Genomic DNA, 68,745 nt, shown 5'->3' with positions numbered 1-68,745 from the left:
CCACTGCGCCACGTCGCCAATGTCAAGCTGGACCAGAGGCTACTGCAGCTGAAGGCGGCAGTGTGGAAAGTTGGGAAAAGTGCTCCAAGTCCCATTGCTGAATGAATGGCCTACCAGCACACCGCGCTGCCTGCAGATGCCATGCCATACTGGCTGAGAGGCAGGGATGAGCTGGATCGCGCATTGGCTCGGAGGTTTACCCACACGTCGCAAGCTCTGGGGTACCTTCCAAGCTGTCCAGAGGCCTCAAAGCAACTGAAACCCACTGGAAGTGATGTGGTTGGCCCCAGTCATTTTGGCCGGTTTGGGAGCAGCAATAAGTCTGTTTTGGAAAGAAAAAATACAGGAGTTGTAGCAGCCAAAGATTATTTTGAAGCAATAAAAACAACCCACAGTAACATTATATATACAGTCCAACCCACTTATAACATCATTGGACATAACAATGAAGTCAAGGCACCATCAACTTCGCTATATGTTGTATGGTAAAATACACCGCTTATAATTACGCTTATTCTTATTATTGTTTATAACAAGTGAGCGTGACTTTGGAGATATGTGAAACATCATGAGTGCAGTGTGTGTGTGACCAGGCTGTCATCCATTTTGCCCAGCATTTCGATGTTGCGATGCCGGATTTTAGCCTGCCGAGTCGAGCAGTGCTTTCACATTTATAGGGCACAGCAATGGAACACCAGAGATCAGGGCCTGAATTCTCAAAAATTATGGCTGTAGTTTTTAAGTAATGGGGCATTAATGTGCACGTCTTCCTTGGTAGGGAATTCTGTGGAGGAGCAGGAGAATGAGGGTGCATTGTTCTGCCCGTCGTTTTAAGGTCGAGTAGACGTGCACAGTACCAAGACGTACCATACGATTTGTACAATCTTCCACTCCTCCGCGGGACTACCAACCAAGGCACACATGCGTTTGTGCACCAATACCGCATCACTTCAAAATGACGACCATTATTTTAGAGAATCTGCTCAGTTGAGCCACAGTCAGAGGCAGATAGCTGCTTAACATAAATGCACCAATTGAAAAAATCTCTCTTATTACCCTCTCAAAGACCAGGGGGCACTGAACTCGGGCAACTGCAGCGTACAGACAATCGAACTAAGATGGTCACTCGTTGCCCATAGCTTCTTCTCCCGCACCACATTCCTCTATTCCTTCAATAAAAGTATTCAACACCCTGTCTGTATGTCTAATCTTTGCCCCTAGAAATATATAGCTGCCCTTTATTTCTAACGTCCCAGCTAAAGTGATGGTCACCATGATTCAATGAGGAACTGAAGCCTGTTTTGAGCAGCTGTGCGGTCCCTCCAGTTGTTTATAACGCACACCACACTTTTTCAGCATGCAAGGTTGAGATAAATGGATGCCCCAAAGACGAAATTTCACCTCTGCTGAAAAATCTCACCTCAAAGATATTTTTTAAAACACTCAGTAGCTTCTTCTGAAATAATTAATTCAGAGCGCCGAATTTGGTGTTTTTCATAAAACCAGCCACAACGATGGCCCTCGTGCCTTCGCTGAAGCAAACGTCGACAGGGACAGCCTGCATATGGAGAAAATTAAACCATGGCGAAGAGGAGCAGCCTAATGATTTTATATATAGCCTTTAACAGGAAATGAAAATCTGTAAAGGGAAAAAAATATGAGGGCCCATACGCAAAATGTTGAGCTAAACCACTTAAGCTGTCCAAACAACAGGGTCACAAACACCGATCTTTCACCTAAAATGTTCATGCATGCAGGGCAACAATAAGAGTATTTAATGGAAGAGAATGAGCAGATCAACAAGTGGAAAAGCTCTGGCAAGTTGATCTTTGTGTCGGTAGGTGGGAGGGGCAAAAAAGTAAACTTTCTAAAGGTACAGCAGACATGCCCGCAAAATTTCTTAAGGATATGTCAGACATACCCAGCTTTCTCGCTTCAAATTCCGACCTCTCAGGAATCTAGCAAAACCACTCCAAGAAAGTTATATTTGGCATAAAGCAAGAAGTCAACGTGAAGATGAAAACAGTAAAGTAATTTTCCAGGATTCTGAATATTTTTTGCGTAATTCGCTGTCAAATCTTACTCCCCATGCATTTCTGTGGGATAGTTTCCATCGTTCAGGAACCTAGTCGCGCAACTTGCAAGACTTGAAAGTGTGCACAAAGCAAGTCCCCCCCCACCTCCCCAATATAAGCTGCGCAAAAATTTAACATTTCGCTAAATAACTACAGAGTAATCACTGTTGAAAGGATTGCCATGACCGGGAAAGCTGCACGGAAAATTTTTAAAGGTAGTTTAGAGCACTAGGTTGAACTCGGGTGGATTCAAATTTTCACAAGTTTTTTTTAGTGTGTGCATGCATGCCCATGGATAGCGTTTTGTAAGAGGTATACTTAATGCCCGCTTTACAATTCACGTAGTGAGAGCAGTCGGTCTTGATATTTACACAACTAGCCAAACCACTATTGCTCACTGAAGCTAAGGCTGACGCAGCCATCGCAAGAGTTACGTCCAACCATCTGTTTTTATTATTAACAGGGGCTCAGGCTAGTCAGTGAATGGAAGCGGTTTGGCCAGTTGGGTAAAATCATGGCAGACAGCTCTTGCTTTGTATTGTGAAATGGGCTTAGGGTAGCAGCTTGGAGTTCCACCCGGATTAAGCCAGAGTTAGTCCAATCATCAGTAATAACAATGATTAATAATTAATAGGAACTCTGGCTAGTCAGTGAGGAGACGCATTTTGGCAGTTTGAGTGGATATCAAGAAAAACTGTTGCGGCAGTTAGTTTGGAGTTCTGTTTGGACTGGGCTAGAGTCAGTCCAATCATTTTTGCAGTTGAACCTCATTATAATGAACACTGATATAGCAAATTATCAGCTATAACGAACTAAATTCAAACTTTGGTTGGTCACGCATCATTTTCGTGCCAGAAAGTGGAACTGCAAGAAGTGACAACTGGGCTAGTTGGTAGTGCATATGGGACATCTTGAAGGTAGCGCACTTAAACATGGACACTAGGGAAAGGATTGACAAACCACAGCGCTGTGGTTTGTCAATTCTTTCCCTAGTGTCCGTGTTTAAGTGCGCTACCTTCAAGATGAACTGCAAGAGCTGCACGCGATATCGGCTGTAATGAAGAAAAAACTCCCGACGCTCAAAACTGTAGAAGTAGAAAAGGCCCTTTTGTGCGTGGTGACTGCGGAAACCTTTATCCTGTTCGGTGCTATGAAAAGATCACGCCCTTCTTCAAATAAATAATAATGCAGGCCTGTTCTGTCAAATGATCTTTGCCCTGTTGTAATTTTCTGTTCTCATGTTTGGGTCGATTTAGTTTGAAATGCCACAAGAAGACAGCTAAGGATTAACTCGTTTACAGTAAGTTCAAAGCCTAGAATAATACGTTTTTGTGGGTAGGATTTTTCCACTAGTCCGATTACCGATTCGATAGAGCCACGTTTTACCTCTACCATTACAACGCCAATCGGGTACAATAATCTAATTTACTGCCACGAAACTACTTTGTTTTAATGAGGTTAGACTGTAATTATTAGTATTGAATAGTGATTAGTAGTGATTGTGCCTTGTCAGTGCGCCGAAAGAGCTTGGCCGCTGGAGTAAAAGCAAGAAAGACTGCTCCCACCATAAGTTGCATTTCCCCTAGACATAACTTTACTGGCAGCTGGCGTTCTGTCTGGACAGAACTGTATGGAAAGCATCGAACTGTACAAGATGATCACGTGGTATTAGAACAATTATGATAAGGCCGGTGTCTCAAATGGCTTAAAGCTCCTGGATCAGCTCGCTAAGGTGGCAAAAAATTAGTGGTTGATAATCGAAGAGGTCCAGAGAAGTCCAGTGCGCAAACACAGATTTAAAAAAAAATTGCTGATACATACGCCGTATCGGTAAGAAATTGTACGGGTACGTCCGAGTACCTTTAGATACACAAAAAAGGAGTGATATTAGAGGACGGTAATCAGTACAAACGGCATTCAGTGCTGTGCTCAGCCCACAGGTACAGTTTTGAGAGGAGAGGGGAAGGGCACTTGTCTAGGGTCCCATTCTGCAGAGCTATCAAAAAGTCTGTTTCTACGCAATGATCTCCAGTTATAGACCTTATGCAAAAATTGGCGCCCTCTTGCGAGTACTGCGTGCGCTTCCGCCTTGTTGGGGGATTCCCGGGTCTCCGGATACCACTGTGTACATGACAGCCCGGGGTTACCGACGCGCACGTCGGCATTTATCGTTATCCAAGATGCCAAGATACTGCCGTGTAACTTTCTGTGCACAAAGATGATACGAGGATGACCACGGAAATAGCATACACATTTTTTTTATTTCTCAACGGAAGCATGACTCGAGCACTGCGTGAAGTCGCTTGCGGGTGTCGACCTCCCTTCGCGCAGTAACATTATAGCTAGATCGCATGCATAGTCACTAAACGATTAATATGTGCAGGACTAAAAAGGTCCCAAAGTGAGCTGTTTTCCAGCCCTGTATTTGCCGCCGAGCACTCCTGCCTGCTGGTAGTTAAGGCGCACTGCATTGGTCAGCTCGTACTTTATCGTGTGAAATGAGTTTTGAGTCTGCCGTTCGTGCTTTGCGCTCCAGCGTTTTCTTTTTATTCTGCACGTTCAGTAGGCTTTTATGGAAGTACGATGCATTATTTGGTTTGCCAAACGTTATAGGAAATAAGGAATCTGCGAGAGTTGCAATCTTCACGTAGCGCCATGAGTAGTGCAAGTAACGTAGGTAGTAATCAGGCGCGTTGCCAGGATTTTTTTCGTGGGGGGGGGGCTACGGTTGAACCACCCGCTCGGGAGTTTATAAAGCGCGTTTCAGGTCTCTTATGCTAGTGACGTTGATTATTGTGGTTTTATTTTGCCGTGCGCAGTGTTAAGCTCAAATTTTAAGTTCAAATCTCGCGCAGGCGATACTGGACGCAATGCACGCACGGGCACTGTTGTGACGATTCAGTCTGAGAACGCGAAGACAGAAACCCCGCAGAAGCGGGGAATGAACGAAGCAAAGCGCGCGCCGCCGCCGCCGGGGGCTGTCAACTGGGACCACCGGCGGGGTCCGCGCGCGCGCCACATATGGTTCTTGTTTCACCGGGGAACGTGGCCCTCTCTCCCTCGAAAGAAGGGACCGCGGCGGCGGGGAGCGGGGGGCCAGTTGGTTCGTTGAAAGCATGTAAGACAGAACGCTGTAACTTTCTGTACTTCTGTATAAAAAAATCCTGTTGTTTTCCTTTGCACTCGAACGAGTAGTGGTGTTTATTGAACGACGACAGCGACCGAAAGGATCTGCACATATTCGCTACTACAAAATTTTGGTGCCGAAACCCGGGATCGTGAAAGATGACCGAACTGTGAGTGCATCGGCGAGCAACAGGGATCGACTGCTCCGTTGAACGTGAACGACCATCGGCATGGGGCTACAAAAGAAGAAGCGAAAGACTCTGCGGGCTCAAGTAAGTCGACTCGATGGCGAGGCAGAAAAGCTGCTACCACTGCCTGCGCCCAGTGTCGAAGAACTTGAAGTGCTGATAGAACGTCTTCTGCTTGTGGAGGCTCAACTGAAAAAGTTAACGCGGCAATTGAGCCTTTACTGACCGATGAAGACGCAGAAGACGAGTTCACTCATGCCATCGAGTACAGTGACAAGATCGTAACCTGCCTGGCGAGACTGAAAGGCAGGGTCAAACGAAGCTGCAACAATAACTCAGGTGGTGGCAACTCCGAACAAGACAGCAACGCAATAAGAGCAAGGACACCAACGGCGGCAAAAGTCAAACTCCCAAAATTGGAGCTTCTAAAATTCAACGGAAACCGAAGGAATTGGCAGCCGTTTTGGGAGCAGTTTGAAACCGCCATTCATAAAAATTCGGACTTGGCGCCATCAGAAAAGTTCAATTACCTGAGGGCTGCACTGATCGGAGACGGAGCAGCGGCAATTGCGGGTCTGCACCCAACATAGGAGTGCTACGATGACGCCCTCGACATCCTGCAGCAGAGGTTTGGAAACAAGGCGGCGCTCATCCAAGACCACATTGACAGCCTGATGAACCTAACACCGGTCTCGTCACCACGGAACGTCCCAGCACTGCGCCGTATGTACGACAACGTCCAAGCCCACCTCCGAGGCCTGAAGGCGTTGGGTGTGGGAGAGGAGTCGTACTGCGCCATGCTGTATCTCGGCCTACTTCGCGCACTTCCATCCGACCTGAGCCTGGATTACAACAGAAAGGTGACATCGAGGAATGTGGAAGAGGCCAGCTCTGCGGGAACATCGAGCAGCGATACCAGCTCCGAAACTTCAAAAAAGCCGGTGCACCTTGGCATGCTGAGCGACCTTTTGAACTTTCTCCGCATCGAGGTAGAGACCCTGGAAAAGTCCATCATCGAGCGACCTGACGGAACTGGTAAGCCTCCATCTCGCTTCCCTACGCATGAACGTGACAAGAAGTCACAGCAGTTTGTGAAGTCACGACAACCATCAGCTGCCGCGCTTCACGGCACAGTTAAAGGGATGGAATGCTTTCTGTGCAACTCAAAAAGGCATGCCACAAAAGACTGCACCGAAGAAATCCCTCTGACAGAGAAGAAACGCATGTTGCAGCAAGGCAGGAGGTGTTTTAGGTGCACAATGCCGCATCATACAGCGAGAATGTGCACGTGCGTACTGAGTTGCGGCAAGTGTCACGGCCGGCACGCTACCAGCATGTGTGACCCGCATTACACTCCGCCTAAACGGATCTCTGACCGATCGGACGACGCTGAAAAAGAGAAGAATCCGCACGAGCCCGTCAGTCTCCAGACTACAGAAAAGGGCAGCGTGAGACCAGCCGTTCTATTGCAAACCGTAACAGCATGGGTTGAGAGTGGCAGGCAGATGAAGTTGGCCAGGCTAATGTTTGACAGCGGCAGCCAACGCACCTTCATAACGGAAAAGCTGTCACGGGAACTAAACTGCAAACTCCTCGGAACGTTAGATTCTGGCGGTTGGCGTGTTCGGAGGTGAAAGCAAAGAACGCAACTTTCGGAGGGTTCTGGTAACCTTGAGAAGCCGACTGAATGACAAAAAAATTGAGATCGACGCGCTAGAAACGCCCAAGATCTGTGAGCACGACCTTCCCAGCCCTGATGAAAGCATTCTGATAAAGTTAGATGAAATTGGCCTCTCAGTTGGGGACGATTTGAGTGGACAGAGCGATCGAGACGTTGACTTGCTGCTGGGATCCGACCACTACTGGACTGCGATGACCGGACGGATCCACCGACTGACGGAAAGTTTGACTGCGGTGGAATCCGTATTCGGATGGGCAGTCCAGGGACGAACGGGGTCACGCACAAGCAGAATGAATTGTTCCCAAGCGATCGTGCTGAAGGCAACGGCGCCAGATCTCGAGTCTTCCTCGCTTCTAAGGAGCTTTTGGGAACTCGAAAGTGTGGGAGTCACTGACGCCTTGGATGACTACCCTCCGGGGGAACATGTTAGGCGAAACTTTGAAGCCAGCATCACTCAGTCGAATGGCAGATACGAAGTTGCCCTCCCTTGGAAGGCTGACGTGAGGCTCGCCGACAACAAGCAGGTGGCGTTAAACAGAATGGAGAACGTGAGGAAGAAACTGTCAAAAAACAAAGGTCTCCTCGAAGAGTACGATCAGGCAATTCGGTTCTATAAGAACAGTGGAATAGCAGAAAGGGTTGATGACGAAGGTAGCGATGAAGGAGCAGCGAAGGTGCTGTATTACATGCCCCACCAGGCTGTAGTACGAGAAAACAGCAGCAGCACAAAGCTCAGGATTGTATTTGACGCTTCATCCCACTGTGCAAACTCAAAATCTCTGAACGACAGCTTGGAAAGTGGCCCGAACCTTAATCCGGATCTGGTCGCCTTGCTCCTGAACTTCCGGACACATCCCATAGCTTTGGTCGCGGATGTGGAAAAGGCCTTCTTGCAAATCGGAGTGAAGGAAGAGGATCGTGACGCGCTCCGATTCCTCTGGTACAAAGACCCTCCGCGACCAAATGAACCAATTCCGGAAATCGAGACTTGGCGAATGACCAGGGTGACTTTTGGAACGACTGCAAGTCCGTTCTTGCTGGCCGCTACCCTTCAGCACCATTTCCAAGCTATGGAGAGCGCCTACCCAGGGACTGCACGGACGCTAAGGAAATCGGTGTACGTTGACGATTTGTTGAGTGGGGGGGCCAGCGAGGCAGAGGCGAAGCGACTGTATGCCTAAGCGAACGAAATATTCATGCTGGCAGGCATGAGACTCCACAAGTGGGGCTCAAACAGTACAGCTCTAACAGGAATGTTTGAAGAGAACGGTGGCGTTGAAAGAAACTTGGGCCAAGTAGCGAACGTGCTGAAAGTGCTGGGAATGACTTGGAAACCCAAGCAGGACTGCCTGACCTTTTCTCCGGACCAAGTGGTCGAGTTCGCACAGCGCGGAGGAGACACAAAAAGTTTCGTTCTCCAGACGACAGCGAGATTATACGACCCTCTCGGACTCCTGTCACAATTTGTCGTGAGGGCCAAAATCCTCTTTCAGGAGATATGGAAAGGCAACCTTCGATGGGATGACGGGCTGCCAGAGCAGCTACTGAAGGAATGGATCGCTTGGTGCGATGAGCTTGCGAACCTGAAGGAACTCAGCGTGCCGAGGTATTACGCCACGGAGCTTTTGGGAAACGTGACCCATCGAGGCCTAGGGAGCTGTAGTCTACCTCTTAACTATCGACGACACTGGAGCCACAACGACGACACTGCTTCTGGCAAAAGGCCGAGTGGCGCCACTGAAAGAGGTCACCTTGCCCAGGCTTGAGCTGATGGCCGGCTTGATAGGCGCGAGGCTGTATAAGTACGTCAAAACGTGCCTCGAGATCGAAGTGAACGAGGTTCACTTTTGGACCCCTTCCTCGATTACCTTGCATTGGATAACGGGAGACCCGAGCAGATGGAAATTGTTCGTCCGAAACCGCGTGCAAGAAATTCAAAGCCATTCTCTGGACGCGACATGGCATCACTGCCCTGGGAAGGACAATCCTGCCGACCTGATGACACGAGGTTTGAGGGCATCGAAACTGGTGTCATCGGATCTTTGGTGGAGAGGGCCGAAATGGTTGTCATTGCCGGCGACGGATTGGCCGAAAGAAAAACGCACTGAGCTCCATGCTGAGCTCCCACAAGACCACCTTGAGGAGCGGCAACAACGGGCTGATGTGTTAGAGATTGCCACGGAGCCATCTGCGGAACTGCTCGACATTTCCAGATTCAGCTCGGCGTCCAAGGTCAACCTAACGACCGCTTGGATTTTCCGCTTCCTCTACAACCTGAAGTCCACGGAAAAAAGATCGGGACCCTTGACCGCGACGGAGATCCAAGCAGCGCGAACACACTGGCTGAGAAAGGCGCAGCAGTCGGCGTTCTCGGCTGACCTCAAATGTGTGACCGAAGGAACCAAGTCTCCACGTGATTCTCCCCTCCGAGACTTCATCACCTTCATCGACGACGAAGGAGTGCTTCGAGTCAAGAGCCGCTTTCACTCGGCAAACATGACTTACGACGAGCGAAGCCCCGTCGTCTTGCCCAAACAGCACAGATATTCAACGCTGCTGGCGATCGACGCCCACCGACAGGTTCTGCACGCAGTAGTGAGAGACACCGTCGTCCAGCTTCGTGAGAAATACTGGATTCTGCGAGGCAGAGAACTCGTGAAGAAGGTGGTGCGTGCGTGTGTGACGTGTCAGCGTTTCAGTGCTACACCGGGGTGCGCGCCAACGGGACCTCTGCCGAATGATCGGACAACCAGAGCAGATCCGTTCGAAGTGATCGGCACTGACTTTGCGGGCCCACTTTATGTTAGAGACAATAGTGTCACGCGTAAGGCCTATATAGTGCTATTCACCTGTGCGGTTACGCGAGCTGTGCATTTAGAACTGGTACATGACATGACAACTGCTAGTTTTTTGTTAGCTTTCCGCAGATTTGTGTCCCGGAGAGGGCTGTGTCGCGTCGTGTACTCTGACAATGCTTTGACATTCAAGCGCGCCACCAAAGAACTGCTCGAACTGTGGAACGTGTTGCGACATCCAGACGTGATAGACCACTTTTCTAGCGCAGGGACAGAGTGGAAATTCATTGTCGAGCGGGCACCATGGTGGGGAGGCTTTTACGAAAGGCTGGTGCGTTCCGTGAAAGGGGCACTGAAGAAAGTGATCGGGAGGAAAGTTTTGGGCTGGCATGAAGTGGCCACCATTTTGACAGAAGTGGAGACGGTGATAAATTCCCGTGCCCTCACGTATGTATACAGTGACGTGGGAGAGGGCACCCCCCTCACACCGGCCAGCTTTCTCACTGGGAGGCGGCTAACTACACTGCCGACGGAAGTCGTGCAGCAGCCTGCTTCGACGCCCGAGGCACTCCGCGTGCTCTGGGGGCGCCGAAAACGCCTGTTGAACCAATTCTGGGTGCCATGGGGAGCCGAGAACATGCGAGAGCTAAAATCCGCCTATGCTACCGACAGGAAGGAGTCGCCACCTCCCAGAGTGGGCCAGATGGTGCTCATTAAGGAACCGGCACCGCGCTTGCTATGGAAGCTTGGAAGGATCGAAAAGGTTTTTGAGGGACGGGATGGTAAAGTGCGCTCGTGCACAGTAAGAGTGCCACGCGGCGTAATGTTAACGCGCCCAATACAGCTCGTTTACCCGCTAGAGATGGAATGTGCTTGAGCCCATTCGGTGGGAAGTGTGTTGTGACGATTCAGTCTGAGAACGCGAAGAAGACAGAAACCCCGCAGAAGCGGGGAATGGACGAAGCGAAGTGCGCGCCGCCGCCGCCGGGGGCTGTCAACTGGGACCACCGGCGGGGTCCGCGCGCGCGCCACATATGGTTCTTGTTTCAGCGGGGAACGTGGCCCTCTCTCCCTCGAAAGAAGGGACCGCGGCGGCGGGGAGCCAGTTGGTTCGTTGAAAGCATGTAAGACAGAACGCTGTAACTTTCTGTACTTCTGTATAAAAAAATCCTGTTGTTTTCCTTTGCACTCGAACGAGTAGTGGTGTTTATTGAACGACGACAGCGACCGAAAGGATCTACACATATTCGCTACTACAGGCACCTCGTACGTGTGTACTTGGGGTGTACTGTGTGTACTGAGGAAAGAATGCCATCCACAATGAATCTCCGTAAGCTTTAAACATACATCTTATTTCGTTGTTTATGTGGAAACGAGCGAAGCAAAATAGCAAATATTTTGTGCGTACACGCCTTTTAGGTCCGTACATCAGCATCCACTGCAACGCTAATACAGCATATTCTGCATTGATATCGAACGCAGGTGCCTCCTTACATAAGGGAGCTAAGAATAATATGCACAAGAAGGTTTGTCGTACCGACAATAATTTCACGCAAATTTCATCCCGAAACACGACCAAATAGCAGCCCTAAGCCAGCACAACACCACTACCAGCACCAGGTTGCAAGACAGCTCGAAGATTTTGTAAAAGATTTAGGCACAGCTGTCCCGGCATTTTTCAAACATTCATGGCACCGCTTATGTGGAAAAGCCACTAGGGGAAGGTGGCGGGGCAACGGCAAAAATAATGCAGTTTTTAAAACATAAATAAAAGAATAAATACAATGCTATAAGATGTGTACCGAAACGATACGACATTCAAATTAAAAATTGAGGGCGAGACATGTTCAACAACACAAACAAGTGTGAGAAAAATCTATTAAATCGTAAAACAATTGGTGAAAGAATGGATATAGGGCGCTGTGTCACGAAAAAATACAAAATGCATGTACGAAAAAGAAAGCGCAAACAAAGTCATTGAAATAGTTTTTTAGGAAAGTCGATGTCTCTCCGTAGAGAAAATGACAACATTTATACAAAAGAATGTGGAAGTGGTGGAGTAGAAACAAGTAAAACAAGCAAATATTGAAAACACGCAATCCAAAATAAAAAAAGATCACAAGGCCTAAGGGATTTTCTGCTTCGGGGAAAAGGAAGAACTCCGATATACAGGTCCCTTGTGCTATTTAACGTATATACAAAGCCATCGTGGCACAAACAGAGCGGGAAACTAGAGGAAAAAGCCTAACCGGCGGGGAACCCTCGCGAAGCGATCGATGACATCGGAATGGCTGATGTTTACATCCCTGTGAGAGTAGAGAAGAGCCAGGCCAACGAGACTGTCCTCGGACATTGTCGAGCGCAGGTATAGGTTTTCAGCCTCCTCAAACTGGACAAGGACATTTCTGCTGTGGCAGTTGTTAGCGGTAGCGTTACCAATATTTGCAGCAACTTATGGATGTTCGGGTAAAAAGTGCTGTTTTTGAGGCGGACATCAAGCGCTGAAGGAACTGCTGCGGGGATCAGCACACTGAAGCTCTCTATTAACTGCCTGTGCGTCTCAAATCGCTGGTTTAGTATGAAATCAATGAAGGGTAGGTAGAGAGACTTGCGGAAGTAGTCGTCTGCGCTTTCCGCGGGAGCATTTCCACGATGTCGTTGGTGGCTGCTAAGCCTTGGCTTTACTATATCCACATTGTGTTGTTCGCCACATTCTCCAGCCCTGGCGAATACCTCCCCAAAGCAAGCCTATGCATTTACTCGATAACCCTCAATAGTGCGTTGCACGACATCTATCTGTCCAATCGCCATGCACATGTCCGCGTGTTTGGCTTCGAGCTTCCTTGATAATGGCAGAGTCACTGCAAACACTTGCTCTGGGACATGGAGGCTCACAATGAATGACGGCGAAAGCAAATTTTGCGACTCTTCATGTACTGATAGTAACGCTGTCCTGGTAAATTCCTAAAAATCATCTCAGACTTTGTAACTACAAACCATTTAGGCATTTACATAATCGGTATTAATGGTTTCTTCCCGGAAGTTACCTATTCACGAGATGACGGGCGTTTATTTCAATATTTGTGCAGCAGGAAAAGCGCAGTATTCAGTAATCGTGGTAGTCACGGCGACTACATATCTATTTCATCTCTTTTGGTTATCAAGCGCAGTTAGGGTTACGAAACATATTTCCCTAGTCCTATAGTTTTTGAAGTACAGAAACCTACTTGAATATTGGTGATCTGCAGCAAACACTCACATCTCGATATAAAGAATCCCGTTGGGCCGCCAAAAATTGTTGTTTCGAAATATTACTGCAATGAAACACTGGCGATTATAAGCCAGTGCTTAATGGGCCGCGGGTTCGATTACCGGCCGCGGAATCCGCTTTTCAGATGCAGGCCAAAAGCAAAAACGCCCGTGTGTACGAGGTTTCCGCGCATGTTAAAGATATTCAGGTGGCCAAAATTAATCCGGAGCCCTCCACTGCGGTGCGCCTCATCGCCTGCTTGCGTCGGTGCGTTAAATCCTACCATCAATAGATCAATCAAAGAAACCTAGGAATGAAAATTACATAAGTTAGCACTAGACGCGTGTGCAGACAGCAAACTCAAATTAAAATGTGGTGGTCACTTCAAAGCTGCTTCGTTTGAAGACATCAGTTATTTTCTCGCGCGTGCAGCACGCGCGACCCATTAGAATTGCCTCTACATATTCCACCTTGAGCAATACCTCATCGGGTACGTCATTACACCGAGCAATGAAAGGGCGGAATTTCCTCATGTGCACTAAGACATCAATGTTTGACCCGATGTTATTTTCTGTGTTGGGTGAACCACTGTCGTCTGCCTTCGCGTTGTCATCGTTGCTAATTGCAGTAATCTGTAGATCACACACTAACTTCACAGAAAAAACAGGTACTACAAATAAATACCTGCCCGCACACGAGATCAGCGTCAAGAAAGACCTACCGGCGACCGTCACCCAACACAAGATAGAAAAGAAGCAAACACGGCTAGGCCTGCTAGGCTACTGCACATTAAACCACAGTTATGTCGCGGCGCTAGCTGGTGGCACTGGACATGGTGGTGATAGCTACCGCACTCAGGGAATGCACGGAGAAACGGCGGATTCTCTTTCACGCGGTAATGGCGACGCTGTTACTTTTAGCCGAATTCGTAATACTGATGTTTATCGATAATATTGGGGTAAAAAAATTACGTGCATTTTTCTGAAATATAGGCTATATAAAATTCATAGTTTTGAGACAATTTTACATTGAAAATATAGGCAATCTGGCGGGGATTCTTAAAATATTCAAAAAATTGAGAAGTTCGTTAATGTGGGGTTCGTAGTAACGAGATTTGACTGTGGTTAGCTGATACAGCGGAGCCCTTGCCGGCACACTTTGCAAGAATAAATCCTCCCGTTAACTAGATAACAACAACCACACTTCAAAATTACTATGAACTCGCGTAAACATCATGAAGTCAACATGCATATATTTCAGAATATTTGTGCACATTGCCAGCCGCCGCAAGACATCAATTACAATGTAAAGTTAGATCAGTTGAAAAAATTGATTTACAGGTCGAGGCCTCGCTTGTACGTAGACGCTTTGACGATGAGCTCTCCCTAAACTCGGAGTGGCGTTTCTGGTTTTTAGACATATTGCTGTTGTTGCGTCTGGCGAGCCTCGGCACTGCCTTTTTATAGCACCGTTCCCTGGACTCTAAAGCGCTTCTAAAGCGACGCGACGAGCGACGCGACTAGGATCCGCAGTCGCTGATCCGAAGTCGCTCGCCGAGGCAACCACATGACAGCGACGGGTCGAGCGACTGAGGACGGCATTTTCAATGTTGCCGCGCTGCGGATAGTAACGCGCTTGGTACGCTGGTTGTTTACAAACATTTTTTTGTTCATTTGTCATAAAAAGCATGACTAAAAAGTATTACGCCCTTCTACCTTGCTTTTTTGCGCTTCATTGCATCTCTAAAACTGGTTCGGGTTAGCGATAGCGCGCGCTTTTCCTTCTGCGCCTCGTCTCTCGGCTCCAACATGAACGTCGTGAAGAATTCGCTTTCTTGACGTCGTGTTTGCCACATGGGTCTCACCCAGTGTGTGCGGGAGTCTTCTTGCTTCGGCTTCAGCATGTGCACAAGCTTTGCCATGCAAAGCTTTCTTTGGCGCTCCATCGCAAACGCCGTCTGCGTGGATTTTGCCCGCGCACTAAATCTGCCACCCGTTCTCTTCCAAAACCGGAGGTTGCGTGCTTAGGTAGGGGCTCTCCTATTGGCCAGTCGCTGAGGCCACTTCCGGAAGGCGAGCGACTGTTTCTGGCGACCCAGAACCGAGCGATTCGATGAGCGACTTGGTCCGTGGCGAAAAGTAGTTCGTCGCTAGTCGCATCGCTGCCCAAGTCGCTTGCAAAATCGCTCCATGTGGTTAGCGCTTAAGAAACGAGAGAGAGAGGGGTGACACACACAAGGAACATGGGCATCTTTTATTACGTGCTTAATCCGCAAAACCTCCGTGAATTTTACCCGCGCTCGACTCACTTCCAGCTAAAGCCCCCCTTTGCTGCATACATTGACCCATCGCTGTTCTGTCGCCTGGGAGAGCTAATCAGCCACTCATTGCAGCAATCTGGCGGTAACTGTGCTGTACTGTGACTGTGCTGCAAGCAGGGCTGCATAGACAGCGGAAGATTACCCTCACCCTTTGGAGAATTGGTCACAGCTCTCTTTAGCAATCAATGACAGGCGTCCCTCTCTTCCCCGACTCCAGTCCCCAGACAACTCCCTGCTTCCCCCTCAAAAGCGTGACGCGTCAACCTTCTTCGCTGAGATGAAGCTTCACGCTTCCCTTCACGGCATGTCCGGTGGCACGTAGCGTCGCCGAGGTGTGGTATTGAGTACGGGCACAACATATTACAAGAAGTGGGGAAAAAGCAAAATCACGCCCAGACAAGCCCATCTCCCTACGACCTCCCCGCGTCTACCTCACGTGTACGCTGAAGCAGCAAGCAAGACGATATCCCGAATTCCCAGAAAAAAAGGCCTTCTTGTAGCCCACAAAACCGTGTCAACACTGCGATAGCCCGCCAAAAGAAAAAGCGCGAGGTGCTATTTACGAAATTCCTTTGGACGGTGCCATGCCATTTACAGCGGTGAAACGCAAAACTTTCCGGAATGACTCCGCCGGCACCAAAATGACGTCCTGATGTCAAACAGCGCAGCCCATTAGCTTAACACTGCGAAACATACGACCACCGCATATACTTCGGAAGGGCGCAGGTGATTGACACCGAGAGAAATTATTTCGAGGCATTCTCCTCGAGCCATGGCACGTATACAAGCGAGTCGCGGAGAGTTGAATAGTAGTTCTCTTGGTGCTGCCCCCTCCAAGTCCACGCCCGACCTTCTGTGTGCCATGGGGAGCAAAAATCAAAAGAAACATTTTCTGTATAACTGCCGTTCATGGCCAAATTTAGTCAGTTCTAATAAAGGGAGCCTATGAAGCTTCGAAAAGGTATTTGGTTGGATTATATTTATTTGTTTTCATTTATATTGTGACACGACCACATAGTATTCTGTACAAGACATTCACCTTACAAAAGAAAACGCGTGGCTTTGGCGTCCCTTGCGCTGAGCGTTGGCAGGTCTGAGCGGACCCTAGAGGACCGTCGCCTGTGGCTGCACTTCTCCGCAATTATTTTGATTGCTGTGCTTCATTATTTGTAAGCCCATGCGTCTGATATGCGTTTAGACGCGAATTCCCCTAATGTTCGCACGTTAGAAGGATATGCGCCTTTGTTCACAGGTGACCTGCCGGGCATAGCACCCAGCAGATCACCTGCCGGAAAACTTTCGGTGGGGGGCTGAAGCTCGGTCAGCCCCCCCCCCCCCCCCCTGGCTACGCCACTGGTAGTAATTCCGTGTATCGGTCCTTTACCGCTCGTCGCCTCCTGTTGGATCCTAGCCTATTTTCCTAAGATCAAATTTTTCGAGCGGAATTTTCGAAGCGGTAGTGCGCGCCCTGTTTTGTTGCCCACGGCGCGAGTAAAGGACGCTCAGCGGTCGCCGCGAAGGCACGCGCTTACGAGCGCTCGACATTTTCTCGCTCTTTAAGGGTTTCGCAGTTTTTTTTGCGAAAGCCTTTGCGTGTGCTGGGGTCGCTCGGCGGTCGCCGCGAGGCACGCGTTTACCGGTGCTCGGCAATTTATTGGTCATTTAATTATTCATTGGCAATTTATTGGTAATTTAATTATTCTTTGAAAATTTAGTGGTAATTTATTGAAAATGTTGCAGGTTTCCTTGCGTCCCAGAGGATCCTTAGCGTATCCCCCATTCAACCTCAGGACAGCCCGCAAGTTTCGAATCGTTTCAGGAACGACCTCCTGAGAAACCCGCAGGATGCGAACCAACACGGAGGTACTTTCAATGTTTACGTTCTCAAAGCCAAAAGAAAAAAGGAGAAGAAATGCTACAGCGTCCAACAGCTTCCTCGCCGGCGCCTCCCTGACTGCTTTTTTGATGCATAATGCGTATTTACGAAGTCGTCCGCAAATGTGGGCAACAGAGAAAGGTCCAGAGATCACTGGTCGCTCATTTCGCTGCGCTTAAATCTTAATATAAAAGGATCGCCAAGCCCAGAAATAAATCCCCTCACACGCTCCGTGCCAAGCAATCCCGACACCGCCATCCCCCAACATGGCGTCGCGTGCTCGTTTCGTTTTTCTTCCGGTAGATGGCGGAACTTTTGCATAAGGTCTGTAATACTGCCCTCTAATGAGAAATATACAGGGTGTTGCAGTATACAGTTTATATGTTGCAACACCCTGCAACATACATGAAAGGGTTGCACCACACATGAAAAAAAAGTTTTACGCAAAACCACTCCCATTATCTTACAAATTTTGCACTAATGTCACATTTCAGTAATGTATGCTGTTGGGCTAGTTGGTGCATATCGCCTGTTAAAAACACGACACAAAAACAACATTTCAGATCACAACAACCACAAAGCGATCACATTTCAGATTAGTTAAAGGTGTTGTGCCACCAAATTTGTTGGTTGTGCATTCTTTGTTGGATACGTTTTATATTTCTTTAAAAAGCATGATACAGGCTCTCACATGCACATATTCTGAGTAAAAAATTTATTATCGCACGATTCATGTGAACAGGATTCGGTTTCGGTTTCTGGGCCCCGATTCAAGCAGTGACGTCACAGTGTTGCGAGTGCACTCGGCCACGTGTGTCTACCATGCGGCGCTGCGGTACGCTGCGACTTTACTGTAGCGTCTGCTCCCGCACACACGTGCTTCACCACGGAGGTAAACACGCCGACTCGTTATGTCAAGCCGCGACAGCTCCGACACGAACTGTTTGTCTGCATCCTCGGATGCGGACAAATGAAAACCATGGATCAGCAAACCATGCCCCTTACCCCCCCCCCCCAAAAAAAAAGATAAAAATAGTCACCGCCGCGAATCGAACCCGCAACGTTGATGCAGTGGGCGCGACGCGCGAGACTACTGCGCCATCGAACAAATGGCCACATCTCTTTTTTTTTTCTTTACTGCATGGAAAACTACCCTTAATACAGCCTACAAAAGTTATGAGTCATCCAAGAAGATGCATATCACAGCAGCTAAAATTAGCCGTTCGTTAAAACTCTGGTAGGCAGACGCACGCGTCCAACAGATGCAGCCATTCTGGTGGGTCACTTTGCGCCGCATAAATGCTCCGCACCAACGCAGTTTGCTCCCGAAAAATGGACTTCGTTGGGCGAGGGGGTTCCGCGTGCCTGTCCGTCATGCGGCACTTCCACAAGCTATACAATCCGATCACAACAAATATATCATAGGGTACTCCAGTAACATCTCTAAAAGGCAAGAACCGAATTGTATAAGGGGTAATGTCTATGTCCTTTTTAAGAGTTCGTTGCAACACATCCCAGAAAAACACCGCATCCCGGCACAAAACAAAACAATGATCAATGTTTTCAGGTTGATTGCATAAACGGCAATTGTCAGACCAAGGAATAGACATTCCTTTCTCGCGCAACCATGTTTTCACTGGTAGTGTTGATGTATGCAGCTTAAAGAAAAACGTTTTTGCATTTGGAGGAAGACACATACGTGTGACCCGCTTCAAAACACTGTCCTTATGGTGGCCAATGTAAGGCTGGCGATAAACCGGCACTGAGAACAGACTCTCTAATAAATTGTTCGTCAAAGCCTTCCTGGAAAGGGTAAACAGATATTGCAGGGAAAACCTCGCAGTAAGGAAATTGAAGGTGTCGACCACCTCCTTTAAAAACCCCCATGGCGGCTTCGTACTGACTTCACCAGTGGAGACAAGCAAAAACGGTAAATGAAAACTTATGCGCTGTTGAATAACGTTGAGCAGAAGTGGATGATGCGTGACCTTATAGAAGAAAAACCTAGATACAAGCTGGTGTACAAACAAATGTATCAGCCCAGCACCCCCAGACACTAATGGAAGAAACAAATTGTCCCTACGCATAGGTTCCCATTGGGACCCCCACACAAATGTCGCAAAAACTCTATGTAGAGCTTGTACTTTAGAACGCGCACAGTGGAGTACTTGCAGCACATAAACATCTCGCGAAATAGCCGGTGTTCTAGATGGAGGTCCATCCTTCGGGTCGTACGCTGGTGTCTACTAGCTAGTTTACAGAATTCTTGGCTGGTAAACTGAAATTTCTTAAATAGCGCTTGCGCAGGAAGGTTCCGCGAAGCCCCCGCAATAGCTTACCTCCATCAACTCTGTTCCTTCGCGAAAGCGCTCGCAAAAATAAGTGTGCCCGACTGCGCCTGCGATTTTGCACTGTAGAGATAGTGCTTGCCGTACTTTGGTTTTACGTTTTACGTTAAAAACCTTGGCCGATATTGATCTCTAATTATTACCCAAATTACCCTACGTAACTCTTCTTTTGCACGAAACTGACCTTATATTTTCTACAAGCGAGCCGATCGCACACGCATATGCAGCTCCGGGGTAGCGGCGTCACCGAAGAGCACGGCCGGTGCGCCGAACGCCAAAATGCGGATCGCATTAGCGCTAGTGTTGAGTTGTATGCGCTTCATGGACCTTACTGAGTTTATTACACTCCAAAAACTAAGAAAATAGAGCTGCATTCATTGCGGCACGAGTGTTGTCGGGGCGCAGTTTTAGCTTCTCGGCCGATTCCCGACGACGCGTCTGGCGGCAGGTTTTGCTGGCGTCTTCGGTGGGCGAGTCAGTCACACTACGGCGACTTTCCATCGGCCGACGTGTTTGTGTTGCCGTTGGCGTAGTGTGACAACGCGGTCTGGCAATTCGGCAGTTGGCCGATGGTTTGGCGACTCGTCGGCGTCGCCGTCGTGTCGGCCTAATGTTTGATACGACCAAGCGACCAAACAAACTGTGGTAACTGGAGTTCACGTTGACGTCGCTCGAGTAGCTAACATGGTATGACGTCACAAATTTTGTGATGCTGGCAATTCACTCACGTTATGGTTAGTGGCACTGGCGATGGGTCCCGATCTCCAGAAGAGCTTTTAGGTACTTTTTAGAAGCGAATTAAAATATATATTAAGCGCTTGCTGTACCCAGCACTTCGGGTTGAGGGTCCTTGCATACAGAGAAAGCCTACAGCAGGCTTCTTACAGACTTAAAATTTGGTGGCACAACACTTTTACAGGTGTTGTGCCACCAAAGTAGATGGCGGTAATTGATTCTTGATAAAAATGATGTATTGTAAGTTAACAACAAAATATTCCGAGGAAGCAAGTGCTCGTTTCGGTACACAAAGCCGACTACCTGAGAGACCTTCGCAGCTAAAAAGTGTATGGGGTGATCCCATGATAATGTTTCTTTAAATATTATTCCTAATATTTTAAGAGGAGGGACTATCTCGACATGGATGGAATTTGAAATATTTGCTTGATTTACAATTTCCGTTTTAATTTTAGCATAAAATACCATAGCCTTGGTCCTCGCAACATTTCTTTTTAGACAGTTTTCTATTGCCCATTTTTCTAATCTAACCAGCAGTAGATTTGCATGTGTTATTATTTCATTCACTGATTTTCCTGTTAAAATATATTTGTCTCATCTGCTAGTATTATAAATCTGAGGCCGGAAGAAATGTTGACGATATCATTAATGTAAATATTAAAGAGGAAAGGTCCCAAAATGCTTCCCTGTGGAACTCCTGCAACGATTAACAAAGAATCTGAATGGTGGATACCCAGGCTAACAATCTCATTACGGTGTTGCAGATAAGACTGTAATAATGATCCCGCCATTCCACAAATACCGTACCGTACCAGTTTTTGTATAAGTAATTTGTGGTTAGTGTGGTCAAAAGCTTTTGTAAAATCTACGAACAAGCCTAACACAACGTTTCCCTGTACGAATTGCTGATAAAGCAGTCTTTCTGTGCCATGAGAACATATTGTCTCCCAAGTCCTTTGCAAAACTATACTGCGAATTCTGAAGCAACTGAAACTTCTTTTCAAAATTATTCAACTGTTTCAAGATTAGCGTTTCTAATGTCTTCGATAAGACTGGCAGAATGGACACTGGTCGCTAATTTAACTTGTTATTCCTATCGCCTTTCTTGAAGAAGAAGGTAACGAGTGCAACTAGCATTTTAGATGAAAAAACAGCCTGGCCAAGGCACAAATAAAATATATGTGTTGTAAATGGAAGAAGGAACATAATAACATGTTTTATAGCTTGAACTTGTATCCCGTCAATACCAGGTGCGGCACTATTTTTCAAATTCAACACTAATTCTTTCTTTCACTTCATTCTCACTTCTCGGATCTATAAAAATGGTACTGTCGATAAATGGGAAATTTCCAAGGTTATTACTCACATCCCATGTTTCTGCGACGTTTGCAAAGAATTTACTAAAAGTGCCGGCCAAGGGCTTTCCTGATATAACTCGACGTTAAGATTTATGCTATGTACTGAACCCGTGGACACATTGCTATTTAAGAGAGAATTTAGCCTTTTCCACATTATATCTGAACACGCAGAAACTCAGCTAAACATATTGTTATAATATTCTTGCTTTGCCTTTTTCAGGTCTTTATTTAGACGATTTATTTTAACCATGAATACTTGAAACAGTTTATTATCTCTTGTTTTAAGATAGCGGCTAAATCAGATATTTTTTTGTATTATTTTCCAAAGTTCAGCGTTAATCGAGATTTTACGAACTTCCCTATTCTGGTTTCCTTTAACCAAAGTAAACGAACCAGCATAAATTGGCTTTAGAATGCTCAGAAATTCTTCGTACGCCTTGTTTGGCTCCTATTTTGAGTGCATTCCTCCAAGGAGCCCTAAAATATTCTGCAGAAATGTTTTCAGAGTTTGTTCGTTTATACGCTGGGTGAAAAACGTGTTCGGTTTGTTTTTTTCACATAAATGCTTCCTACAACAAATTTATATGGGTAAATGATCACTCTAATGACACACTAATGATCACTAAATGATCACTCTAATGACCACACTAATGACAACAGCCTTGAGGTTTCCCGTCGGTATATTTGTTAAGAACAAATCAATCAAGGACGAAGACATTTGTGTGATTCTCGTAGGAAATGTGATCACATTCCAAAAGCAATGAGACTTCAACAAAATATCAAGTTTTTATACTACAGCTTGCTGTTTTAGTATATTTATTTCATGTTACCGCCACACACAACGTCAAAGTGACTTGTACTAGCGAACGCAAAAAACGTGTCCAGGTAATCCAAGAAAGAAGCCGTTTCGTCGTTTGGTGGTCTATAACAAACGGCAAGAACCACATTTTGTAGTTTAACTGATAGAAACTTCAAGTCATTGCAAGACGTGGTGAAATTTTGAATTAGGTCACAGTCAAAGATCTTTTTCAGTAGAATACATACACCACCGCCACGACCAGAATTTCGATTATTGTAGAATGTATTGTGCGAAGGCAGGTGAAACACGCTGACTTCATCCGTCGACCATGTTTCAGTTAACATTATGACGTTGAATGCGTGATTTACATGTTGAAAAAAATACACTAAGATCGGCCTGTTTATTATTTACCGATTGCATGTTCAAGTGAAAATATTTAAACGAGTTTGAATACAACTTTCCTAAACTTTGTGAAAACGCTTGCGGAAGCACGTAAGAATCATTTTCTACGCTAGCCATGTTGAGCCAATCATTTCTTCTTTCTTTAACTTAGTTTGTTCAGATTAGCAGCATTGGCGATGCGTATGGCTTTTCCCTATCAGCTTTACGCACTAGAACTTTCACTTTTGAGTGTCATGCAAGCTTGAAATTCGCTTCTTTAGCCCAGTTCCTTGCCTCAAACAACAGCGCACGCATTCTTTTCGTCACGTTTTCTGTCAAGAAGAAGTCCTTATCTAGGCTGATCAGTTTCTTTCTGTTTTCCACAGAAAGTCTGGCTCCGCTTGCTTCGCAAAGCGACAGATAACGACCGGCGTCTTACCTTTTTTCGGCGCAAGCCGATGAATGCGACCACATCACTCTCCGCGAGTAGTGGAAAATGGTGTTTAGCTGCCATTGCACTGAACCGTTCTAGCAAGTTTTCGTCTTCAGTTTCCTATATTCCATGAAATTCTAGGTTGAGTATGTGGCTCCCCCACTCAAAATTATCTTCTTCTGCCTGCAGTTCGGCTACTTCTCGGTCCCGCATCTCTACCTTTTCCAGTCTACGCTTAAGGTCTGTGACGTCAGGATCATTCTGTTACGTTTTTATAAGTTTTCGTCGTATTGCTCACTCAAGTATTGTACCGCGTCGTCAGTTCTCTCAACCGTTTCAATGAGCGGTACGAGTTTGTCCAGCTTGTCGTTGATAGATTGAACCCAAATTAGGACATCTTACGTGTCTGCCTCACTCCTCAGTTTTTTTTTATTCAGCTGGTGCTGCTCGCAACCTCGACCGTCTACAGGTAGGGCAACGCCATGCATAGCAGTATGCCTGCCCTTGGGACTTGATGGTTGCTTCAGAAATTCCAGCACATCTGCCAGCGTGAAACACCTGACAGCAGTCACTACATTCAATTCATACGATGTCCAGAGTGAACGACTTATCGCACAAACGACATTTTCCATCCCGGGGCATAGTTGCACAGAGGCAAATGAGAACAGTAGTGTACACAGCAGCACCAGCAGCAGCAGCAGAAGTTGCGGCACAAAGAAATTTACAACGTGTAAATTTACAATTTACAACTACGATGAGAAGTTCGAGGACGAAACCTTAGATTTTGTCGAAGGTACTTGTGTGTTATGATATTTAATGAATGGTACTTGCAATGATTTCGCCTATGTTTGAATGAATAAAGTAAGTAGTCAATCGGCATGGCACCATAAACGACGGATGAAAAGCACGACAACTGGCTTGCTGGGTCTAGCAACCGCTGCAGGAGCTGGAACTTTGTGGCTGTAAGGGCTCCTAACTTCTGGCTATATTCGTCGAACAACTTGGGGCATGCTAATTTAAAAGTACAGTCGGGGACTTAATTTTGCAGACCACGCGAGCGCGTGGAAAAAGCCACCGACGCGCACTCTGGATGCGTGGTGCCTGTTGTCGAGACCGGCGCGGCGCGCATGCGCGTCCTTTTTTACTCGCAGACACGCTGATTTCCTCGCATCCTGCAGCGGTGCGGCGATGGTAACTGAAGCACCGCAGAGTGACGCCTTTGTAGCATTCCGTTCATCCCAAAGGAACATTTGCAGCGTAATATGACGATTGCGCCGGATTTGGCGCAAGTGTTCCTCGCGTCCTGATAAGTAGTTACGCGGGATGCTTTTCTTTTTTGTGCTTTATCGTTTCTACACGCTGAAACCAGCGGCTTGCGAACGGCGTTGCCGATCGAAGCGTGCACGAACAACAACCACACAGTACCGCGCTATCGACAACGAAATGCCAGCAAGAGGTTTCTTCAGGTTTATACATACAACAAACTGGTGAAATGCTTTCATTTCGTCGGGAGCGACAAACATCTTCGACAGCAGCTGAGCTCTACGCTTTGAAAAAGGCAATCATTTACATCCTGCGCCATGAGCCGCACCAATAGAGTATTTTCACGGACTCCAAGGCAGCTCTGCAAATTCTGCGTAGGAGAAGTAGATTTTCGCCCCACCAAATCGCAGCCTGTGATATATCATACCGTCACCATCTTGCCTGGTCGGCTGGACACAACATTAAAATGCAGTGGATACCTGGACACAGCGGCATCAAAGGTTACCAAAAAGCCTACGAAGCGGCCCGAAAGGGTCTTCTTTACCGAAAATACCGCAAGGTGTATTTCACGAAAACAGAAGCTTCTGCCATGGCTCACCACTTTGCGGTGACTGAGAGAAACCGTCTATTGGAGCAAATTACAAAATGCTCGTTTCTTTTTGCACACTATTGACCCAGAAATAAATTCGCGACTCCCGACACAGCTTCCTCGTGACCTGGAAACGTTGTACTATCGTCTACGCCTGAACCGTGCCTACACAAATAGCTACCTATTTCGCCTTCGAGCGGCGCCAAATCCTCACTGCGACAATTGTGCTTGTGTCAAAATAATTGAACACATTTTATTAGAATGTGCGGCATACATGGAACCAAGATCCTACTTTCTTGAAAGCATGGAACGTCTAGAACAGGGACCAATTACTCTCAGAATTATTTTAGGACCATGGATTCATCCGTCCAAGCAGCGCCAAGCTCTACGAAGTTTATTGTCTTATTTGGATGAAATTGGCCTAATTTCAAAATTGTAAACTATGTGGCCCAAGCTCAGAACAAAAATATGCATGCAAGTCCGCTAACGCGCCAAGTCCACGACAGTTTTTTTTTCTTTTCTTTTCTGCCCAGCTCTTCCTTGGGCCTTTTCTTCCCCCATCCCCAACCCACAGCCGATAAACATGGCGTCTGTACATGCCGGGAAACCTCTCTGCTTTTCCAATAAAGAGCCTTCTTTCTCTTTCTCTCTTCTCCCAGCAAGAGGAATCGCGAAACTTTATTAGTTTCAAAAAATAAAAAAACATCAACAAACCCAAGTTCCAAGCGAGTGGCTGGTGAAGTGGCCGTTTGCAGCTATTACTTGCTGTACGCGTCGTGGCATCGATAGGTACAGAGCTGGAACAAGTTCAGTGCGAGCCTTTAAAGCCTCCCACTCAGTTTTTATCGCTTCCCAAAGGTAATCCGCAGTGGTAGCGCCCAGGCACCGCCTAGAAAGCTGCTTCTTCAATAAACCCCAGATGTTTTCAATAGGGTTTATGTCCGCTCCGCTTGGAGGCAACCAACAGGCGCACGACGTGCTGTTCCAACAGCGCACATACTTATCGCGCTGTGTGCACCGGGCTTTGATCATGTTGCAAAATATAACACCCGTCCTTGAATGGGCCGTCGAGTACGTAGGGCAGGAAAGTGCGAGTAAGAATGTCGCAATATTGTGATGCCGTGAAGCTCCCATCGACTCTCACAAGCGGGCCAAGTCCATCCTTGCTGATGGCGCCCCACACGCTCACAGCGCTGCGCCCGCTGGAGAGGATGCTCTGTGTGAAGCCTGGAAGATACCTGTTTCCAAGAAAAAAAGGGAAAAAGGGCACACTTAATAATAAAAATTATTACTGAATTACAAGCGAAGCTCGAGATTTATTGTCATATGTATATCTGGACTGAGAGCAGACGGGAATTCCTTAATATAACTTTATCTTGAACTAAGCCGTAATGAAAAGTACGTAAAATTACGCGCAATTTTCTCGCTAAAATTTTCCACCCCTTTCGTCCAATTGTTTCCCGATACCTACATTATATGGAGAGCTACAGAGCATTTCTCAGAAAGTTGGCTTTGCCACAAGAGTGACATTGGTCGCCGCGACTTCGTTCTACACAGCCTGTCGACGCAGGCAGCTCTGTTCAGAAACTCCTGCTGTAACTGCTCCGCTGTAAAAATAAACACGTTTATCGTCAATACTTTTCTATAATAATTAATGATTTTTATGCACGTAACTGATTTGGGTCGAGCGTTGAAACTTGTGCGCAGGATTGGTGCCAAACAGGCTATCCACGAGTGAATGATTAAATTTTTCAACATTGCGGGAAACAGTGTTTACCATAAAGTATAAGTCTCTAACGAAGTAGGGACTATCAAAACAGCGTTATTTTAACTAAACAGCGGCCACTAGTTGTTTCCCACGTTGACGACTACCAGATTGTGCCAAATGTTGCAGGACTAACGTGTAATACTCCGGTATGCTCACCCTTTAACTAATATTTTGAATGGTTTTAAATCTACCAGTCGCAGGTGTACTTAACGCTAAATTTTATTTATTGAGTTTGCCGAACTGGGTTTACTAATGTAACTTGACGGATCTCCTTTTCTCCAAAATAACACGTAATGAAGATGGAAAAATTACACTGGTTAACTGTTACTGCTACAACTGGGGAAAAACAATTATTTACCAAAGCGCGTTCTGCGTTTGAGCGGTGAAATTAGGCCTTCATACCTGCAGTTCACAGGCCGCCAAACACGTCGCTGCTGATCCCAGCGGGTGCTGAAGGTTGACTCATCGGTGAAGATAACTTCACCCCAGTCTTGCACCGACCACTGTTCGGCAGCTCGCGCGAATTCCAACATTGCTAGGCGTTGTTTGTCTGTGAGGTGCGGCTTGTGCGCCGCCACACAGCTCCGAACACGTGCTTCGTGAAGCCTCCTTTTGATCGTTTTCGTGGAGACGTTGAGCTGGAGAGCCTCTCTAATTTCTTTTCACTCTGGAACGGGTCTTCCACTACTGCCGCAATAATTCTCCATCTCCAGAAGGCCGGCATCTCCAAGCCTGCCTTCTTCATCTCTGTACGCATGAATAGCTCTGCTAACAGCGTCCCTCGATCTATTGGTTAGCCGACAAATTTCCCTTTGAGGGATTCCTTCTAAAAAGTACCGAATAATCTGACGGCGCTCTTCGACAGGAACCCTGGGTGTCATTTTGCCGAATTCCGACGTGCAGAGCGACCAAGATCTAATATACGAGTACGTTTTTTTTATCATTTTTAAGTAAGGAAGTAGGCAGTAAAAAAAACGAGATAATCGATGGTGTTTATGAAACTTTCACCTCACCTACTTATTGGGCAGCGGAAAGCCAGTTGAACGATAACTTCAGTGTTCAAGTAGCATACAAAATAAACAAGAAGAATAAAGTTTCGTGATTTATCTTGCTGGCATTTCGTTGTCGATAGCGCGGCACTGTGTGGTTGTTGTTCGTGCGCGCTTCGATCGGCAACGCCGTTCGCAAGCCGCTGGTCTCAGCGTGTAGAAACGATAAACCACAAAAAAAAGCATCCCGCGTAACTACTTATCAGGGCGCGAGGAACACTTTCGCCAAATCCGGCGCAATCGTCATATTTGGCCGCAAATGTTCCTTTGGGATGAACGGAATGCTACAAAGGGGTCGCTGTGCGGTGCTTCAGTTACCATCGCCGCACCGCTGCAGGAAACGACGAAATCAGCGTTCCTGCGAGTGAAAAAGGACGCGCATGCGCGCCGCGCCGGTCTCGACAACAGGCGCCAGGACTCCAGAGTGCGCGTCGGTGGCTTTTGCCACGCGCTCGCGTGGTCTGCAAAATTAAGTCCCCAACTGTACATGCAAGTACACGGGGACCTGCGGTAATCTTACAGAGATTTTATACCGAAAGATCAGAATGGGACGGCTGGAGGAGCATGGGAGCGAATTTTCTTCTGCAGCGGGACACAAACAGTATGATGACGAGGATGATGGTTATGAATTGCGACTGAACCGCAAGAACGGTGACAGTTGTTATGCGCTAGACGCATGTACGATTGGTGCATGCAAATTACATGCGACTGATCGTTACGACGTCGCCACAACTAGTCGTACGCGTGAATTTGAGACACATGGCCCGACGCGCGCGTGCGATGCGTCGTCGGTGCCGCTCCGCCCACTGTTTTTGCTCCATGGTCAACTACGACGATCGCTGAGCTGAATTTGTATAATTCCGCGCATAGTTCGCAATAAATGGGTAAAGCAGGCAATTATGAAACGTTTTCTGCCTTCGGAAACAGTCCGCGCACACGCCGGCCGCGCCTGCCAGCTCGGCACACTCAGCGGCTCGAACCGGTGCAGGCCACGGTAGCAACCGCTTGTCGCTGCTCTTCCGAATCAATCAGATCGCCAAAAAGAAGTTCCACGTGCGAGAAAGTTGGTGTTAGTGTGGTGAAAAATTGTGCTAGGGATTGTTGTCAGGGCGTATTTTAAAAGCGGCGATCAGATATCTGCCGCGATGCAAGCCTACGCTGACCGGCCGTGGATTCCGCGGCGCGCGATGCGGCGAGCGGCCTAGAGATGGCGATACCTGTGCGGAAGCATCGAAACAGGCTACGCAGATGTCTTATACTCTAGTTACACGGCGGAAGTCAACAAAGTTAAGTGTAACCGTGGTTATTAAACTTTAACCGCGGTTACCGCAAGCTGTGGTTTTGGCTGTTACACGCGAAATTCCAAGAGTGGTGACCGCCGTCAATTGGTTGTGAGCGTAACAAAAATAAATTAACACACTTTTAGAGATGCGGTGTAGGCAAAAGGAAATATCTTAAAACAGTCACTTCAGACCCAAACGCAACGCACTCGCGCGCGGCGAGATTTTGGAGAGGGGCTTCCCCAACAGCTCGCAACCGGCTTGGTTTTCTTGGGTATGCTCGGTGTTGGGAACTTTAGGCTTAGCATCGCGGTAGATATTTGACCGCCGCTATCTCTACAACTGCGAATTACAATCCATAGCATCATTTTTCACCACACTAACATCCACTTTCTCGCATGTGGAAGATCTTTTCCGCGATCAGATTGATTTCGAAGAGCGGCGACGAGCTGTTGCTGGCGTGGTCTGGGCCGGTTCGAGCCGCTTGCAGTGCCTTGCGGGCAGGCGCACCGGCGTGTTTGCAGACGTGCGCGCCGATCGTTTCCGAGTGCTGAAAACGCTTCGTGATTACCTGCTTCATCCATTTTTTGGCGAACGACGCGCGGAATTCACAAATTTAGCCCGGCTTTTGTCGTAGTTGATCGGGTGGATCGGGAAACGAGCCGCTGCTGACGGGCAGTCGCGCTGACTGCGAGAGCGACGAAAAGAACGCAAGCGCCACTTGGGGGCAGCTTTGGGGAGCCCGCTGGTTGAGAACCTTTGTCTCCTCTGAACGCCAGGTGTTTTTTTGCTTTTTTCGCCTCCCCGTATGTGCCGCCAATTGCGTCCGAACTGACTTGTGTGATTTTGAGCACTGCGGCTGCGGGAACTGCGGTTAGCGTGACCGAACTGAGATGGCTCAGCTCAGTTTGCGTTAACCATGGTTAGCGGGGTAACCGCAGTTTCTTCTGTCGTGTAACGCAGCGAACTGCGGTTTTGTCTAACCGCGGTTCGCTTAACCGTGGTTAACTGCGCCCGTGTAACTAGGGTATTAGTCACCGACCGCTCAAACGGCAGTTATAGCTGAAATAAAGTTCGACATTCGAGAAAGGAGATGATAGTGGGGTGAAAAGATGTGTTACGGGTTGTCATTCGCAGTTGCACAGATAGCGGCGATCAAATATCCGCCAGGATGCTAAGCCTAAAGTTCCCATCACCCGAGCCGACCCGAGCAACGCAAGCCACTTGCGGGCTCAGCGGGCTCTCATTGGCTGGGGCCTCACGACGATCGCAACGATGGCACGACTGCATCTGGCTTGCCAGTCGCACGTCGTGAGCCTCCGCCGACCAGCGAACGAGGCCAAAACAGGTCCTAACGATCAATCGCATGCGAATCGTGTGTACCAATCGTACATGTGTCTAGCGCTTTAGTCACTGTAGCAGAGCTGGAAAGAAATGCTATGTTCGTGTGGTTGTAAGTTTCATGCAAAGAATAATAAAATCAGGAGGAATGCGTATTCCTTGTGAAGCAAAACAAATAGAAAGATACGGGGCGTACGTTCAGAACATGCTATCGCATACATAAAAAAAATGAAAAGAAAGGACGTCACCGACGTGCCACCCGTCGTTGCACGCCAGCTGCACGCAAGTACCACCGACAACACTGCATGTTGAGGGGGTGCGGGCATGGCTGCGTAAGCACGTTCCGCATAACGGATTAGTGCAAACACGGGAAGAAGTCTCGGCCGGAGGAAGACTCAAAGAGCCTTTGCCCCGACGGCTTTAGCGACGGGAATTAGTCCTTTCCCAGGCATTGGTTCCCGAAGGAACAGCCCCGCACCAGTGGGCTCGGCCTGTACCCAATTTATTCCGGTGGGTGTCCGGCGGTGGCGGGATTCGAACCCCCGACCTCCCACTCCCGTGGCGGGTGCTCTAACCACTAGGCCACGGAATCGGTGGGGCGTGGGTGTCTTCGGGAAGGCCTTCACGATGAGATATGCGCCGAGGCTGGCGCTCAGTTATCGTGCTCCGATCTGACAAACGCGCGAAGGGCGGAGCGGGGACAATCTGACGCGGATGCACGTTCCTTCGCCTTCGCCTTCGCTTTTTTCTGACACGCTCTGTCAGTGTGCGGAGTGGGCTTATTGACCCGGATGTCCGTCGAAACGATTCGGCACCGAATTTGAAAGACTTAGTTCAGCGCGTTCGCAACGGTTTGTAGGTCCCACTGCTTGGGTCAGTTTCGTGTCAGTAGATAAAAATACCAAGAAACTGCCGAGCGCACGCGTGCATCACGGCGACCGCTCGGTAGGTAGAAAATCCAAGAAAATGCCGCCAGCTCCTGTACGCGTACCTCGCGACAACCGCCCAGCGTCCCGGCGCACGTTTGTTAAGCCAAGCATACCCACTTGGGGAGATTGACCAAGATTAGCAAAAAAAAACAAAAAAAAAACACCAGGTTCGCCTGTAATCGTGGCAACACTTGACGGAACGAGGAACACACGTCATAGCCTACGCCCTTGGAAGGTGATGTCCACTGATTATCACTTAAAAAAAATGAGGGAAGCTCACACTTTCAGCAACAATTAATGATCAGGTAAAGGTAGTCGAGGCGGCGAAGAAGAAAATCAGCCGCTTGTCTAAAACTGTCGTGACCTTCGTGAAGGTTGCGTACCGCCTCACTACCTTTAATACTTACGCGTTAGTGTGAGCTTCCTTCGTCTTCATTATTCTGCGGCACATTGGGTGGAAACATTAGGGGCACTTTTCAAACTACGAAAAGTTGAGCGCATACGCAATTATCGACATAAAATCGTACGAGCGCAACAGGAGCCGACAACAAGAAAAGGCCACGTATATGCTGGCTTCTCTGCCAACGTTGTCGAATTACGATAGGCCGGTAACATCTCTTCGCTTCAACTCTGCAACTTTCTTCCCCTACAGTCAGGTGACGTTACCCGACCCATAAGTGACCCACAGCTCACTGACGCGCCCCCTTTGGGTCACTAATAATTTATGAATGACGAAGAAAAACAGAGCAAATGACAGGACGAAGAAAGAAACCACAAATCATTGGCGCTGACGAACAACTGAGCACTTTATTTCACCAGAAAATATACATAGAAAAAAATAGAAAAACGAAAAGGAAGAATAACAACAAAGAACGGAGAAAGATAAAAAAAGCGATATAGGCCTCCTGCGCTGGAAATTTTGCGACATGCAGCGCCCCTAGTGGCCGACGCCTATGGGTAGTACAAAAGCAGATGACACTCACTGCCCTTCTAGTGCTTTCACATACAAGCCAGAGCGAAAGTCGGTTCTACTTAAATGAATCACATTGCGGAACGTTTCACTGACTGCATTCCGAATAAAGTACCCTTGAAGTAGTTGCAGAGGCTAAACAAAATAATATCTGTCGTGATCGTCGCAGCGTGGGGCAGTACCTTTAGGTCGGGTGGTCTAACCTATTGATGATAATTATCGTTGGTTCTTCTTGAGTGGGGGCGACGAAGGAAAGTTCACAGGTAGCATAAACAGAACGATAATTCTGAGCCTGAGGTAACTGTAAATGCTCGCTTCAGCAGGAGCATGCCAGCGGACGCGAAAAGCACAGCCGATTCAGCGGACGCTGCTGGCCTGGCAACGCCTCGAAAACGAGCGGAAATTTTGTTTTGTATTTTCGCAAACTAAATAATTCTTGCTTAACATTTTACGCCGCACGGTTTACGAACGGCGGGGTACACGCATACTAGTGAGTAGGTGAGGCAATACCGTCAAATAAACATCGAGCGCAAAGGACGCGAATCACGCACCGAATCGCAAGTCCGATGCCTGCTTAGATGTGTAACATACCACAGTCGCATACACGGTGCACGGCCGAAATATTTACATAAGATCGTCACTAGCTGTGTTGGTTATCTTCTAGTGCAGGGGTCGTCGCTATTACGAATGCCGACACGCCAGTTTTGTCGTCAAAAGGGATTGGACGGCGAGACAATAACAGATAAGAATTCATCGCTTCCAGTTGCATTGTCCCCCATCTTCACACTTCGCCAGAATATTGTCAAATGTTATTGGCAATTCGTTTATTTTTTTTCTTTTTCCTTCAAAGCCACCCCCCCCCTCCCACCCGATTTGCCGTCCAGCCCTCCGCCGTGTCGACTTCATGCAACTCGGCACTACACATCGAAATGTTGCCGATCCTTACTTTAGTCTGTTATGAGCGAACTTGGAATATATGATGAAATAACGTAACTAAATGCGGTGAGAGCATCAAGTAAACGCAGCGGCCACTCAGTTCGCCCAACCACTTTGTTTTACGGCCACTACTTTCAGAATCACAAACATAATTGACGCTTATGACGCTCGCTGCATTTTGTTTATGAGCCACGGAAAAAACGGCAAGCTAGCGCTTCAATATTTATTCGTAACGATGACGAAAACGAGCAGTGTTTATTGAAAATGCACGCATAAGTGCGCAGGTGCGCAAAAGTACGGCTCACCGGAGCGGACGAGCCTGTTCCTGATGTTTGATTGGCTGTTGTTGAAAAGTCATTGTCGCTAAGCGTATTAGTATAAACATGAAGCGTTCATTTCAAATTTCACTTCGTACAACCATAGATCACTGAACCCGCCGCGGTGGCTGAGTGGCTAAGGCGTTGCGAGACTGAGCACGAGGGAGGGGGTACGATTCCCGGCCGCGGTGGCCGCTTTTTTGATGGAGGCGAAAAGCAAAAACGCCCGTGTGTACGAGATTTCGGCACACGTTAAAGATCCCCAGGTGGTCAAAATTAATCCGGAGCCCTCCCCTGCGGCGCGACTCATCGTCTGCGTTGCGTCGGCGCTTCAAACCCTACAATCAATCAACCAATCATCGATCGGTGAATCTGCGAGTGGGAGAGCGCCGTCACCGTCCCAGCACTCTCGTAGACGCTGCAAACGTATTTAGCGCTGCAAAGCTTTTTTTCCCGAATGACAAGTTGATCGCCGGACGAGATCGGACGCGTCGAGGATGGGCTGGAGACCGTGTAGCAAAACAATCGGCAGTATCGAGCTAATTTTGCTTCTGTCAGCACGGGATCCTATGGGACCCCCCCAGCTTTGTACTAACCCGAAGTACTGCCCGGAAGCCGGTTTCGCAGCGCCCCCTGGGCAGTGCAAGAGCCCTATCTCTTGACAAAACATAATCTGCCCCGTGGTGATACCGAGTCAAATCTTTTTCTGTGTGTGTTTTCTTCTGCAATAAAGCGCTCAGTAGTTCGTTAGCGCCAGTGGTTTGTGGTTCCTTTCTTCGTTCTGTCGTGTGCGCTGTTTTTGCTGGTACTACTTGTGTACAGGGGGTAATAAAGGAAATACAAACAGCGTAGAGCACAGCCTCCGGCGCATGCTGAACCGTCTGGCCGCAAAGTCAGTAGACTGCGCGCATGCGCACTTCTTCGAGAGCGCATGAGAGTCTGGTATACTAGGGCGCCTCGATGCCAGCGCCGCCATACAGGGTGGAGACACCCTTTGAACGGCCCCGTGCCGCGCAATTGGGTCAACGTGCTCAACGCGTTGTCCTTTTCGTTTCCCACGAGCCCCAGCAAAGCGAAACAAATAAGATGATAAATACTTCGCAAGTAAACCGCGTTGCGGCGATAAGTTTAGCATGGTGTTGATACAATGACCTGCTGTAGCGGCGAGGGAGCGACCCAAAATGGCGGCGACAGCGTATACGTGTCTCCACCCTGCACGGCGGACGCGTGAATCAAGGCAGCGACCGTATAGGCCTCCTGCGCTACCCAGGGAATGCTGCGAATGCGGCTTCCGGGTAGTACAAAGCTGCGTGGGTCCCATAGGATCCCGTCTTCACAGAAGCAAAATGAGCTCGATACTGCCGATTGTTTTGCTACACGGTCTCCAGACCATCCCTGACGCGTCCGATCTCTTCCGGCGGTCAACTTGGTATTATGGGGAAAAATTCCCTCGCCTTTCCCCGAGGGGGAGAGTGTGTAAGTGCGAATGCACGGTTGTTGATTGCGCGATTACGGTGGATATCGTGATCTTAATGAGTAGTTGAGAGATTACACACACGCACACAACTACAAAGAAAGATATTTCACTCGTTATTGCTGGTACCGTTGCCCGGCCCGCCATCATCGTTATCGAGATGCAGGACCAGCGACCGCTCTCGACGACGGCGCGCGCTCGACTAATACCCTCCCGCGCCACGCGGCCGCTACACGAGCGGCCTCACGCGTCGGAATGCGGAGCGCCCGCTACGCGAGCGAGAGCTCTCCCGCCCGAAGTGGAGAGGAGGCGCCCAACACCCGCAGTCACTGAGCGGAGAGAGGAGGAGGAGAGTAGCGCCCGCCGTTACGGCGAGGGCTACACGAGCGCCCTCACGCGTTGGAATGCGGAGCGCCCGCTACGCGAGCGAAAGCTCTCCCGCCCGAAGTGGAGAGGAGGCGCCCAACACCCGCAGTCACTGAGCGGAGAGAGGAGGAGGAGAGTAGCGCGTGCCCATCTCCCCCCGTTGCTAGGGAAGACGAGGAGCGTGCGCACCCGCAGCTGTTGCTATGCGGACGACGGCGGCGGACGATTCAGGCTCGCTTAAGAAGTGCATTCTCACTTAAAAGCTTTGCAGCGCTAAATACGTCTACAGCGCCGACGAAAGCGCCGGGATGGTGACGGCGCTCTGCCATTCGCAGGTTCACTGATCGATGGTCGCATGAAGTGAAATTTGAAGTGAAACTTCTAGTTAAAGCTAATACTCTAGGTTTCAACGACTTTTCAACAACAGCCGTTCAAAAAAGAAGAGTGACGCAATCGGTGATTTTCGCGCTTTAAAACACCATCCAGTCAGGCGGACCGCAGGCTAGCTGCGATGCGCCGCTCTTTTGCGTACCTGCGCACTATGCGTGCACTTTCATTAAGCAGTGTTTGCGTCGCCGTTACGAATACATGGCAGCGTTAGCTTGCTGTTTTGTTGCCTGTCTCAGTAAAAAAATGCAGCGAGTGTCAGAATAGTGAAATCTGTTTTGCTATTCCCAAATAAGTGGCCGTAAAACAAATTGGTCGGGCGAACTGAGAGGCCGCTCGCTTTCCTTGTTTGCTCTCCCTTTACTTAACTACGCTCTTGTATCATATATTCCCACTTCGCACTTATAGTGGTCGGCATTGTTTTGAAGTGTATAGGCCCAGTAGTATGCAGCCGACACGGCGGAGGGCTAGACGGCAATTCGGGTGGGAGGGGAGGGGGGCTTTAAATGCAAAGAAAAAAAATAAGCGAATTGCCAATAATATTGGACAACAATCTGGCGAAGTGTGAAGACAATTCAACTGGAAGCGACCTATTGTCTGTTCTTGTCTCGCTGCCTTACTCCATTTAGACAAAACTGTGGTGTCGGCGTTCAGGTTGTTAGCGACGACCCCTGCACTAGAAGATAACCAACAGAGTCAGTGATGGTCGTATATATAAGTATTCGGGGCCGCGCGCCGTGTATGCGACTGTGGTATGTTATGCAAATATAGAATTACATATCTCTGCAGTCAGCGGCGTGCGATTTGGTGCTTGTTCTGCTTCCTTTATTAGCGCTTAATTTGTTTTTGTGACGCCATTGCCTCACCTACTCGCTAGTATTCATGTACCCTGCCGTTCGTAAATCGTGCGGCGTAAAACGTTACGTAAGAATGATTTAGTTTGCGAAAATACAAAACAAAAGTTCCACTCGTTTTCAAGGCAGTGCCAGGCCAGCGGTGTCAGCTGAGGCGGCTGCGCAATTCTTGCGTTCGCTTGCATGCTCTCGCTGCAGCAACCTTTTGCAGTTACCTCAGGCTATAGGATGAGCAGTGTTCCGTGTTTATGATACTCGTGAACTTTTCTTTGTCGACCGCACGCAAGAAGAACGATAATTGTCGTCAGAAAGTTAGACCACGCGACTCGGCGATACTGTCCCAAGCCGCGACGACCGTGACAGCTCGCTCAAAAGAAAGCTGATAAATCGGCTTGTTTTAGCAGATAATATTTTGTTTAGCCTCTGCTACTACTTTAGGGGCGATTTCATACAGTATGCAGTCATTTAAACGCGCCACAAAGCGATTACACTAAGTACAACCAACGATCACTCTAGCTTGTATTTGGAAACACATGGGGGGGCGGCGAGAGTCGTCTGCTTTTGTACTACCCAGACATGTAGGACACGAGGGGGCGCTCCATTCCGCCAAACTCCATCGCAGGAGCCCTATGGTGTACATTAATGGGAAATGCTTGTTCAAGAAGCGACGCCGGTCGTTTATGTCGAGGCTCCCTTTCACACTGCGTCGCCACTGAGCAAGATAACTGTTGAAGGGCGTCATGCTAGCTGGAATCACCTGGTTGGGCACTTGGTTCACGAATGCACTGACTCTAGAGGAGAAGCTGCCCGGCCAGCCCGTGCATTGAAACCGTGCTAAACCCGAGCGCAGCCATGATGCCACCCTCACAGCGTTGCCCGCTGTCTTTTTGCCTACTAGAGTTGGCGGCAGTAGTGGGTATTCACCTAGAAAACAATGAATTCCATCATGGCAGCCTCCGTTGCCATGAACGCACCATGGCAACTTCGGTGTGTAAAAACGTTTTGTTTGGTTTTCCCTGTGGTATGTAGCGAACGTTTGTGCCATGCTAACGCGTTAAATGCAGTGTTGAATTCTCCGCAACTTAGAAAAGTAGCGCGGAAATTAGCGGGTGCTTCGCATGCCCGGAGTGGTACTTTTTGCGGATTGCGTCAAGGGAGTTCGTTTGTCGCTTCGGAGTTGAGCGGACGTGGTTTTTCGCGCTTTTCTGCTTCGGAGGGACTACATTTCGGAGGCTGGCTGTACGCTCGGGCCGTCGCCCGGGATTTAGATGTCGCCCGGCTTTCGCTCGGCTGGTGTGGACGGTCGAGTGCCCCCCCCCCCCCCCCCCCCCCAGTACCCGTCTGTCGGGCGCACTGCAATCCAGCGAACGCCGAAGCGGTGGGGACCGCCGCAGACTTCGCTTCTCGTCACAGCGCGCACGCCTCCGCGCTTCACTGTTTTCATCGAGTCTTCTGGTCTACCGGACGCAGCATTACGCTAGCCAACAGTCTGCGTGGTGTGTTGTGTGCTACGGAATCGACCACAGTGGAGCTACTCTTCAGTACTCTTTTCTCACCTTTTTAATCTTTACTTTTTTCTCTCTGATCCTATTTCCTCTGCTATTCCAACTTCCGGACTGTGTTAGATGCTGGTGAGCTCCCATGAGAGCTCAATAATATCCCCAGTTCATTTCTTTTCCTTCTTCCTTAAGAACACATCGCTTCCCCCTGATTGCTTTTTCCCCTGATTTTTTTCTTATTGCTTCCCCCGTGTTCGCGCATGCGCTGTTTCTGTATATATTCTTCTGTGTGTGGTAAAAGATTTCAGGTGACATCCAGCGCTGGTCATGTGTAGTCTTTTCCTGGTTGTCCCATCTCTACAGCGCTATTTCAACATGTTTCACACGGCTACCCCGCCCGATGCGTCAGCTGATTGTCTTCGCGATCTGTTGAGGCGCTCTTTACAACAGCTTGGTTTTCTAGCGAATGAAAATTCGAACTGGACAATTCTGCCTCGAAACGCGTGTGAATAGAAATCGTATTTGTTACTGCACCTTATGCTAAACAAACACGCTTCCTGAGATGGAGCAAGTGCCTGTTTACGAGGCCGTGCAGCACGTGTGTCAACGTTTTGTCTCCAGTTTAAAGGGACCCTAAGCAGGGTTCCAAAGCTTGCGATTTTACGTGAGCAATTTTTGGAGTACTATTCAAAGACGGTCTTGCCGCAAACGTGGTTTAAAAGCGTTCAGTATTAGCCGAGTTATCGTTCATTAAAAAGGACCCGTAACAAGAACTGGCGCATTTGCTCTTTCACCGCGCCTCCAAAGCACTGTGAAAGCGGTGACGTCACCGACCAGGCGCAAGACCACCTAGAGAAACAGGGTTGGTTCGAGAGCGCGCCTCTATTGGCTCCGCTCGGCGGTACCTCACGCTTCTTTGTTTTAGCAGACGGCAGCCAAGCTCCGCCTACTACATCCGCTAACGCTCAGCGGGGTCGGTCGGTCGGTGGCCGGCCCGCGTTGAACGGCTCCTCGCGCCGGCCGTGCTCGCGTCAGCACATCAGTTTTGTATTAGCGGAAACGAGCGTTTGAAGGCCAGATAGGGGGCTTCCAAACACAACATGCTCGCTAACGACAATAATTGAAGATTGCCACGGACGACTATAGCGGCTCGCTAGCGTTTCGGCATGCGGCGCTGTCGCGGTTAACTGGTTTCACCGAGGTCTGAGAAAAGGCTTAGCATCGGCGCAGTTACCCAGGCACTGCTTTGCGAGGCCGCGACGACGACGATCCCCTTCGCAATCTTTCACTGCACTATCACCCCCTTTCACGTATTTGCAAACTGATTTTCAGCAATAGTCCCGCTCGGGCGGGCGGTGACAAGTTTTAGCTGCTGCGGTGTATGCCGTAACGTTCATACACCGCACAGTGGGCTGCTTGTCGACAGGCTGGCAGGTGCTTGCCGCGGTCGCGCGTGCAGCGGGTGTTTCTGCCCCCACAGACGCACCGTGTTTTTCAGCGTTATTCATACGTTGTAAACGACGCGCTATATCTACAAACTCAGCTAAGCTCGTGTAACGGATGGCGGCGATCTACATCCGTCCGTGCCACCGGTGCGGGACGAATACGCCGTGCCGCCGGTGCATACGCCGTGCTGCCGGTGCTGGAGCGCCGCGCGCAACCGCGTTTCCCCCAGAGCCGGGCACGCTGATTGGCTACAGCATTTAACGGGGCCCACCAATAGCGCAGCCGTACTGTTCAGAGCTTCGTGCGTCAAAGGGTGCGTCTCTAGCAGTCTGTCGCACGTCAGAGCGCGGCAGTGTGGCGGCAAGGAAGCGGTAGGAAAGCAAGGAAATACAGAAAGAATCTTTGTTGCGTGTTTGTGCGGCCCCTGCTTTACGCAGAGGTGTAATATTTGGTAAACATTGTCGTCAAGGGGTACTCTAGCGATTGCGCGATTGAAATGGCGACCTTCAGAAGCCTATTTAGGGCCCCTTTAAATGCTTTTAGGTAGTGGCCCTTGGATTACCTGAGATTCAATAACCTCGACATACCCAAGCCTAATATTACTGTGTTATGTGCATCAACAAACTCACTCAAGAGATTTTAGATACGAAGCACCTTATGGTCGAGCCTGTTCCTTCCGCCGTTGTGTGGGCGCTGTAGTGCGGCGTCCACACCCCCGCTGCGCATGACTGGCCAGGCACCGCTGATGATGATTGTGGCAGGATGCCCCTAGGGATTGGCCAACCAAAGAATCCATCACGAGATAGCTTCGTGTTCAACCACCGTCGTCATCTTTCCGTAGGGGAACCCTGAGTAGTATGCGAGGCATTCCTCCTCTCCGACGCTCCTTCCTCTCCGGCATTCCTCCTCTGCTCTCCGAAGCTCCTCTCCTCTCCTGGATTGCGCAACGACTGACAACACCTGCGGCTCCGCGCGCGATAATGCGAAGCAGCTTAGGGTTAGGGATGCGACGGTAGCCGCTGCATACTCCGCTGGGGGCGCCACTGTAGCTCTGCCGTATAAATGACGCGCGCGCGCGTGCTCTGCTCTCCTCATTCTCCTCCCGCAACGCCGCGATCGAACTGAAAACTAATGGGAACTTGAGTCGACCCCATGGCTGCTTCACATACTGCTCAGTGTTCCCCTACGGGAAGATGGTGAATTTTTTTTCTTTTTCTAGGTAAGCTTACAAGACTGGGCATTGGTCGTTTGCTTAGGGAAATCACAAAAGATATTTTATTAATGTTGCCAGGTAGCATTATGTCGCACTAAATTTATTTAATAGCAGCTTAAACAAAATATCAACAAAAACAAACCGGAGACTAAAAAGGGTGTCATGGAAAACATGCAGTGCCATACTGGGTTGGTAGTACCTATAGCTTTCAGTACTTCCAAACACAAAGAGTAGTGCAAGAGTTCATTACTATCACCTCAGGGCTCTTTGCCCTTTAAAATCCCACGTCCCCCTCACTCAGAATGAGGAAAGAGGAAAATAATGTGAAGAACTGTCTTGCTCCAGCAAAGCCATGGCAGGTTTGAAGCTTTAAAGCCAATAAACAGACAGGTCTAGGAACCAAAAATCTTTCGGAAGAAAAACCAATTTGCATATAAAAAACATTTTGCAGTTGAGAAGAGCAGAAGAACGAAGTAAACTAGTACAGATAGAGGCATAATAAATAGAGTGAGAGGGAGCATGAACAAAGCAAGCGCAATTATAAGAGTCAGTTACACAGATTCTGTCGGGCATTACCAGCGTGAAGCATCCTACGGTTTCCAATTTTATCGCTTTTCCTGCTTATTTTTAGGCTGTTTCTATTTTTGTCCGTGGTGTTGTCTTTGTACTTTGCATTTCCACGCCCCAGTTTTTTTATTTCCTCGTAATTTTTCTATCTTTTATCTTATACCACTCGTTTTTTTCCCCTTTCAAGTCCCTTATTCCCAGTTCCATGTGTAGCGCAGCCAACTGGACAGTTCTCATTCTTTCCTTTGTTCTACTGTTTCTTCCTTTCCTTCAACTCCCACATCAGGTCATTTTAGACGGGGACGAGCCCACTCGTCACAAGCCCACTTGTCACCGGAAAGCTCGTCATAGGCCAACTCGACACACCGGCCTTTTGGTACAGTGCCATGTCGAGATAGGAACTCTCGTGCAAGGCGCCTTTTCGTCGCATGGGTTTTGTTACACCGCGACCGTGTGAACAAAAGTCTAGAAGCCCTGTCCGGAAAGTTGTGTTGAAAGCCGGTCTGAGGCTGGTTTCTACAATCGTGAAATTCGTTACGGCTGTTTAGGAGGGCGTGTGGAGGTCTGTGTGACCAGCAGGTGTGCAGAAGGAGCTGTTTTTTTTTATTTGGCGGGAAGGGGAGAGGTCTGCGCGACCTGCACTTCAAGTGCTGATCGTCAGGGGTGTTGAGGTGGTGTATGTCCGTATTTTCGCGCGTATAACCTGCCCTTGCATACAACCCGCTCCCCCACTTTCACTCTGCGAATAAAAGAATAAAAATTGGCGAAGCGTGCGCTAACTTGTGCAAGGCTTCAACCATAGCTAAGCTGGGGGATTTCTTTCTATGGAAACACTGAAGGACACACAACCAGGCATCGCATTGGGATTGAAATTGCTTATTTGTTGATTTGATTGATTGTGGGGGTTTGACGCGCCGATGCGGCACAGGGGTAGGCGCGCTGTAGTGGAGACCTCCGAATTCATTTTGACCACCTGGGGATCTTTAATGTGTGTAAACCGAAATATCGAACATAAGAACGTTTTCGCTTTTCGCGTCCACCAGAAAAGCGGCCGGGAATCGAACCCGCTTCCTCTGGCTCAACAGCGCAACGTTATGTCCACTGCGCCACCGCGGCGGGTAATTGATGCTTAACATGTTCCGTTGTCGCTTTTCAAGGTGGTTGTTGTAGTCATCGTTGGACAGCACCTCTCCCTCCATCCCTCCTCCCCCACCCCCCCCCCCCCCCCCCGCGGCTCGCACGCAAATACCAAGATGTCAACGACCGCATCGCAAGAATTCTCCTGGTTGGTCATGACAGCGGAGCCCCAGTCAACACGATTCGGAATATTCCCCGCAACATTCGCTGCTGAACTGATGCAGTGAACGTCGGAACCCAGCGTTGAAGCTGCCTAGACACAGACAGCGAGGCAACATTGCAATAGTGCAAATATTACAACTGTACAAAACGAGTGCAATAAACATTTTTTACGGTATTTAATCGCGTACTGAAAGCACTCGCATAATGAACGCACCCCGAACTTCAGTCGTAAAAATTAGGTTTCTTTTTTTTTCTGCATAAATAAACGCACCCCACCATTTCAACCCAGCAGTCCCAGGAAAAACCGTACCGTAGCTTTTCCACATGACTAGCTCCCGCTGATGATCGCGCATGCAACTCTCGGAGTAAAAACGAACAAACACTGCGGTGCGGCGTCGTGGGACAGACAATCACAACGAAGCTCACTCGGCTCTCTCTGCTGAGCGTCTAGCCCTACTTTTCTTCGTGATAGTATTGTTACTTCGTTTTCTGCTCGTCTTGCACCTATGACTCGGCGATGCCGGAACTGTCAGTTACACGGCCAGTTTTAAGGCAAAAGCTCTGAAAAACGCAGGTGGGTATGGGAACCGTGCTGCCAGTAGACATTTCGGAATTGGCGAAGTGAAGCCTTGACGGGTATGACGCGCAAGGCCTAAGAGGTGCGAAGAGCAACAGGGTAAAGAACGTGAAGATATTGTATATGGACGTTGTTGGACTTATAGACAGGAGCACGCCACTGCTTCAGTGTAAGTGAGGCAGGCTGACTGGCATGCTCCGCCATACTTGTTCGGCCTACGCGATATTGGTTTCCAGATGCACTGAACCAACACAGCACTAGTGTTGCTTGCCAACGCGACACCGAAAATACGAATTTGCCTCCCTATTAGAAGAAACCGTCGTGCCGCCTAGGTAGATCGGCCCTGTGCATTTCTGGCGGGAGTACAAGTTCACAATGTAGAAGTGTTCGAATTGCCTGTTTCTATTCCGTAAAATGACATTTATATTTGTCGTTACCGTGATGTTTCTTAATATTTGTGTTTACTATATTTTTATTACTATGTTGCACGATTTCGCGCTGATGTTTTAGAAGTATGATGTCGTTGAAAGCCCACTGTATAGTTTTCGCTTACTGTTTTATTTCCTTTTGTGCACGGCGAGTCGGTGCCTCTTGGCGAGAGTGCGACCGACGCCGACAACAACAGCGTTTCCCCCAGACTGGACAGGGCGGTACCAGCTGGTACGTGTGCGAACGTAGCATTGACCTCTTTGTAGCGTTGACAAGGAAGGCGATATTCTTTTGGGTATTCTGGATGCCTGCTGCGCTTTCGTTTGTTTTCTGCTCTTTTCCGTCTCCATAAATTTTGCGATGTTTGTTTTTTTGTTTTGCACTTGTGAAGAAGTTTTTTTTTTGAGCGCACAAAGCTGACGGGGAAACATTCAGCCAGTCACACCTTCCGGACATGACATCAATCTGACATGACGTTGACATGTGATTTCAGTAGGGGACCCCTTAAAAAAACGAGGACCCTCATTGCCGGGGGTCGTATTCTTGCCCTCTTTCGGGTACTAGCACCGCCGGCTCTGTTGAATGGCCCCCACTTGGGTTCCTTCTCGTTACGTTATAAGGTACTATGCGCCTTCGGCTCTGCTGAATAGTTTTCTAGCGAGTTGACACATTTTAGGCACATATTGCCGCGAACGATATTCTTATTCGTTTATTGATATTAGTTAATAGCAGGTCGCCGTGCTCGGCAACCTTATCTTGTGTTCTATGTGAAGAGCTCGTATCCTCGTTCTTTTGTGTGCCGTATCGGAAAGCTTGAGAGGGAAAGTGTGAAGCTCTTCCGTCCCTTTCATTGGCTGGTTTTGCCTCATCGACAGTGTTTTCGACTTAATCCAATGCTTCCAGCAACTAGACACCAACGGATAAGTGTGTGGAAAGCAAACGCCGCGGGCTTTCGATTTGCCGACGTTCGAGTGTGCACGTCACTATGTTAAATGCCCTCTTCTCCGCTTGCGTTTTTTCTGAACTTAAACGTTCGCTGCAGTAAACGTTCATTTTTAGCATAACCCCGATCGCTTCCTTCTTCTCTCCGTGGCAATAAATAAGCTCTTCATGATGAACCCTTGCAGTCATACTGTACGCTTCGCCGGCCTCGATTGTTTACCGCGGGGGACGTGCAAGTATAGCTTCCACTTCCCGACTACCGCCTCTGCCGTATCCGTGATACCACCGGCCGCCTCGCAGACGTCTCGTCTGAACCCTTCAACCCATGGTGGAGAAGAAACTGTACGGTCGTCTCGACGACCTTTTGGGTCTATTGACGCCTAAGACGCCCCCCAACCCGCGACCATGTCCTGCGGCAGATGTGTTGATAAACAGATAAATTAGAATGAATAAATAAACAAATAAATAAATAAATAAAACAAATAAATAACACGCATTCACTGCGTAGCGTGGCCTTGGTATTTACGTACCTTATAAATTCTAGTGATTTCCCTGGAGTACTTTTCTGTTTGTTTGCTGGGAGGTATTGTGGATATTAGACAAAACCTTTAATATTAACTTCAATCTAGACGCCGTCATGCCTACGCTGCTGGGACTGGCGATTACTACTATATGCTGTAAGGTGCGGCCTTTAGAAATGCCTTGCCGAAAAAAAAGGTATACAGAAAGCAAATTAAGAGGAAAAGCAACATCGATATCTAAGAGCACTCGCCAAGCGCGGCTGTCATGTCCAGATCAGTGACACTTTTTGTAAACCGACGAGGATTTATTTTGGCCATCACGTCCGCAGTTACCTACATCAAAGAGCTCTGCATCACGTTAGCAGTAAGTTGCATGGAACGAACACAGGATGGAAAGTCTCTGTTCTTCTTTCTTGAGTTTTTTTATTTAAACGTACGTAAGTATTAAAGCGCACCTACCACAGCAGGATATTTTAGGTACTTATAAACGAACGAAACGCAATGCAAGTTATCGCCTTCTCACAACGGCTTCTTGTCAAGTAGGTGTTTTGAACGCGCGTCGTCTGCTTCGCCGCAGCTCTCGAGCAGACGACACACGCGCCAACTTGCAGCGCCTCTCATCGATTTCACCGTAGATGGTCGAAATGGTTGAAAAAAAAATTTGTCTGTTTGCTAACTTTATTGGACAAAAAACGTAGCTAATAACTGGAGCGCATAGGCCATTCTACGAATGGCATAGGCATAGAATGGCGTAGAATGGCATAGGCCATTCTACGAACTAATCCAATTTCTACCAACATTTATTAGAAGCGTTTTAGCACTGATTCGGACTCTTATCCGCGCGTCCGCGAATGGTCCAGGTGGTTAACTGTATAGATTACTACTTTTTGCAAAGCAGGTACGCGATTGCATCCGTATTGTGGTTCGAATCACCGCACTTCAACGGTTGTAATCTGGCGAGCCTTGCAGGCACCCTTGAATCTTGAACTGTTTTGACTCTTTCATAACTATTCGTTTCTCTCCTCTTCCGTCTTTCTCTCAGGGGAGTTCATGGCCGCTTTAGATACTAAAGCCATTTTCTCCTTTTCTCTCCCAAAGTTCATGTGGACTATTGTTTAGGTAATTTCTTCTGTTTGAGTAACAACTGCCATGGAAACGACGGGCTAACTTTTAGGTTTTAACATCAATGAAATCTGTCGCCCAGAGCCCTATATAACCTAAGGATAATTTGAAATCCGTATTATAATCTCCAACAAGCCACAACGTTTTAATAAGGTTTTGTAGTCACTTACATTTTCGCTTCTTCTAAGGTATAAACATGCCATAAAAATAGTTACACCCGTGCGGCCCACCCGTCAAAAAGTATATGTAGTCAAAGTACAGAGGTGTGCACGGCATCACGAACTGCTAATTGTATTAAGGCCGTGAATCCAGCATAAATATTTTTGTAACAGACAGGTTGAATGCATTTTAAAGAGAAAACGTGTTGCCTTGCAGCGCTGCATCGAAAACAGCGCCGAAATATAGTAGCATCCGTGAGAACATGTTCGTGCTCGCAGTGATTTTCACGTTATTTCAATCAAAGGCAAGGTTCTTCATGAAGAGTGGGTTGAAGCGGTTTCGCGTCACAGACACGCAGAAGTTTGGGTACCGTTGAAAAAAAACAGCACATATTTACATTTACGTTTTGGTGGAGGGATGTCCGGCAACAAGAAATCTTGCTTTTCCGTGAGGTTCATGCTGAAAGCAAAATCGTCGATCTCGGTCTCTTCAGAAGACAAAAAAGTTATGATAACCTCGGGTACAAGCTCTAAAATGTTACCCCACACTATAAGGAAGTAAAAAAAAATAAACGTTACCAACACTTGAAAGTTGGCATGAGCGGAGTAAAACGAAAAGTACATTATCTGACCTGGTTTGGGCTATGTCTGGTAAAACAAAGACCATTAGATAGGGTCTCCGAGTTTTTTTCTTCCTAATTGGGCTGCGTGTAATAGCCTCTAGGTGGTACTCCTCTAAAATTATTGCAGTTCTGTTATTTGATCAGTGGTCTTGTGTGGTTGTAACCAAGTTCAAGCATTGCAACTGGGCAGGGATCAGACGCCTACTCTTGGGCCTCTTGGGAAGAGCAGTGTAGAGCCAAATTCCAGCGTGTATGGAAAAGACCACCGAACGCTTTAGGTGGTGCACATCGGATACGAAAAAAATAGCCCATTTTTATTTGACAGGCTTCTCGATTCCGTAATTCCAGGGTGCTGATTGTCTAGGATATCAGTTGATGTAGATACTGGCGTCATTCTTCTTTGCTGGAATGGGGGCTGTTAACGGAAGAACGACGCAAGGCAGACCTGAGCCATGGCTGCCCTTAGCGGGGATGACAGATTTAATGACACGGTCTACACGATGATGGTGACTGATTGGCGCATACCCATCGGGAGATTCAACATCCTCCCGCGCCCGCAACGTGCGTATCTGTCCTCACACAAACGATGCCCCCCAGACCGAACCTTCTAGCTGTTCAATAGCTTCACCAGCTGGCTCTGCGTCTCGTACGCGTTCATGCGATGCAGTTTCTCGTAGCGCTGCTTGAGTGCTTTCGCCTCGGGACGATTCTCGCGCAGTGAGTCCCGCAGTCCATCCAAAATCTTGAGCGGCCAATGGGCTTCTCGTAGCAGTAGCCATGGAGGCGCTGCTTTGACGCGTCTGGGACACCTCTGCGCTGCGGCACAAGTTACACGTGCGGATCCGGAACATCGTCTTCAAGTAAAAATAGCTTTTGTTCTTTGGCGCTTCACGACACTGCAAGGTGTGCGCTGCGGCGCGACGGCTGTACTACCTAATAGGGCGAACGGAGCTGAACGGTGGCGAGGTATGCACAGGCTTCTCAACCTTCGGCGTATCTCGCTGCATGTCCTGTCCCTCGCTGTGTACGACGGTGGTTTTTTCTGTGGCGGCTCAGCAGTTGGGAAAAACGAATGCGTCTTTTGTCGGTGCGTACGAACGCTTGGCCTTGGCTCGGTTGCTCTCGGGACGCTGAATTTCATCAGGTCGAAACAGCTCCTCCTATTCCCTCTCCCACCCGTGAGAAAATCCTTGTGAGGTTAAAGAATTAATCCGCAATCATAGCGTACTTTCTTTCTTTTCATACGGTCATTCCTTCGAAAGCTACACTGAATTGCTGTCACCTCTTTTGCTTCCACCGGTGCATCCGGCGTTTCGCAGCTTTCACGACAGCCATGCGCCGCCAAGGTGAAGCGGGCGACAACCAAACTGTTCTCCAGGCTCGCGTTTTCTGTCCGGTTATGTACCTATTCCGGTGAAGCTGATGTCCGGAAAATCTCAGAGGTTCATGGTACCTGCAGTTCTCATGCAGCGAGTCATCCAGTATATTCAGATTTGTGTTGTCCCTGCCTCGGGTTTTCCTCTTGGCGGTTTCCGATTCTGTCGAACTTGCTTTTGGGTGAGATGTCAGCTCAATATGCGTTATTGATGTTTCTTGGCAAGGCTTCGTTGTTTCGTTACATTGACCCGAAATGGTCAGCAATAGCGGTTCAGACTTCCTAACATCAGGAACACAGAACGAACCAGACTCGAACCTGGGTCCAGCGTCCCGTTCTAACTTGACGATTGGTGATAGCGGGATTTTAGGAAGCTGCGGTAAGGATTCCTCATTCATGAAGTCTGGGACGAAGATATACTCGAAAGTGTACGGTGGTGGCTCTGTGATTTCTTTCACGTCATTTACCTTGCCTTTTTTGTCGTCTCGTTGAGCAGAAACAGCTGAGTGGTCGTTGGCTGCGGCAGGCGTACCCTCGTGCTCCGCACCCGCTTCCTCAATCGGGACGCTCGACGCTACCTCCGAGCTGGCTCCCACGTTGACAATACCCTTGAACGTTGAAGCCTGCAACTTCGGCAGGACAACGTCCGATGTTGATGGGTGTGAGCCGCAGTGAGGGGGATGGTCTGCATGGGTGGCTGGGCGAACAGCATTGCACACGACGGTCAAGGGTAGGTCACGGGAGTTACCATGCGTAGGATGCGGTAAGGGCCCGTGAAACAACAAAGCAGTTTTTCAGACAGGCCGACGTGGCGCGATGGGGTCCACAGGAGTACCAAAGTGCCAGGGGCGAAGTACACATCGCGATGGTGCTGGTCATAGCGGTCTTTCTGGGCTGTTTGTGCAGTCGATATCCTGGCGCGGGCAACCTGTCGGGCCAAATCAGCGTGCGCTACCGCGTCTCGTGCGTATTCGGTTGTGAATGTCCCCGAGTTAGGCAACACGGTGTCCAATGGTAAGGCAGGCTCTCGCCCAAAGAGAAGAAAGAAAGGGGAGTAGCCGGCAGCGTCGAGGCGAGAGGAATTATAAGCAAACGTAACGTAGGGTAGTGGTACGTCCCAGTCGCGGTGGTCGGCGGACACGTACATGGCCAGCATATCCGTGAGCGTCTTGTTGAAGCGTTCAGTAAGTCCGTTTGTTTGCGGATGATAGGCGGTTGTAAGATTGTGCTTCGTACGACAGGAACGGAGGAGGTCATCAATAACTTGGGACAAGAAGTACCGCCCACGATCCGTAAGCAGTTGACGAGGTGCCCCGTGGTGCAAGATTACATCACGTAAGAGGAAGTCGGCTACGTCTGTGGCACAGCTGGTGGGGAGGGCACGCGTGATAGCGTAACGCGTAGCATAATCCGTGGCTACAGCAATCCACTTGTTGCCCGACCGGGACAAGGGGAAAGGGCCGAGAAGGTCCACTCCTACACGGAAGAATGGTTCAGTGGGAACGTCAATTGGTTGGAGGGTGCCGGCTGGAAGCAAACGAGGTGTTTTTCGGCGTTGGCATAGATCACAAGCCTTGACGTATCGCCTCACGGACCGGTATAGGCCCGGCCAGTAAAAGCGCCGACGCACGCGGTCGTAAGTCCGAGCCACGCCAAGGTGACCAGCTGTGGGCGCGTCGTGAAGGTCGCGGAGGACGTCAGAGCGGAGATGCTGAGGCAGTGCAAGTAGCTCGTCAGGCCCGTCCTCGAGAAAGTTTCGGCGGAACAAGATGCCATCACGGAGCATAAATTCACGCGTAGAAGGGTTGGCCGGCTTGGAGCTAAGGCGCTGGGTGATCTTGTAAAGAGACGGGTCACGGCGCTGGTGGTCTGCAATGTTGAGCAAGTCCGACAGAGCGAATACGCCGGGGTCGTCGTCATTGTCTCGAGGGTCAGGGGGGTCAACAGGGTGACGCGACAGGCAGTCCGCGTCCCTGTGCATGCGACCAGACTTGTAGACGACCGAATAGTCGTATTCCTGTAGCCGTAATGCCCAACGACCAAGTCGTCCGGTGGGGTCCTTCAGAGTGGAAAGCCAGCATAACGCATGGTGATCCGTAACTACAGTGAATGGTTTGCCGTACAAGTACGGACGGAACTTGCTGACAGCCCATACAAGTGCGAGGCATTCACGCTCAGTGATAGAATAGTTGCGTTCGGCGGGGTTCAAAAGACGACTGGCATACGCTATCACTCTGGTGCCACCTGCCTGTTGCTGGATCAAGACAGCGCCTATGCCATGCCCACTTGCATCAGTACGAACTTCTGTCGGAGCCGTATCATCGAAATGGGCCAAAATCGGACAACGGGTCAGACGGTTAATGAGCGAGGAAAAAGCCGTGGCTTGTGCGGAGCCCCACGAGAACGAGGTATCGGTCTTCAGAAGATCCGTGAGCGGGCGGGCTATGTCAGCGAAGTTCTCGATGAAGCGGCGGAAGTAAGAGAATAGGCCAACAAAGCTGCGAACGTCCTTCGCAGATCGAGGGACAGGAAACTCTTTGACGGCGCGCACCTTGTCAGGGTCAGGTCGCACACCAGCAGCATCCACTACATGTCCCACGATCTTAAGTTGTTGGCCGCCGAAATGGCATTTGGACGCGTTGAGCTGGAGCCCGGCACGGCGGAAGACCGCAAGGATGTCCGACAGACGTTGAAGATGTGTCTCGAATGTTGGGGCAAACACGATGACGTCATCCAAGTAGCAGATGCACGTCGACCACTTGAAACCGCGCAAAAGTGAGTAGATCATCCTTTCGAAGGTCGCAGGTGCATTGCAAAGACCGAACGGCATGACCTTGAATTGGTACAAGCCGTCCGGTGTAACGAAAGCGGTCTCTTCGCGATCCATGGCGTCAACAGCAATCTGCCAATAGCCAGATCGTAGGTCGATCGACGAGAAATAGGACGCACCGTGACGGCAATCGAGGGCATCATCTATTCGAGGGAGCGGGTAAACGTCCTTCTTAGTGATTTTATTCAAATGCCGGTAGTCAACGCAGAAGCGCCACGAACCATCTTTCTTTTTCACCAAGACGACTGGTGATGCCCACGGACTTGAAGAAGGTTCAATGACGTCCTTGTTCAGCATTTTCTCTACCTCGGTTTGGATAATTGCCCGTTCCGTTTGAGACACCCGATATGGTCGCCGGTGTATAGGGGCCGCATCGCCGGTGTTGACTCGATGCGTTACCTCCGAAGTCTGGCCTAACGGACGGTCGTCCAAATCAAAGATGTCCCGGTAGGATGCCAGTAGCTCGTGCAGTTGGCGAGCTTGTGAGGCGGAAAGGTCCGACGACAATATGATAATATTACATATATATGGCAATATGACAAAATAGCCTATATGTTTTTGTCGGTATTAATGTTAAGACAGGAAAAAAATGAATCGCGTTGTTGTATCGTTGACGTCTGGAATAAAGGACAGTAGTGAACTCTTAACACAATTAGAGCTGCGCAAGAAGGACGGAGGACATCTGCGCTTGTATGACTCAAGGTGTTTTCGCGAGAGTGTACCACTGCTGGGTGTTGCTGTGTTCGTGGGGAAATGCGACAGCTTCATTATTTTGCTGTCTACTCTGCGAGCATCGGGGCGACACCGCCGACCGGATTCGTGGCCCCACACATTGTTTGAATAATAAATCTGGAGGTAGTAACGTGGCCGCGTGACTTCATAAAAGCAACATGAAATGTGTGTAACTTAGGAGAGTATTGGTTTGGGCAAGTTAGAACATAGCGGCGTATTGAAGCGCAGCCAGGACGAGGACAGGAACACCAAAGACGACACACAGGGCGCTAACTTCCAACTTTAATGACACAAATAACCCAACCACCACATATATAGTGCTCATTATCAGCCAACGTGCCTTACATGAACCAATCAGGATGTAGTCCATCTCACAACAACACAAATAAAACTGCGGAGAAGTTTAACATTGTAATAAGACAATAAAAGTATACAAAGCAAGTACACCGATAAAAACCTATAAAAAAGAACGAAAGAACTTTACAATCGGGAAGTTGCCAAATTCACGCAAGCGCAACCAGAAGGCGCACGCGCGAAAGAGAAACGCTCTGCACAAGAATTCACGGGTGTGACCTTAAAAATCTAACTCTTTTGCCCCGAGAGCTTTCGACGGGTTCGAAATGCAATGATCCCCCAAATAAGCGATGGTTTTCGCCTCCAAAATTTCGCGTGTAAGACGGTGTCGGTGCTTAGCCAAAACAACACACTTCTCAAATAGGGGAGGGTAACAGCCACAGGTTTTGCAGTGCATATCGAGATAGCCTCCGTTCTTAGTACGAACATTGTAGTGTGCTCCTTTAGGTGTTCGTTCAGGCACCTGCCCGATTGACCCACGTACACCTTGCCGTAACGTAGCGGAATCTGGTATACGACACGCTCAGTGCACTTAACGAATTTATTCCTGTGCTTTGTCTGGCATAAGGGCTTTGCCGAGCTATTAGGCTTTGTTAACCGGCTGAGCTTAGCTACCTTCTCGGGAGCAGAAAAAACTAGTTTTATGTTGAAGCGAGCGACTATCTTCTTGAGATTATGGAACAAGCGATGCAGGTACGGGAGTACCGCCAACTTGCTTCTCTCCGTTGGCGTTTGCGCATCATCACGTTCTTTCATGCGAGACTTCCTGAGTATGCACTCAGCCACTGATACCATAACATGAGTTGGGTACCCTGCTTCTGCCAGGCGGATCGTCTGCTTTGCGAAGCTTAGGCCCATTTCTTGCTCGCAAGACTTCTGCAAGACATTGGTGAAGCATAGGTTGACTCTTTTAACAAGTTTCGAGTGGGCAGAGTGATAGGGAAGCAACGGCTTATTGGCTCTAGGTTCGTACCTACAGCAAATGTGATTTTCGTGAAAGGAAAACATAAGTCAAGGAAGCGGATTCGATTCTGGACAGGTAGCTCAAACGCAATTTCGAGGGGTACTAGACTTGCTTTTATCATAGCTAGAAGTTCGCTGGCATCAGGTTAGAACACACCAGCGGATGACTCTAGGAGGAACAGGTAATAATCGACGTATCCGAATACTTTTCTGATTTTTTTGCCTGCGAGGGAGTCTCTTATGCTAGTATCCATTTTTGCTAAGTACAAATCACTCAGTATGGGTTAGAAAAGAGTTAGATTTTTTAAGGTCAAACCCGCTAATTCTTGTGCACAGCGTTTCTCTTTCGTGCATGCGTCTTCTGGATGCCCTTGCGTGAATTTGGCAACTCCTCATTTGTAAAGGTCTTTCGTTCCTTTTTATCAGTTTTTATCGGTGTACTTGCTCTGTATGTATGCTTTTATCGTCTTTTGACAATGTTAAACTTCTCGGCAGTTTTATTTGTGTTGTTGTGATATTGACTACATCCTGGTTGGTTCAAATGAGGCATGTTGGCCGATAATGAGCACTATATATGTGGTGGTTGGGTTATTTGTGTCATTAAAGTTGGAAGTTAGCGCCCTGTGTGTCGTCGTCTGTGTTCCTGTCCTCGTGTTTGCTGCGCTTCAATATGCCGCTGTGTGAACTTAGCCTCTGTTCTCCCAGTATCATTTATAACCAGGACATATTTTATTTCGTTTCGGTTCTTTGGCCCTGTTCGGATATCAGCGGCATTGTCCCAATACAATACTATTACCACAGCTACCCCTCGCTTCTTTTTGTATTCCAGGCCTGTAATTGGGTTTTGAAGGTAGGGAAAAAATTAGTCCCCTTTTTGCTGTGAGATGACGCAATCTTATCGCCGGCATCGGTTGCGGTGCGAAGAGCGCGTAGGTGGGATGGCGTTAGTCGTTGGGAAGGTTGCCAGCCGCGTTTACCGCCAGGGCTTTTTTGAAATCACTCTGTTTGTTTTGGCCTCCTGTAGTGTTTTAGCAACGCTGGTAGAGCACGCGAGGGTAGTCTCAGCGTGTTTGGTGATATGGCTGCGCATGCGAGCGCGGGCAGACTATTTCTTGGGCCAGTGAGGACGGAAAACGTGTGTTTAACTTGGCCGCAGCCGTTCTGTGCGCGCTTGTGCCCGCCGGCACACCGAAGTTTTATTACAAAAGTCCTGAAGCTCTCCGACGCACGTAAAAATTTCACGACCGTGCTCGAGCTGACTAAAGAAATTTTAAATCTGGTATTTAAAAAAAAAGATGTTTCAAGGTGTGCAGTCTCCGAGATTTGGGTAGCTCTAGCGAACACGGGCACGATCATATCTGATGCGTATGATAACCGTAGCAATACCGTTTTCCTTTTTTGTACTATTCCTGGCAACAAAGACAGATTCTGAATAAAAAAAATAAACGAAGCTCCACCAATGTCAACGGGTGCTCTCTCTCGCGATGGGCAGTGCCCTAACCCCGCAAATTGTACGGTTCCCGCAAAGAATCGTGCAGCTAAACGTCATCGCGGAGAGGCTCCGTCCGCTCTCTCTCCCCTAGTGGAAGGGAGAGAGGAAGCCGCCTTTGGAGACCACTGTGCCCTCTGCACTTTCTACAAAGCCGCCGGTAGCTCTAGGAATATGCTCCTATTTTTGATTCCTGTGCACCTGCTCCTACCACTGACGGCAGAGTAAGAACAAGACAAAAAATTAGTGCCCTTCTACTCTGTGTAGAAGGAAGACCTGCAAAGCGGGACGCGGTCCACAGAATGCGCGAAAAAAAAACACGTTTATTGTAATTTGCGATGGATCATATTTCCTAACCAATTAGCTGTATGACCCTCTGACAGATCCACATTTTGTTCTTGCCAGTGAACATGGAACTTCCCGTGTCCCTCCCGCGTCGTAAGCATCTTACTGTTTCTGTAAGGCCGGGTTCAGACTGTTGCTGCCACTGTCGTAATAACTTTAATGAATGACGTCATTTCACGTCTAGCCAACCGAACTTTATGACATGGCATTTTTTCGTCGATAGATCACAATACGGGTTTTGCGTCGGTAATCTGAACATAGCCTAACACACAAACCTAATCCGCTCTAGCACTAAGGTCTCCGGACAGGTCCTATTGGGCCGTCTAAATTCCGCACTTAAATCTCGCGCCAGTACAACGGACATGCCAGCCAACATGAAACCTGAAACATGACAAGAAACATGAAACATGACATGAAACATGAAACATGAAACCTAACGGGCATGAAACCTATAGCTGCGCGTGCACGCCTCCCCTCCTTTCTAACACTATTCTTCACTACAAACCTGCGAACGCGTAAACCGGCAACCGGTCATGTGCGTGTGCTTAGACGTGACAGACGCCGTCGCAAGTATCTCTGAAAGCTCTCTGAAGAAGTGATATTGGCTCACACCGGCATTTCAAGCGGGCAATTTGCTGTTCATCCGGGAGGGATTTGGCGCTTTTCTCAGAGCTTAAATTGAGGCGGTAAGGGCAAGGACCGGAGCTCTCCGTTGTTTTTGCACCCATTCGCACTTGTGTTCAGACAAAGGCTTCGATTCTTGCTGTTCTTCCTGCAAACGAACGGCATGCATCCGTTCCATAGCGATTTAAAACCTGGAAGCCCTTGAGCTATATATTACCGCGTACAAATATGCGGCTACAAAAGAAACGAAGCGAAAGAAATAAAACGGAGAGGAGCGTCTAGCGCAGGGGGAAGTAGAGTATGACGCGTGCGGCTACGGCGTCATCTCTCTCACTGCCTTTCTGCCACACGTTTCATGTGTCGCCAACGAGGAGCCCTCTCCCCCTGACACTTTCCCCAGACGCTGTTCCATTCTCCGCTAATCCAAACCACGTGACGTTTGCGCGGGAGGTTCAAACACGATATGAAACAAAATTCTCGCTGCTCCCTTGTTCGGGGCTAACTCGGACCACGTGACATTTGCGCAGGATGATCAAACACGATTTGAAACATGCTGGCCGGCGGCGGCGGTGGCGCACTGTGAGGTAGCTGCAGAGTAGCGCTCGCCGCCGTACGTTCGTTGATCACGCGAAGATTTCCTGAGACGCAGCAGAAATGCGCCGTGACCGAGAAGACTGCAGCTTGCGCTGAGCAAAAGTTTTAAATTAGGGAGTGTAGTAATCTTCAATGCATTTTTTACGCCATCTGTGCTTCTATTTATTTTTCGCGCTCATTGATAACCGCATAACGCCGTCCCCTGCCGACTGCGCAACTTTCCAAAGCCGCATAGGTGGAGGCGAGTAGAAAATAGTTGTGAAACAGGTGTCAGCGCTGGTGAGGAGCAGCCCCGGAGTGGCGCCGAGTAAGTCGGTGACACAGGAACAATAACTGTGGGGTTAGACATACACTGCTTTGCAGTAAAAGGAAACGGCGTTTCCTATAGGGCGGCCAATTAACGACACAAGCTTTTCCCTTTTGGCCGAGGATGAGCAAGTGGCGACATCTGTTGCAGGAGAAGGAATTGCGGGGCCGCCGCGATCAGCAGATCACTGCACAGCCCCGACGAGATTTGTGGCCGCTATCATTTCATCTATCCAATGCAGATACCCTCTCCTTCGCTTTTCCAGCTTCGCAGATTCGTAGCCTAGTCCCGTATTCATTCTGGTATTATCTGGTTGCGCACCCGCGATAACCGCAACAGGCCCTTTCGACTCCTATATATGTATAATCTTCCTCCGCTCCCACACCCTTCCCCGTGACGTACGAGCATATCAGGCGAACTAAAAGATTGATTACTTTATTGATTGTGATATGTAACGCGCCGACACTATACAGGTGATGAGGCGCGGCGTATTTGATGACTCCGAATTAATTTTGACCAGCGGAGGATCTTTAACGGGTTCGGAAACCTCAAACACAGGGCCATTTTTGTGTTTTGCCTCTGTCAGAAAAGCGGCCGCCGCGGCCGGGAATTGAACCCGCGTCTTTGGGCTCAGCCGCACAACGCGTTAGCCACAGCGTTAGGTAGGCGCACTATAAGACTGGACCTGCAACAGCTTCATTGCTTAGACACCGTTTCACTATAGTGGTGATATCGTGCAAGAAATAGAGGAACTGGGAGGAATTTAAACAAGCGATAAAACAATCCGGTATCCGGGACGTGGCAGATCGAATCCATGCAAGTGGGAACATGCACACGAAAAACCTTTCCCGTTTACTTTTTATTACCGTAAAGCGCATGCAGACCAGTGTTATAATAAAGGATATGAAGAAAAGACAACAGTGAACAGGGCGTACATTAAATTTCCTTTGCCATACGGCATTATCTCCTGCCAGTTCATTAGCAACGGAAGGATCCATCGGGTTTTCTTGAACAGCCGAACAGACGACGTTCTTCCTGATGCGATCCTGCAAGAAATACGAACCACTGCGCTCATTTTGTCCCTTGTAGCCGAGATAAGTTGCCGGCCCACCCACCGGTACGGTCAAACTAAATTGCAACGAACGCTCGCACTACGAAATAGCCTGTACAACGAACCATGTTATTTGGCCTGGCAAGATTTCTTTATTTCCTGTGTATTGTGAACGCCGCTACAGCGAAGCCCATAACAGCAAATTTGCCTGTTTAACAAAAAAATTCATGGGTCCCGCATCGAATTATGGCTGCTTGATAACGAATACTCCAATCCGCACGCGTGGTAACGCGCTACTGATGGGTGTGCCGAGGACCATTGGTCATGCAGTTTTGCCGTGGAGCTGGATTAATCGATAAACAAGTACAATGCGTGTTGCAGCATAGTATCGGTTGGGACGGCTGACGATTACGTTTCGATAAACGACCAGGTCCTGGTTTGCTGTAGCCTGACAACTGACGACATTGTGGAGGCTATCGTAGAGAAACGGGACGCCACAAAGGATCAGGCGTTATGGCTAGCTGCGTTGCGGTAGCTGCATTTGACGCGCTGCAGGCATATATCCCGTCAATATATGACTTTGTGCCGCAGCACGCCGTGATACTTGACAGCATCGGGTCGGTGATGGTCGCGCATTCAGTATGTCATACTACTGGGCAGGAGGAAATTGTTGACTTTTTTCGGCCTATTGCACTTTAAATTCAATGACGGTTTCCCTCACAATTATCTGCTTTATGGGGGGGTTAGCCAAATGCGCGACGCTTATAACGAAGTGACGTGTATAACGAACCATTATCACGGTACCGCATGCTTCATTATACAGCCGTTTGACTGTAGACGTTTACGCGATATCTTGAAAAAACAGCGCCAATCCGCGCTCTTAGGGTCCTAGGAAAGCAAAGCTGTACACAACACCCACAACAATGGCCCATGCGGCGTCACTCGGATTCACACACGTGGCTCTACAAGGACTTGAACCAAAGATTTTGTCAGCCGTTACCTGTAATTCGCGGGGGCGTCGTCCCGAGCGCAGCAGCAGCGTCGGCAGAAAGAAAACGTAGAGCAGGGTCTTTCAAAGGGTGAGGTCTCAGCGGAACCTAGCCATTCTGATGTGCTAGCTTGGGGCTACACCACCACGCGACACAAGCGCAGACACCGAAACAATTCAGCATGTGAGCTTAGTGATTCCCATTTTCTACCGATTTAAACTAGAAGTTTAGCAAGTTTGAGAATTGCAAGAAAGCTGAGGGAACTTTTATGACGGCTATGTATCAGAACCAGTTGCACCTTCCCTTTTTTGTGATACCTATTAAAACACAACCGAATTAGTATTCAAGAGTTTAGAAGACGGTGTCTCATTCGTGGCTCCTGGCAAGCAGTGCGCAAAAGGTAGCGTTTCTCTAGCGGCCAAATGTCTACATGTGGTGTCTACATTTTTATTTTCCACCCTGAAAACCAATCCTTAACGTATCTTTGCCGTACGACCACTTAATTCCGCCGGGTCTGGGTTCCCCAGGAGGTGCTGTCGAACAAGGTAATCAAGCCAAGCGAAAGAAGCGCGCAAAGGACACGGAGCTGCGACAAAACAGGCCCAAAACAACCATCGCTACAGCAGATGACCGAACCGACGGTAAGGTTTCGCCGACGTGCCCGCCGGGGGAGCACCCCGCACGGGGCACCTTGAGTGATCTTGGTGACGGTACTGGCGATACCGCGGACCCCGAGCCCCCCAACATAAACTGTGACCTACCGTGGTGATGTGTTTTTAAGGTGAAGGGTAGAAACCTCTAACGGTGGCCGTCGGAGCCTTGGTCAAGCTCCGGCCGATGGGCTCCCTGCCTGTCTACCAGGCAGGGAGCTCCGGGACCTCTTTGACTACCAGGGTAAGGTCAAAGGAGAAAGTACCCCCGTCTCCCTGCTTTCCAATGTATCAAATGGCATTTTCAACCCCCCCCCCCCCCCCAGACGTGATCGGGCCCCGAAAAGGGGCCGCACCGAAGTTTCCTTTCCTCCGTTGCCGTCGTTAACCTTTCCTGAACAGGACCATTTTTCTCGATTTCTTGTGATGGAATCCCTCAATCCAATCCACCCTCTTGCATCTCAGTCAGTCTTCTTGATCGCCAAGTATCTTGAAGCCATAGTAGGAAAATCGTATAAATGCAAAAAACAAAGGTCAGGTGAACTCCTAATTGAAATAAATGACAAGCGCAGTCTGCAAAGCTTCTAGCTCAGACTAGACTGGCTGATCTTGACATCAGGGTCACACCCCATCGGAGCCTCAACAGCTCGCAGGGTGTGATATCCGAGACAGACCTCCTGAACGAAACCGATGCGGATCTCCTTGCCGACTTGAAGGATCAGGGCGTCACTGCCGTGAGACGCATCAATATCCGTAGAGACGACAAGAAGATTCCCACCAAGCACATCATCTTGACCTTTGACCGCGCAGTTCTCCCACAACATATATATGCAGGTTTTATCCGGTGCTCAATACGTCCGTACATCCCGAACCCGCGGCGTTTTAAGTGCCAGCGGTTCGGGCACGGTACGAACTCTTGCCGTGGCCGAACGACGTGTGCGAAATGCGCGGCGCACGATCATCCTAGTGACAACTGCCAATCCGATACCCTCACTTGTGTAAACTGCGGGGGACCGCATGCAGCGTACTTCCGCAAGTGCGAAAAGTTCCAACTCGAAAAAAAGATAATCAACATCAATGTAACCGAGAACATCACCTTCCCGGAGGCGAGAAAGAGGTTCGCCTCTTTCCCTCTGGGGAGGTACGCTGACGCGGCTCGCCGGGGGGCGGAGCGGCGTCTGGTGTCCACAGGGACCCAGTTCAGCGAGTCTGACCTGGTGCCGCCTCCGCCCCCCGCTGGGTTGCCTCACGCAGCCCAACCCCGCACCACGCCGCTTGCTGAGGCAGCAGCGGTTGTGACGCAAACCACTTCTGTCGGGACCGGTGCCGCTCCCGCCTCTGTCTCCCCGTCCTCCACTGCGTTGGAGGGTACCGAGGTGATGGACACCACGGGCCCCGCACCGGCTCCCACCGCCACCGCACCGCCTGTGCCACCTCTAGCGCCCCCGACGGTGGCGGCTCAAACGAAGGGCTCCCGAAGGGGGGCCAAGTCCGGGGGGCCCGGTCCGTCGGGCACCCCTCGGACATCCGACGACGAGATGGATGTTGGGCCGTTCCTGCCTGCAACGCAGCGCAAGGAGCGGCCACCAACTTCCAAGCCTACAGAACGGCCCAAAAAGCCCAATCCAAGAGTAACAGCCCCGAAAGACGACACATGAACACACACGAACACACACATTCCAGTCATTCTTAAATTTAAATAATGGGAACAGAAAATATTATCCAATGGAACTGCAGAGGCCTCCTTAAAAATCTTGACGATGTGTATGAGATTCTGCATGCCAGTCAGCCAAGTATTATGTGTCTCCAGGAAACCCACCTCAACTCTAAACAAACAAATTTCTTAAATAGGTACATGGTATTCAGAAAGGACAGGGTTGGCTGCACCCACTCTTCAGGAGGTGTGGTCATTATCGCCCGGAAATCATTAGCATGCCACCCTGTCACTTTAAACACTGTCCTCGAGGCTGTAGCGATCCGTACCATAATATTTAATAGGTTGATAACGGTATGCTCCATTTATTCTCTCCTGATTTTGCACTTCTGAGCTCTGATTTCGAGGCACTGGTTGACCAGCTGCCCGAACCATACATACTAACAGGCGACCTTAATGCGCACAACTCTCTTTGGGGCTCCACCAGAACGGATGCCCGAGGTCGCCTGATAGAAAAGTTCCTTACATCCTCCGGAGCATGCCTTTTCAACAAAAAACAGCCTACATACCATAACTTAGGACACAATACATACTCGCATCTTGACTTGGCTATTGGGTCCGCAGTTCTCTTTCCATGTCTTGATTTGGGTGTGGGCACAGACCCATATGGTAGTGACCATTTCCCCACTTCATTAACGTATATAGGTATAGGCCCGAACAGTCCATCTTCCCATAAAATGTTTAATGAATCACAAGCAAACTGGAGCACATTCACACAAACGTCTCAACTACACCACACATCCATAAAACACCTACACGTGGAGGAAGCCGCCCAACTCGTCACGGCGCACATCCTCGACGCCGCCGAAAAGTCCATTCCCCAGGCCTAGAGTGGGTCCCGCTGCCCAAGGAGGCCCTGGTGGAACGAGGACTGCAGGCGGGCGCGAGAGGCCCAGAACAAGGCGTGGGGTGTCCTTCGCCGGTACCCCACGTCAGACAACCTCATTTCTTTTAAACGGGCAAAGGCTTTTGGGAAGCGAGTGCGTCGTGAGGCGAAAAGGGAGAGTTGGCGCACCTTCCTCACTTCCATCAATTCATACACTGATACACACAAAGTCTGGACACGAATACGAAAACTAAAAGGACAACAGACACACAGCCTGCCCCTGGTTAGTACAACAGGGGACACACTGGAAGACCAGGCTAACACACTTGCACAACACTTCGAACAAGTGTCCAGTTCAGCACACTACAAAAACACTTTCATGAAACACGAAACATCTGTAGAAAAGAAGTCCCTGCGTGATAACAACAAGTCGCACACTTCTTACAATTCTTGTTTTTCAATTCATGAGCTGAAGGTTGCTCTGAGCACATGTAAGACGTCAGCTCCAGGTGCAGACAAAATCACATACACCATGATACAACACCTACACCCAGACACTCTTGAAACACTCTTACACCTATACAATAAAATATGGCTTTCGGGGCACATTCCTCGCTCTTGGAGGGAGGCCATGGTAGTGGCTGTCCTAAAGGAAGGGAAGGACCCTTCCTCTCCTGCCAATTATCGCCCCATTGCCCTGACAAGCTGCCTGTGTAAGCTCTTCGAGAAGATGATAAACAGGAGACTTGTGTACTTTCTTGAGTACACTGGTCTTCTAGAGGGCTGCCAGGCAGGCTTCAGGGCGGGGCGGTCCACGAACGACCAACTCGTCGCGCTCGAGTCCTATATAAAGGATGCTTTCCTCCACAAACAATATTGTATGACGGTATTCTTCGATCTGGAAAAAGCGTACGATACCGCGTGGCGGTATGGCATCCTAAGCGACCTCAAGTCCTTCGGCATGTCAGGTAACATGATAAACACAGTTGCCAGCTACTTGTCTCAAAGAACCTTTCGTGTGCGAGTTGGAACTGCACTCTCTAGGGTTCATGTGCAGGAAAATGGAGTGCCACAAGGTGGAGTTTTAAGTTGCACCCTTTTTATTGTGAAAATGAATTCCCTTAGGAAGGCGCTGCCACCGTCGATTTCCTGTTCAGTCTATGTAGACGACATTCAACTCTCCTTTAAATCCTGTAACCTGTCTGTCTGTGAGCGCCAGGTACAGCTTGGTGCTAACAAGCTAGCTGGCTGGGCAGATGGCAGTGGTTTTAAATTTAATCTCGGGAAGTGCACTTGTATTTTGTTTTCCAAGAGGCGTGGTATCCGGCCGGATCCAGACATTCAACTCCACGGTGTCTCTATTCCTGTAAAAAAGGAACACAAGTTCTTGGGTATCATGTTTGACGAAAAGCTGACATTCATCCCACACATAAAAGAACTAAAACATAAATGCTTAAAAACAATGAATATCCTGAAGGTTCTGTCGCACATCTCTTTTGGTGCTGACAAACAACTTCTTTTACGTGTTTTTACCAGCTTGATAGGTTCACGATTGGATTATGGTAGCGTTGTTTATGGGTCAGCAAGTAAAACATCCCTCAAAATGCTGGACCCAGTGCTCCATCTCGGGCTCCGCCTGGTGTGTGGCGCCTTCCGCACTAGCCCGGTCGAAAGCCTCTATGTGGAGTGCAACAAATGGAACCTACAACGTCAGCGAGCTTACACAGATCTCCTTTATGCTTTTAAAATTTCATCCATGCCTCACCATCCTTTTAAATCAGTTTTTTATGATACGTCCATGACTGAACTCCTTTTAAATCGACCATCGTTCTCTGCGCCCTTCTCTTACAGAGTTAGAGAGGAGGCGTCAGAGCTTGCTGTCTCCTTTTTAGATACAATCCAAAGTTCTCTAACGGATTTTATAGCACCATGGCATCTCCGCCCTGTATCATGCGACACATCTTTTACACATCTAGATAAAAAGCGAGCTCCCACATGTGCAATCCTGCAGCACTTCTTGTATTTGCAGCAGAAGTATCAGTGTTCTGAATTTTATACGGACGCCTCTAGAACTGCCACCTCTGTGTCCTGCGCGGCGCATGGGCCCGGCCTTAGTGTCACTCGAACTCTGAATAGTCATACTAGTATCTTTACGGCAGAGGCTCATGGTGTACTTCTTATTGTCAATCATATACTTCAAAACCACATCCCACAATCCATTATCTATACAGATTCCCTCAGTGTTGTGCGGGCACTGTCGTCAACAGTGCCTTCGAAAAACCACGTTGTCAATCTGATTGTCAAGGGTATTATGTCTGTGTATGTACGCAAATTTGAACTAGTTCTTTGCTGGGTCCCTGGCCACTGTGGTATAGCCGGGAACGAAGCAGCGGACCGAATGGCTGCTGCTGCTACACTCTCGAATACAGTAGACATAACCGCATTACCCTACACCGACGTGAAACCACACATCAGACCACAACTTCGCAAAACATGGCAAACACACTGGAGTGAACAAACAGACAACAAGTTACACGTAATAAAACCTCAATTGGGACCATACACCACCGACACACGCAATAGATACTCTGAAGTCGCTCTGGCCAGATTACGGATAGGGCACACCCATGCAACGCACTCGTATCTGCTGACGGGATCTTCTAGACCCCAGTGCAGCAGGTGCGGAGAGGCCCTATCCGTAGTGCACATACTACTCACATGCAAGGCAGTTCACACAACACGATACAAACACTTCACAGAACTCTACAGACAACATATCCCACTACATCCATCGCAGTTTCTAGGTGACGAAGCCATTGTTTCTGTTAAACGTGTGTTTGAGTATTTGTCAGACATTAAGTTTTTAAAGCTCATTTCCTATCACGCATAATAATCAAATCTGGCCCTATACACCAGCCATCACCATTATCTGTAACTGATTTTACTATGTTCGGTTGATATTTTTTTTGTAACCACTTCACTTCATTAAATAAACTTCCCTCTGGCGCTCTTTGCCCTTAGTCGCCTTGCGCCATAAAAAAAAAACCCAACCAACCAACCGCCGGGGGGAGCACCTCCGGCGCGCGGAGAACGCTGGGTAATAATAGCCCTTATTTGCCGCGCCATCTACACTGTTCTTCCTCAGTGAAAAGTGCCCTACGGCTCCCCGGCCGCGTCGTGATTTTCTTGTCGCAAACTCCACGGTGAAACAGTTGGCTGGTAAAGGTCGGAAGCTTTGCATTAAATGTCGCTCGCTGTACAGTCGGAAAAGTTTTTCACCTGCGGGTGGGTCAACCCCTTATCTCTTTGAGAAGCGGCTAAATTAACGAGACTATTTCGCATGCGCAGAACAATCCCGCCAGTGCAACTTTGGTCTGCGGGGCTGTTTCCAGTAGCACGACACAACCGCTTCCTCCTGTAGTAAATCATCTTCAGTCCCAAGTGGCCAGAGCGATATTGTGCCTGCTTTACGGAAATGGAGATAGCTGGCGAAAGCGTGTGTCGTGCTTGCGAGAACAGGCCAGCAGACGATGGTTGCACGGGCGGGTTCTTTCTCCGCACGTGATCGATTCTCGCAGTTTTGGCTGCTTCCTAAAGTGTAAAGACGCTGATCTAGCCGCAGGTCGATGCTCCCGCGATATTAATAAAAGAAACCGCCGCCTCTACACAGGAACATTATTTTGCCGCCAGACCACAAGTTACAGAGCACTGGAAATACACTATTTACTGTTTGTGCGGTTCTTCGGTTTAACATTCTGTCTTACTAGCCCTCAAATGACAAAATAAAGAACTGTGATATATTTTATTGAATACTTGCTGGAAGGACAGTACAAGGGCGGTGGAAGAGTTGAAAAGATCCCAGGCTGAGAATTGGGTGCACGATCCGGGTTTGGAAGGCTTTAAATAAGTTAGGTGATCCCGAGACGCAGCGCACAGGTGTGGCTTTTGCTGTGCAAGCTGAGAGTGAAGTGATAAATGTTGAGGTGCGATTTTTCATCCGCCTAAATACACGTGAAACTTTGGCTGGCCGATTCGTCGACTTCATCTGTTGCATTGATTTCATAGCTTTGGTTGCTGCTTGAAGGCAGAACGTCATCTGGAATGCGTAACTCTGTACAACATTCCTGCAGCATTGCGGTTGGCTTGCACTGCTTTGGCCCAGTGCTTCTTCCGAGCTTCGCTGTTGCTCAGCAACTTTCGCAGAGGGAAGATGATTCCTAGAACGCTTGGTATCGGGGAGGACACCTTGCATCTCTTCGTTTCGCTACTGAGCCATTAGGCCGCACCTTGACAACCTCTTGTGCTGACGAAGGTTTGTTGGCGTCGAGAAATCGCGACAGCAGTCTTCAGAAAGAAACATTTTGTGGAATCGTACTTGCGGATGTGGCGCATCAATGCCGCGTTCGTCTTGAATGCACCATCACATCCCTTGTACGGACAGGTGGCAATCAGCGGTCGCATGAACTTGCGGCCCGTTGTGTACGATGTCCTACTTGGAAGAAAAAATCGCTCCACAGCACATCCCGGGTCCACACCCCTTGCGTACAGCGGGGTACTGACGCCTGTACCTGTAGCATAACTTGGTGAGTTAGGCAAATATGCTGTACTTGTACAGCTTGCCATGGTGGATAGCGGGACGAACTTCGGCCTAAAGTTCACCTGGCCACAACTGTTGGCCTTTCTCGTATTGTCGACTTCTGGGAGACGCCAACACTTCGACGTGACCGAAGGAGGGCAGTCTTACTGTTTCTCTCCTTAATGTACCGCTACGAAAGCGACTTTGTACACGCGCGGAGCGAAAATACTGCGAACGACGCCTAGAACACACACTGAAGGAATAGAGGACACGAGCGCAGTATTTAAATCACAGCTTTGGCTCTACCATTTCATGCGGTTTCAATAAACTGTACTTTTATAGTCGGCGCTCCTCCCGCAAATCTTATCCTTCTGTACCTGATATTTTGGTTGTGCTTGGTCGGAACAAAAGGGTCCGCTCTGGTGCACAATGGCTCTTTACTTTTTAAATACAACACGACGGGTGCTCATTTCCTTAAAAAAATATACCATATTCCCATAGGGGAACCCTGAGTAGCATGCGAAGCAGGAATGGGGTCGATTCCAGTTCCGATTAGTTTCAGTTCGTCGTTTTCGTGAGGTTGAGGTACGTAGCTACCGTTATATGTACCGTTTGGTTTTCATGGTAAATACCCCACTTTTCACTTACCGGAACTACGAAATGGGAAATTGCGTTGACCCCATTGCTGTTTCGCATACTACTCAGGGTTTCCCTACGGGAAGATGGTTCAACTTTTTTGGAGGGGGGGTGTTAGATTGGAGAGGCCTTAAAGAGCGAGAGAGAGAGACGTTGCACGTGGTATGAGTTTGTGTTTATTTAAGCATTATCATCATGTTCAATACTCAACGTAGGTGACCTCGAACTTTGGTTGGTGTTCCGCTTTGATGATGACCGCCTTATGGTCTGTGAAATGTAAAGTCAAGGGCGGTACTAGTAGATGAACCCTGAAGTTGCTGAAGATGAGGACGATGCACGTTTCCCGGATGGTTGTGGGCTGCTTGTAATCACGGCCGGCCCAGACTCGCCGACGCACGCCGCAGCCGACGACGATGAAACGTCGAAGGCGCGTGAAGCGTGCTCCTCTCGTGCCGGCCCAGAAAGACGCCGGTAACACTGTCGCTCTAGCAGCCATAGAAGGGTAAGACACCACCGGGCGTTCAGCAAGCCGAGCATGCGCAGTGGGGGTGTGTACGGCGCAACAACAACAATGACAAGGGAGGGACATAGCCCCGACCATGAGATGCTTCGCATCTAAAAGTGTGAAGTCAGAAACGAGGCAACTGCACAACGTTATTACAAATCACAGGTCTCACCGGAATTTAAAGCGAGTTGGAAAAACACGTTTTCATAAATAGGGGAAGATTTGCGCTTGAAGGAAGTTAAATATCGGATTTCTCTTGCTTGTTGGGATAACGGGACAAAACCATTTCGTCCCGTCTCACGGCCTAATATCGACTTTGTGACTACTACTGCGGAGCGCGTAATTCGCCTATCTCAAGTGCTGATTGCAACTGCAATATATGCGTGAACTTTCGCGGTTCTAAACAGCTCGTAAGCTGTTCACAGCAATATAAGCTGGTGATGATGTTATAATGCCTGGTTATAGTCCTCAGTTCTCTATCGGAAACTCCATCGTATCAACCGTATGGTGGCATGGTGACTTTATTTGCGGCAATTTTTGCTTTAATAAAACGATTTCTTTGTTGCGCGGAAAACACGCAAGTCAGTAAAGTGGATCCCAATCTGACAATACAGGCTTTCTAAAATGATACTTATGTTTCCCAGACCTATGTTTCTAGTGGTGAAACAGTTATCTGCGACTAAAGCGCGGCTTTTTTCGCACGTTCATATTTAATCATTGGTGACGGTACACGTTGATTTTATAGCCTTTGCGGGTTAATATGCTTCCCTTTATATAAAATTTACACACAGTGTAAATCCATACTCCAGCACTTTATTTTGCGTCTTTGTATTAGGGTACAAACCAGGCTAGAATTCATTGGGAAGAAAAACCTCTGAGTATATCAAAGCGTGCTAATGGC

General features: G+C 48.7%; 1 pseudogene; it reads right to left on the bottom strand.

Annotated features, from left to right (window-relative positions):
• Positions 1–23,095: 23,095 nt before the first annotated feature.
• Positions 23,096–24,133, bottom strand: LOC144168884 (uncharacterized; annotated as a pseudogene).
• Between the last annotated feature and the right edge of the window lie 44,612 nt (positions 24,134–68,745).

Source organism: Haemaphysalis longicornis, unplaced genomic scaffold (genome assembly GCF_048455015.1).
Source record: "Haemaphysalis longicornis isolate Haplotype H1 unplaced genomic scaffold, Haemaphysalis longicornis Haplotype H1 scaffold_2, whole genome shotgun sequence".
NCBI classification, from domain to species: Eukaryota; Metazoa; Arthropoda; class Arachnida; order Ixodida; family Ixodidae; genus Haemaphysalis; species Haemaphysalis longicornis.
This window is presented reverse-complemented; position numbering and strand designations above follow the sequence as displayed.